Source organism: Hyla sarda, chromosome 1 (genome assembly GCF_029499605.1).
Source record: "Hyla sarda isolate aHylSar1 chromosome 1, aHylSar1.hap1, whole genome shotgun sequence".
Lineage (NCBI taxonomy): Eukaryota > Metazoa > Chordata > Amphibia > Anura > Hylidae > Hyla > Hyla sarda.
In genome coordinates, this window is record NC_079189.1 from 5,666,958 (window position 1) to 5,739,046 (window position 72,089).

The 72,089-nt window shown below is 46.9% G+C and overlaps 1 protein-coding gene across 1 annotated transcript; it reads left to right on the forward strand.

Moving 5' to 3' along the window:
* Positions 1 to 18,580: 18,580 nt before the first annotated feature.
* On the forward strand, positions 18,581 to 54,360 carry LOC130299892 (uncharacterized). Its single transcript, XM_056551499.1, has 8 exons — positions 18,581 to 18,683; positions 25,479 to 25,560; positions 32,723 to 32,938; positions 35,133 to 35,247; positions 35,500 to 35,693; positions 39,931 to 40,058; positions 49,455 to 49,578; positions 54,206 to 54,360. The coding sequence occupies exons 2-7, from the start codon at positions 25,479 to 25,481 to the stop codon at positions 49,572 to 49,574; spliced, it is 855 nt and encodes a 284-aa protein (XP_056407474.1). The 5' UTR covers positions 18,581 to 18,683; the 3' UTR covers positions 49,575 to 49,578; positions 54,206 to 54,360.
* Positions 54,361 to 72,089: the final 17,729 nt, after the last annotated feature.

Consider the following 72,089-nt stretch of genomic DNA (forward strand, 5'->3'; position numbering starts at 1 on the left):
ACAATATGAGCAAGGGGAAAAGTATGATACACAGCTTTTTAAAGCTCGGAAAGTTTTTTTTTTTAAGGACAGGAGGGGTGTTAGGAGTAGTTAGGGAATATAATCTGATTTAGGTTAGAAAATAATGTTTAAAGGGGTACTCCGGTGGAATTATTTTATTTTTTTATTTTTATTTTTTTTAGATCAACTGGTGCCAGAAAGTTAAACATATTTGTAAATTACTTCTATTAAAAAATATTTACCCTTCCAGTACTTTTTAGCAGCTGTATGCTACAGAGGAAATTCGTTTCTTTTTGAATGTCTTTTTTGTCTTGTTCACAGTGCTCTCTGCTGACACCTCTGTCTGTGTCAGGAACTGTCCAGAGCAGCATAGGTTTGCTATGGGGATTTTTGTTTCCTGCTCTGGACAGTTCCTGATATGGACAGAGGTGTCAGCAGAGAGCACTGTGGAGAAGACAAAAAAGAAATTCAAAAAGAAAAGAATTTCCTCTGTAGCATACAGCTGCTAAAAAGTACTGGAAGGGTAAAGATTTTTTTTAATAGAAGTCATTTACAAATCTGTTTTACTTTCTGGCACCAGTTGATTTAAAAAAAGAAATGCCTTCCATCGGAGTACCCCTTTAATGACAGGTACTCTTCTTTGCCTTCATCACACGTCTATGATTTGGCGATCTAGGCAGGACGCTTTGTTCTATGTAACATAAATGACTTTAAGGGGTACTCCGCTGCTCAGCGTTTGGAACAAACTGTTCCGAACGCTGTAGCCGGCTCCGGGAGCTCGTGACGTCCTAGGCCCGTCCCCTCATGACGTCACACCCCGCCCTCTCAATGCAAGTCTATGGGAGGGGGCGTGACTGCCGTCACGCCCCCTCCCATAGACTTGTATTGAGGGGGCGTGGTGTGACATCATGAGGGGGCGGGGCTACGACGCCACAGTTTGTTCCAAATGCTGATCAGCGGAGTACCCCTTTAATCATAGGACACTTATGATTGATGTGTGACTGATATGTGCCCCTGCTCTTCTCCATACTTCCTCAGTGGGGTTACGGTACAATTTGGCGTTCTCGGCAGGACTCTAGTATATAGGGATGTGTTGTGTTTTTTTTATTTCCCATGATATACGTTCAAACATTGATAACACTATTTATAAGTTTTAATAAATGTGGAAGATTTTAAGATATTTTTGAAGCCAATCCTGTTTAGCATTGTCATGGTGCACTTTTTTTTTTCCTTGAGATGTAATTTCTTTAATGCTTGACAACCAATTGTTTACAAATGTACAGTAATGATGTGTCTTGGTGTGATGCCCAGCAGCTGCAGGAGATCTACTAATCTTTATACAGTTAGGAGTCTACTTCCAGCAGCTGCAGGAGATCTACTAATCTTTATACAGTTAGGAGTCTACTTCCAGCAGCTGCAGGAGATCTACTAATCTTTATACAGTAATGAGTCTACTTCCCGGGAGTCCTGTCCAGCAGCTGCAGGAGATCTACTAATCTTTATGCAGTTAGGTGTCTACTTCCAGCAGCTGCAGGAGATCTACTAATCTGTATACAGTAATGCTTCATACCACGGTGAAGCCAGCAGCTGCAGTAGATCTGCTAGTCTATGTACGGTAATGATGGGTCCTGGGATGATGCCCGGCAGTTGCAGGAGATCTACTAGTCTATGTACAGTAATGAAGTGTCTTAAAGGGGTACTCCGGTGGAAAACTTTTAAACAGATTTGTAAATTACTTCTATTAAAAAAAAAAAATCTTTATCCTTACAACTACAAAGGAAATTCTTTCCTTTTTGGAACACAGAGCTCTCTGCTGACATCACGAGCACAGTGCTCTCTGATGATATTTCTGTCCATTTTAGGAACTGTCTAGAGCAGCATATGTTTTCTATGGGGATTTTCTTCTACTCTGGACAGTACCTAAAATGGACAGAGATGTCAGCAGAGAGCACTGTGTTCCAAAAATAAAAGAATTTCCTCTGTAGTATTCAGCAGCTAATAAGTTCTGGAAGGATTAAGATTTGTTAATAGAAGTCATTTACAAATCTGGTCAACTTTCTGGCATCAGTTGATTAAAAAAAAAAAAAAAGTTTTTCCCACTGGAGTACCCCTTTAAGGTGATGCCCAGCAGCTGCAGGAGATCAATTAACCTATCTTCAGTAATAATGGCTCTATTTCCCAGGGGTCCTGTCCAGCAGCTGCATGGGGGGGTCTTGCCATAATAAAATTTTGACTTCATGACTCGGTCGACCCCTGGCAGATTCTTGTGACCCGTCAGTACTGTACACATTGTTGTAGCACTGTACAGTCTCTGTTATTTTTGTGTTATGGCTGTGTAATCGGGGGACATGTTTTTGCTTGAGGAGCTATGAATATGGTTATTCCGTCCCCCCGGGGGGGCTTCCCCTGGTAGATGGGCCTGTGCAATGAATTCTGGCTGCTATATAACTATGACCATCATCCCTTCTATCACTGTTAATGAACTGTGTAAAAGCTGCATGTAGTACCCTGAACACCACAATAAATCTGGGGTGATCCGACCCACTCGGCTCTCGTGTCCTTTACTGATCTATTATTATTCTCTGTTGTGTATAACGTGCATCTGTGTTCTCTATCTTTCGCTTTCTTGGCGCATATGGTGCCTTGACTCATATTTAGGGGACACAACCCAAAGGGGTACCCTAAACTAGAAACACCCCAAAGACAATAATAAAAAGTAACCTTTATTGAACTCTTAAAGGGGTACTCCGGTGAAAACCTTTTTTCTTTTAAATCAACTGGTGGCAGAAAGTTAAACATATTTGTAAATTACTTCTATTAAAAAAATCTTAATCCTTCCTGTACTTATTAGCTGCTGAATACTACAGAGGAAATTATTTTCTTTTTGGAATGCTCTCTGATGACATCACGAGCACAGTTCTCTCTGCTGACGTTATTATAATAATAATAACACTTTATTTATTGTTGTCCTTAGTGGGATTTGAACCCAAGTCCCCAGCACTGCGAGGCAGCAGTGCTAACCACTGAGCCACCATGCTGCCCTTAGCATACATCTGCTATGCATGGTTGCTAAAATGGACAGAGATGTCAGCAGAGAGCACTGTGCTCGTGATGTCATCAGTGTTCCAAAAAGAAAGGAATATCCTCTGTAGCATTCAGCAGCTAATAATTACTGGAAGGATTAAGATTTTTTAATAGAAGTAATTTACAAATATGTTTAACTTTCTGCCACCAGTTGATTTAAAAGAAAAAAAGGTTTTCACTGGAGTACCACTTTAAAATGTAATGGTGAAAAACAAATGTAGTGATTCACCTGAACACCACTAGGTGTCAGTATCACACAGGAAAAGTAAAAAACGCAGCTGTAGTCAAACACTTATTTTCAATTGGTGCTCATAATACCGCCAAAGTAGCGGTGTGCCACTATATTTTGGGCCACTCAAATGACTGATAGATGATAGACCTTAAGGCTGACTAAAATCGCTGCTGATTAAAATGTCACATAAGCCTAAGTCCTGACGTTTCGCTGGGGACCCAGCTTCATCGAAGGACAGACGGCTAGCGAGGACTTTAATGAAGCTGGGTCCCCAGCGAAACGTCAGGACTTAATCTTATGTAACATTTTAATCAGCAGCGTTTTTTGTCAGCCTTAAGGTCTATTATCTATCAGTCATTTGAGTGGCCCAAAATATAGTGGCACACCGCTACTTTGGCGGTACTATGAGCACCAATTGAAAATAAGTGTTTGACTACAGCTGCGTTTTTAACTTTTCCTTTGTGATACTGACACCTAGTGGTGTTCAGGTGAATCACTACATTTGTTTTTCACCATTACATTTTAAGAGTTCAATATAGGTTACTTTTTATTATTGTCTTTGGGGGGTTTCTAGTTTAGGGTACCCCTTTGGGGGGTTTCCCCTAAATTTGTTATTCTTTTTAACACCCTGTTTTCCCTCCAGGCTTTTTTGTTTGGCTCATATTAGGCTTATTATGGGGGCAACATCATGGCTGGAGGACACGTAGACTCCTGACTATGCCTGATGTTACTACCCCTACTCCTGAAGACTATGCCGGGTGTCCGTACCCTGCATCTTAATCCCCCGGAGCTAGGAGTGCACCAGTCATCATGCACACGTCGACGAAACTTCTACTGGCACCACTGAAGAGGATCTGAACCTTCCTTAAAGCCACCAAAGGGGATCTGTACCTTTTATTAAAGGGGTACTCTGGCCCTAAGACATCTTATACCCTATCCAAAGGATAGGGGATAAGATGCCTGACTGCGGGGGTCCCGCCACTCTGGACCCCCGCAATCTTTCATTCGGCACCCACCTGTTTGAGCTGCACGCCGCGCTGCCAGCTCACAAACTGCCGGGTGCCGACCACGGGGCCAGAGTATCGTGACGTCACGACTCCGCCCCTGTGTGCCCTCACGCCCCGCCCCCCGCTATGCAAGTCTATGGGAGGGGGCGTCACACAGGAAATTCTTTTCTTTTTGGAACACAGAGCTCTCTGCTGACATCACAAGCACAGTGCTCTCTGCTGACACCTCTGTCCATTTTAAGAACTGTCCAGAGATGGTGGAAAATTCTCCATAGAAAACATATGCTGCCCTGGACAGTTCCTAAAATGGACAGAGGTGTCAGCAGAGAGCACTGTGCTCGTGATGTCAGCAGAGAGCTCTGTGTTCCAAAAAGAAAAGAATTTCTTCTGTAGTATTCAGCAGCTAATAAGTACTGGAAGGATTAAGATTTTTTAATAGAAGTAATTTACAAATCTGTTTAACTTTCTGGCACCAGTTGATTTAAAAAATAAATAAAAAAAATAAAAAGTTTTCCACCGGAGTACCCCTTTAATGTTATGTTTTGTTTGGTCACTAGATACGTATGTCACTGCAGCATCTAGTATATGTGGATATATCCCTCTGGACCAGTGTTTTTCAACCTTTTTTGTGCAAAGGCACACTTTTTTCATGAAAAATAATCACGAGGCACACCACCATTAGAAAATGTTAAAAAAAAAATGTAACTCTGTGCCTATATCAGTATTTCTCAACCAGTGTGCCTCCAGCTGTTGCAAAACTACAACTCCCAGCGTGCCCGGACAGCCTTTGGCTGTCCGGGCATGCTGGGAATTGTAGTTTTGTAACAGCTGGAGGCACACTGGTTGGGAAACACTGGCCTATATTGACTATATATAAGGTTGGCAGTATAGTTACCCCCACATTAGGTTGTAGTTCCCCCACATTAGGTTGTAGTTCCCCCACATTAGGTCCAGTATAGTTCCCCCACATTAGGTCCAGTATAGTCCCCCCACATTAGGTGCAGTATAGTCCCCCACATTAGGTCCAGTATAGTCCCCCACATTAGGTCCAGTATAGTTCCCCCACATTAGGTCCAGTATAGTCCCCCACATTAGGTCCAGTATAGTCCCCCACATTAGGTCCAGTATAGTTCCCCCACATTAGGTCCAGTATAGTCCCCCACATTAGGTCCAGTATAGTTTCCCCACATTAGGTCCAGTATAGTCCCCCACATTAGGTGCAGTATAGTTCTCCACATTAGGTCCAGTATAGTTCCCCACATTAGGTGCAGTATAGTTCCCCACATTAGGTGCAGTATAGTTCCCCCACATTAGGTACAGTATAGTTCCCCCACATTAGGTCCAGTATAGTCCCCCCACATTAGGTACAGTATAGTCCCCTCACATTAGGTCCAGTATAGTTCCCCCACATTAGGTGCAGTATAGTTCTCCCCACATTAGGTCCAGTATAGTTTCCCCACATTAGGTCCAGTATAGTCCCCCACATTAGGTGCAGTATAGTTCCCCCACATTAGGTCCAGTATAGTCCCCCCACATTAGGTACAGTATAGTCCCCTCACATTAGGTCCAGTATAGGCCCCCCACATTAGGTGCAGTATAGCTCCCCACATTAGGCCCAGTATAGTCCCCCCACATTAGGTCCAGTATAGTCCCCCCCACATTAGGCCCAGTATAGTCCCCCCACATTAGGCCCAGTATAGTCCCCCCCACATTAGGCCCAGTATAGTCCCCCCCACATTAGGTACAGTATAGTCCCCCCACATTAGGTGCAGTATAGTCCCCCCACATTAGGCCCAGTATAGTCCCCCCACATTAGGCCCAGTATAGTCCCCCCACATTAGGTCCAGTATAGTCCCCCCACATTAGGTCCAGTATAGTCCCCCCACATTAGGCCCAGTATAGTCCCCCCACATTAGGCCCAGTATAGTTCCCCCACATTAGGTCCAGTACAGTCCCCCCACATTAGGTGCAGTATAGTTCCCCCACATTAGGCCCAGTATAGTTCCCCACATTAGGTTGGCAGTATAGTCCCCCCACATTAGGTCCAGTATAGTCCCCCACATTAGGTCCAGTACAGTCCCCCCACATTAGGTGCAGTATAGTTCCCCCACATTAGGCCCAGTATAGTTCCCCACATTAGGTTGGCAGTATAGTCCCCCCACATTAGGTCCAGTATAGTCCCCCACATTAGGTCCAGTACAGTCCCCCCACATTAGGTGCAGTATAGTTCCCCCACATTAGGTACAGTATAGTCCCCTCACATTAGGTCCAGTATAGTTCCCCCACATTAGGTGCAGTATAGTTCTCCCCACATTAGGTCCAGTATAGTTTCCCCACATTAGGTCCAGTATAGTCCCCCACATTAGGTGCAGTATAGTTCCCCCACATTAGGTCCAGTATAGTCCCCCCACATTAGGTACAGTATAGTCCCCTCACATTAGGTCCAGTATAGGCCCCCCACATTAGGTGCAGTATAGCTCCCCACATTAGGCCCAGTATAGTCCCCCCACATTAGGTCCAGTATAGTCCCCCCCACATTAGGCCCAGTATAGTCCCCCCACATTAGGCCCAGTATAGTCCCCCCACATTAGGCCCAGTATAGTCCCCCCCACATTAGGTACAGTATAGTCCCCCCACATTAGGTGCAGTATAGTTCCCCCACATTAGGCCCAGTATAGTCCCCCCACATTAGGCCCAGTATAGTCCCCCCACATTAGGCCCAGTATAGTCCCCCCACATTAGGTCCAGTATAGTCCCCCCCACATTAGGCCCAGTATAGTCCCCCCACATTAGGCCCAGTATAGTCCCCCCACATTAGGCCCAGTATAGTTCCCCCACATTAGGTCCAGTACAGTCCCCCCACATTAGGTGCAGTATAGTTCCCCCACATTAGGCCCAGTATAGTTCCCCACATTAGGTTGGCAGTATAGTCCCCCCACATTAGGTCCAGTATAGTCCCCCACATTAGGTCCAGTACAGTCCCCCCACATTAGGTGCAGTATAGTTCCCCCACATTAGGCCCAGTATAGTTCCCCCACATTAGGTGTAGTATAGTCCCCCCACATTAGGTCCAGTATAGTCCCCCCACATTAGGTCCAGTATAGTCCCCCCACATTAGGTGCAGTATAGTTCCCCACATTAGGTCCTGTATAGGCCCCCCACATTAGGTGCAGTATAGTTCCCCCACATTAGGCCCAGTATAGTTCCCCCACATTAGGTGTAGTATAGTCCCCCCACATTAGGTCCAGTATAGTCCCCCCACATTAGGTCCAGTACAGTCCCCCCACATTAGGTGCAGTATAGTTCCCCCACATTAGGCCCAGTATAGTTCCCCACATTAGGTTGGCAGTATAGTCCCCCCACATTAGGTCCAGTATAGTCCCCCACATTAGGTCCAGTACAGTCCCCCCACATTAGGTGCAGTATAGTTCCCCCACATTAGGCCCAGTATAGTTCCCCCACATTAGGTGTAGTATAGTCCCCCCACATTAGGTCCAGTATAGTCCCCCCACATTAGGTCCAGTATAGTCCCCCCACATTAGGTGCAGTATAGTTCCCCACATTAGGTCCTGTATAGGCCCCCCACATTAGGTGCAGTATAGTTCCCCCACATTAGGCCCAGTATAGTTCCCCCACATTAGGTGTAGTATAGTCCCCCCACATTAGGTCCAGTATAGTCCCCCCACATTAGGTCCAGTATAGTCCCCCCACATTAGGTGCAGGATAGTTCCCCCACAGACATACAGCCTCCAGCCATACAGTGTATTACTGGAGGCTGTATGCCTGTGTACTGCCCCACTTCGGTGTTCCGAGCACCGCTCCTCCGGTCCGGCTATAGCAGTAGGTCCCGGGACCGGAGGAGCGATGCTCGGAACACCGAAGGTGACGCGCCGCTGGTAACACTTACCAAGTTGACAGCGTGCGTCCTCCTCGCTGCTCCGGTCCTCCGCGATTGTTGCTATGGGCGCACGCATGGGACGTCAGTGACGTCACTGCGTGCGCCACCTCCCGGCGGTCCCTGCGTTTTTAACGCGGGCCCGCAGGGACTTAGAGGCATCCCTGTGTCCCGAAAGCAACTTTCGGGACACAGATGTCCCGCGGCAAAAACACCCGGCGGGTGTTTTTCCCACGGCACACCTTACACTATGTCACGGCACACTAGTGTGCCGCGGCACAGTGGTTGAAAAACACTGCTCTGGACAGTCAGATATCATTACTTGCTGTAGTTTGTCTATCTTCCCGTCACCTCCGTTTGGTTGGATGCATGTTTGTTGCTCCTAGCATAAATATGGACATAATGTCATATACCTACTGCCACGACTAAGAGCTGGGTACAGCTCGAAACGCGTTGATTATGTAGCATTTTTATTTTTGTGTTGACATCCACGGAATTTTAATTATCACAGTAAAAGTTATGTTTTAGCCGCGTTGTTACCCACAACACCGTCCATCGTCTTTGTCTTCCAAAGTGGATCTTAACCTTCTACTGGTATCATCAAGGGGATCCGAGCCTTCTTTTATATCCACTGAAGTGGATCTGAGCCTTTTAGCCATCGAAGACCATTTGAACTCTCCAGTAAAGAAAATAAAAAATTTTCACCAAAAAAGATCCAAACCATCTATAAAAATCTGAACCTTCCTCTAGAACCACCAGGAGGATCTGTACCTTCTAGTACCACCAAAGGGGATATAAATCTTTCTATTAGAGACGCTAAATGAGATCTTAAAGGGGTACTCTGGTGGGAAACTTTTTTTTTTTTTTATCAAGATAAACAGATTTGTAAATTACTTCTATTAAAAAATCTTAATCCTTCCAATACTTTTTAGGGGCTGTATACTAAAGAGGAAATGCTTTTCTTTTTGGATTTCTCTTCTGTCTTGACCACAGTGCTCTCTGCTGACCTCTGTCGTCCATTTTAGGAACTGTCCATAGCAGGAGAAAATCCCCATAGCAAACATATGCTGCTCTGGACTGTTCCTAAAATGGACGACAGAGGTCAGCAGAGAGCACTGTGCTCGTGACAGAAGAGAAATCCAAAAAGAAAACCATTTCCTCTTTAGTATACAGCCCCTAAAAAGTACTGGAAGGATTAAGATTTTTTAATAGAAGTAATTTGCAAATCTGTTTAACTTTCTGAAGCTCTGTACAGAGATTGTCATCACCAGGGCCGCCATCAGGGGGGTACAACCCTTACAACTGTATGGGGCCCAGAGCTTCAGGGGGCCCGACGTCCCTGCACCTTTAAAAAAAAAATAAAAAAATGTATATATTGCCTTGTCAGTGAGTGACTGCGATTGTAACTCACTGACCGCTGGGTGCAGATCGGGCCTCACATTTCTATTAAATTGCTTCTTTCTAGGGTGCGGACCCCTTAAGAGTAATGGCAGGGCCAGACAGGCCAGGGGCTGATGGGAGTAGAGACGTTACATCTACTCCAATCACCTGACCTGTCCCTACCTATGTCCCCGCGCGATCTTCAGCAGAGACGATCCTCAGTGACAGGAGCAGTAGCAGCCGCCTCTACTGCCTCAAGCTGCTGCACCGATCCCCAGCGGCGGCAGGGTAGGTTAGCTTGCGGGGGGGGGGGGCATGTTATGGGGGTGATGAGAGGTGCAGGGGGTGTTATGGGGGTAGTAAGAGGTGCAGGGGGGGTTATGGGGGTGATAAGAGGTGCAGGGGGGTTATGGGGGTGTTGAGAGGTGCAGGGGGGTTATGGGGGTAGTAAGAGGTGCAGGGGGTTATGGGGGTGATAAGAGGTGCAGGGGGGTTATGGGGGTGATAAGAGGTGCAGGGGGCGTTATAGTGTGATAAGAGGTGCAGGGGGGGTTATGGGGGTGATTAGAGGTGCACGGGGGGTTATAGGGTGATAAGAGGTGCAGGGGGGGTTATGGGGGGTGATAAGAGGTGCAGGTTATAAAATCCCAGGGGGGCGAAATTTCTGATGGTAGCCCTGGTCATCACTCATCTTAGTCCTAGTCCCCGCCGGGGCTGGCAATCCAAATTAACCAATCAGAATGTCTTTGAGTTTTGGGAAAAAACACTCAAGAACATGAAAATAACATACAAACAGATGTTGCCCATGGGTGGATTCGAACCCAGGGTGCCAGATCTGGGTAAACAGTGAGCCACTGACCTGACCCCTAGAGATTGTACAGAGAATTTTAACGGTATACTATAGCAACCAAAGGGGATATAAATCTTCCAAGAAACACCAAAGGACATCTTGACCATAGATCGTCATGCACATAGTCATAATACAGATGGTTGAGGTACCTTCTGCGCATCTTCTCATTTTAGGCCCTGAGTTTGAGGCAACCTTTCAGAAACTCTGAATGACATTGTGAAGAAACATTGTAGACGTTATCACAGATGTTGTCACGTCATGACCCCATTTTCTCCCTAACACCAGCAAAATGTCACTGGAAACACCATGTCCATGACTAAGAGCCGAGCACGGCAGAAAATGAGGAAGACGTACAAATGCTAAAATTAGAAACCTTCTCCTGCGCCGAATGTGGAAGTGGCTGAATGAGAAGTTTTCGGGGATGTGACATTTATATACAATTCACAAGTAAAAAAAAAAGGAAAAAGTATTATTACAAATCGGGAAGTGACCTGAAGGGGTTAAAATGTTTTCTTTCAAGAATGAGAACCGATGAGTGATGGTGACCAGGACTTAAGACGACTACCTGGTTTTATGTGATAGAAAATATTAAGAATGGTGCCTGTTTGGAAGCCCCCGTCCCTTATGACTTGTGTCGGATCCTGGTCGTCGAGGCGAGAGCCCCCAGAGTGTAAGACAATGGATCTAACTTCAGTCCCGAATACTCAGGTCCGTCCCACCAGAGGGAACAATAAAACTAGAGCATCCCCTGATGGATCCCATTTTAGGAGTGGGTGGTCTGACAAGGAAATCTAATTCTGCACCGATAGAAGACTGCCTTCTGTAGAAGATCGCCATTGTGAGAAGACCAACTCTGTAACAAGGTCAACTCTCCAAATACCCACCCATCTGAGACTCATCTATCTAGAATACCACTTCTGTCGGAAGCTCTGGGAGAAGGTTACCTCTCTGAAAAACCACCTATGTGATACTATCTCTCCAGATGACCACCTCTCCAAAAGATAACCTCTACGAGTCCATCTCTCCAAAAGACCACTTCTGTAGAAGGCCACCTCTCTAAAAGATAACATCTACGAGTCCATCTCTCCAAAAGACCACTTCTGTAGAAGGCCACCTCTCTAAAAGATAACATCTACGAGTCCATCTCTCCAAAAGATAACCTCTACGAGTCCATCTCTCCAAAAGACCACTTCTGTAGAAGGCCACCTATCCAAAATACTATCTCCAGAAAAATACCCCTGGTAGAATGCCTTCTCTCCAACAGAACATGTCTGTGAGACTTTCTCCAGAAGATCACCTCAGTGAGAAGTCCACCTCTCCAATATGCCACCTATTTGAAGCCATCTCTCCAGGAGACCCCCCTCTTTTTAGGGCCATGTCTCAAAAAGATTAATTTTCTGAGACAATTTCTCTAGAAGACTGCCTTCTGTAGAAGATCACCATTGTGAGAAGACCAACTCTGTAACAAGGTCAACTCTCCAAGTAACCACCCATCTGAGACTCATCTCTCTAGAATACCACTTCTGTCGGAAGCTCTGGGAGAAGGTTACCTACGTGATACCATCTCTCCAGATGACCACCTCTGCGAGAAGGCCACTTCTCCAAAAAACCACCTATGTGAGACCAACTCTCTGGAATACCACCTCTTTAGGGCTATTTCTACGGAAGACTACCTCTGCTATACCATCTCTCTAAAAGATCACCTCTCACGATCACCTCTGGGAGAAGACAACCTCTCCGAAGCATCATCTCTGAGAAAGCCACCTCTCCAAAAGACCATCGATGTGAGGCCATCTCTCCAGTAGATCATCTCTTGAGAAGACCACTTCCCCAGAATTCCACCTAAATGAAGACTACCTGTCCAGAAAATCACCTATCCAGAAGACCTCTTCAATGAGACCATGATCTATCCAGAAGACCACTTTATCTTGTTAGCAGTAAATACATTAAGGCTAAGTTCACACTGTGGAATTTCTGGGCAGAGTCTCTGCCCGAGATCATGCCGGCGGCACTAGGACCGCACTGACTGCATTTCCGTCTCCATAGATCTCAATGCATTTCTGAGCAGATCTCCCGAAAGATCTACCCAGAAATATATTGCCGTCTATGGGGACGGCAATGCAGTCCGTACAGTCCTAGTGCCGCTGGCTAAATCTCCGGCAGATATTCTGTAGGATGAACCTAGCCTAAAGGGGTTATCCAAGAAAAAAAACTTTCTGGCTCCAGAAAGTTAAACAGATTTGTAAATGACTTTGATTAAAAAAAAATCTTAATCCTTTCAGTACTTATGAGCTGCTGAAGTTGAGTTGTTCTTTTTCTGTCTAAGTGCTCTCTGATGACACCTGTCTCGGGAACTGTCCATAGTAGAAGCAAATCCCCATAGCAAACCTCTACTACTCTGTGCAGTTCCCGAGACCAACAGAGATGTCAGCAGAGAGCACTGTTGCCAGACAGAAAAGAACAACTCAACTTCAGCAGCTGATAATTATTGGAAGGATTAAGATTTTTTTTTTATAGAAGTCATTTACAAATCTGTTTCACTTTCTGGAGCCAGTTGATATAAAAAAAAAAAAAAATTGTTTTTTCCTGGAATACCCCTTTAATATATATTAGTGTGCAAAAAGTTCAAGATAAAGACAAGGCAAATCGCCAAAGCTGCAAAGCAATAGTCCATGCTGACACGCTATCGTAAGGGTGAGGGAGGTGCGGGGACAAGGCAACATCCGTTTCACGTCAAATGACGCTTCTTCCGGCCTCCTAGGCCGGAAGAAGCGTCATTTGACGTGAAACGGACGATTCATATGTGGCTGTTAAAGGGGAACTCCAGTGGAAAACTTTTTATTTATTTATTTTTTTTTTATCAACTGGTGCCAGAAAGTTTAACCGATTTGTAAATTACTTCTATTTAAAAAAAAAAAAAAAAAAAAAAAAATCTTAATCCTTCCAGTACTTATTAGCTGCTGAATAATACAGAGGAAATTATTTTCTTTTTGGAACACAGTGCTCTCTGCTGACACCTCTGTCCATTTTAAGAACTGTCCAGTGTAGGAGAAAATCCCCATAGAAAACATATGCTGCTCTGGACAGTTCCTAAAATGGAACAGAGAGGTCAGCAGAGAGCTCTGTGTTCCAAAAAGAAAAGCATTTCCTCAGTAGTATTCAGCAGCTAATAAGTACTGGAAGGATTAAGATTTTTTTTTTAATAGAAGTAATTTACAAATCTGTTTAACGTTTTGGCACCAGTTGATTTAAAAAAAAAAAAAAAGTTTTCCACGGAGTACCCCTTTAAGTGATTTATAACGTTGCATACACACTTGCAGTGGGCGGAACTAATGTTTGGCCAACAGTAGGGTTGTGGGGAAACATTGATACCTATAGATGAGCAAATCTCCAGAAATTTGTTTCGGGAGGGTTCACTGTGAATCAATTATCGATTTTACTGATCCAGGTGCAGAGCTCAGACTTCCCCCTTCTGTTTGAGTGGCTCCCCAATGTTCTTGGAATGGATGGAGGACCAAGTTGGTGGAGATTTACCCCTCAACTAGGTCTCGGAGACGACCAAAGGATACGGGATAAGACGTCTGATCTTGGGAGTCCAGCCTCTGGGACCCCCGCGATCTCCGTTCAGATTTGTAAATGACTTCTATAAAAAAATCTTAATCCTTCCAGTACTTATCAGCTGTTGTATGCTCCACAGGAAGTTCTTTTCTGTTTGAATTTCAATTTCTGTCTGACCACAGTGCTCTCTGCTGACACCACTGTCCATTTTAGGAACTGTCCAGAGCTGGGGAGGTTTGCTATGGGGATTTGCTCCTACTCTGGACAGTTCCTGACATGGACAGAGGTGTCAGCAGAGAGCACTGTGGTCAGACAGAAAGGAAATTCAAAAAGAAAAGAACTTCATGTGGAGCATACAGCAGCTGATAAGTACAGGAAGGATTAAGATTTTTTTTTTTTTTAATAGAAGTAATTTACAAATCTGTTTAACCTTCTGGCACCGGTTGATAATTTTTTTTTTTTTCCCAGGGGACTACCCCTTTAAGAAGGTGGCCGTGGTCGTCACCTCACGCCATGTCACCTCCATTCATGTCTATGGAAGGGGGCATGTCACGTCCCCTCCCATAGACATAAATAGAGGGGGTGTTGTGTGACGTCATGAGGGGGTGTGGCGTGACATCACGAACACGCCCCCCCCCCCCGGACCCAGGGTTCTGAGCATCGGGTGTCTGTGGCCGGACCCCCGCTATCGGACATCTTATCCCCTATCCTTTGGATAGGGGATAAGATGTCTAGCAATGGAGTACTCCTTTAACTAAAACGTCAGCCCACCATTTCCGTTTTTTTTGTGTATGATTAATGTATGTACAGGACCTGCTGGGTGCCGGTTATTGGAGCATTTGAAGAAATCAAAAATTTAGTTTGGAGTCCACAATGGTCTATCCGCATACGGGAAAGCTTCAATGCAGATTGGTAACACAGAGTTAAAGGGGTATTCCAGGAATTTTTTTTTATTTGACTATGCTACAGGGGCTGTAAAGTTAGTGTCATCCATAATATAGTGTCTGTACCTGTGTGTGACGGTTTTCTCACAATTCTTCTGTGATTTTCACTCCAATATTTATTTTTATCAGCATACAAAATGACTGCTGTCTCAGATTTTTCCCAGCTTGCAATGCGGCCGAGACCTGACATCACTAGTCAGCTGATGACAAGGAGCCTGTCTGCTTCAATGGGTGGAGAGATCGCTTGGTGGGAGAGAGATCAATCTGCAACTAATGCAACAGCTGTAGGCACCCTGATTGAAAACCACAGGTCTTTTGAATGGATGCAGCTCATTTATGTTTCAATGGGTGGGGTGGCTGATGTGTGGGAGGGAGGAAAATGGAATTGTGGGATTTGTAGATCATAAAAGAAAAGTCAAACAGGAAATACCAGTTCACAAAAAGCTAGCCACAGTATTATGGTAATCTCACAGCATAGCCATTTATCCCCAAGACAGATGGAAATCCTTCCTAAGCATGTCCATTACTGTCTGCCAGGTACATACTAAAATCACCTTATGGTGGAGAACCCCTTTAAGTCATGAAATGTCTAAGGGAAACTAGAAGGTTCTTCTCCTCAGTAGGTGTCCAACAGGAAGCGGGGAGTGCAAACCAAATTCTGAAGGAATAAGGAAGGTCAACTTGGAGCTCCCAAGGCTCTTGTCGTCAATTACAGGTTGACTTGGTAAGACCTCTTTGGTCAGGATATTATTTAGCCTAAACACAGAACCCAGGTAAGTCTGAGACCAAAAATCAGTATATCAACAATAACCCTGCGAACCTAGGTCCAGAGCACTAAGGTCCCAATAAAGGACTGACTACCATAAAACTTAGCTTTCAATGCAATATCACAACTAAAACTGGTGAATTAGTGATTGTTATAATTAGTGTCTCTCTGTCCTATATATGAAAGCTAATAGTTAGGACCAACCGGTCATGGCAACATTGGAAGCAATCAATCCACTATAAACCTATTAGTTAGTGGGGCCTACGGGCTCTTCCACCTTATTACTATTGTACAAATGACTGGTGCCTATAGGCTGACACCAACCACTGATGGTGGGGCCTGCAGGCTCTTCCACCTCACAGAGGTATACAGTTGAGTGTGCCACACACTATTAACACTCACTGCTGGTGGGGCCTACAGGCTCTTCCACCGTTCCAAGGTATAGGTGAGTATCGCCCGAAGGCAGTTGCCACCCACTTATGGTGGGGCCTACAGGCTCTTCCACCATTCCAACCGGTATAGGTGAGTATCGCCCGAAGGCAGTTGCCACCCACTTATGGTGGGGCCTACAGGCTCTTCCACCATTTCAACCGGTATAGGTGAGTACCGCCCGAAGGCAGTTGCCACCAACTTATGGTGGGGCCTACAGGCTCTTCCACTGGGATGATTGCAACCCACTATCTTATTATTGAAGTATGTTATTAAAGGTAAAGTAGACGCAATTAAAAACTAATTATTTGCCCCCCTCTACATGTTTTGGTGTCACCACACCCTAGGTTTGCCTCAATTTTCCTCCTGGAGACGGTGTGACGTCCTCACAACCACAACGATCTTCAGGATGGAGGATCCGCCTAGATCAATGTCTCACACTGCAAAAAGCTCTTCCAGTGATGAAGAGAATGGCCAAGAGGCAGAAAGTGGTCATAGCAGGAGACAAAAAAAGGAAAGTCATATTTCAGCATATCCACACGACAACTAACTACTCAGAGAGGGGTCTGGGCACTGGGACCCCCACTGATCCAAAGAACGGAGATGAGTTGTCTCCCGAATTAATGGAGCAGAAGGGGGCAAGATCGGTCAATGCTCCATTCGCGCTCTTTGAGGCTTCCAAACATTGCCGAACATCCCTTGTGGATTGAGGATATGATTGTATCTTGGGACACCCCTTTGATAAATGGGACATATCAGATACTGGGGTTGTGGACCAGCATGGTTGGGGTGTGGAGACATCTCACATGTACACAAGGACCTCCCCTGGGAGACAGTCTTACGGAGTGCCCCCTATGAAGAATTTATAGGAAATGATTTAATGGACTGTTTTAGTTTGTCCACATCTTGTGCCTTCCCGGTCTCCATTTTAGCTTTTTGTCATTTCACAGTATATCCCGTAAAGACATCTCAGATGGCCAACTCCCAATTTTTGTAAGCCATGCCGCCGGGATCTCATCAGTGTTCCACAGTCCAGGATTTGTTCTACCAGAGGGGCTGGAACTTTCCATTGTGCCTTCTTCATGTCATCCTATTAAGTGTAAGTAAGTTAGTAGGTAGGTCCTTCATCGGGTAACTATACCCCCTCAGTAATTTCAAATTTTTGTTTTTACTTGGTCTGCTCTCTGCCCCTCCCCCTCAGCCCAGGCATGCATAAATTAGCAGGAAGCTGCACAGGGCCCTTTCCTTTCTAGCAGCCTCCCTGTCTGACTGGGAGCACATGGTAAGTGAGCTATTACACCTTGTTCACACTGGTGTGGTGCTGTGCGGCGTCCGTTGCTGCTGTGGCGCCGTGTCTATGTGGAAGCGTGGCCCTGGGACTGGTTTGAGTGGCATTGGGGCTGCTCTGCCAGTAGTTTGTTCCCCCTGTGGGCACTGGTGTTGCGGAGGTGGTGGTCGCCGCATAGTGCTGCGCCATTTTATGCTAGGGACATTAGGGACCCACTACTTACAGGTGGCCGTGACGTGGCTAGTGGGCTTGCACTTCATGATCATAAAGTACACTAACGACCTGTGGATGTGCGACCATTCTCTATTTGAATACCCCCCCGGTAAGTAGATCATCCCAGCAGGTAAGTTGCTCCCCCCAGCAGGTAGGTAGGTTTACTCAGTAGGTAGACCACCTAGTCAGTATGTAAATTCCTTCTGTAGGTGGGCAAGTCCAGCAAGTAGGTGGATAGCGCCCCAATAGTTACATAGGTAGGCCCCTAATCAGTAGATGGGTGCCCTGGCAGGTAAGTAGGTTGCTAAAGTAGATAGGTAGGTCCCCCCCAGTATCAATTCAGGTAGGTTCCCCCATTAGGCAGGGCCTCTAGACAGTAGGTGTCCCAGTAATTGGGTAGCTATTACAGTAGGTTGAAAGGTTCCATTGTTAGGTATGCCCCTCATTAGGTAGATAAGTCCTGCCCAGTAGGTACAGTAGGTAGGTCGGTCCCCACATTACGGCCTGACCGTAGGGTAGATTATACCACTGTAGAAGAGCCGGACAGGGTTATTGACTCCTTGACTTTCTTTAGAATTTTCCTGGTTTTTCATGGCTGTCGTATTAATTGTGCAGATTCATGGATCTCTTGTGGACTGCAGCAGATTTCCTCAGTCTCATATAAGCCAAATCCCATAAGATAAAATAGAGGATGTCAGCCGGCCCTAGAAGGGTATGGAGAACTGGGACGGGATGGTAAATGTGTGGACCACTGCTATACCACCCCCAGCGACCTCAATGTCATATCAGACGTCACTTGTGGAGGCTTCAGGGGACTTTTTGGTGACTTAACCTCCTTGTTATCAAGGGAATCTGTGGATGGATATCTACAGACCTCAAACTTTCTCCACTGTGATAAATATGATGTTCCTCTTTTTTTGGTCAGTGTCTCATCTCACAGCCGCCCTCATCTGGACGCCCAACACCCAGTCACCCAAATATAAAAAGACACCAGCATCAGGACTGGGCACACATCATCTTACAGAAGAGAGAAGAAGGTAAGTAGATATTCCTCTACTACACCATGACACTCAACCAAAGAAGGTCTATAGGCTGGGCACTACTACACCATGAAAGTCTATAGGCTGGGCACTACTACACCATGAAAGTCTATAGGCTGGGCACTACTACACCATGAAAGTCTATAGGCAGGGCACTACTACACCATGAAAGTCTATAGGCTGGGCACTACTACACCATGAAAGTCTATAGGCAGGGCACTACTACACCATAAAAGTCTATAGGCTGGGCACTACTACACCATGAAAGTCTATAGGCTGGGCACTACTACACCATGAAAGTCTATAGGCTGGGCACTACTACACCATGAAAGTCTATAGGCTGGGCACTACTACACCATGAAAGTCTATAGGCTGGGCACTACTACACCATGAAAGTCTATAGGCTGGGCACTACTACACCATGAAAGTCTATAGGCAGGGCACTACTACACCATGAAAGTCTATAGGCAGGGCACTACTACACCATGAAAGTCTATAGGCTGGGCACTACTACACCATGAAAGTCTATAGGCAGGGCACTACTACACCATAAAAGTCTATAGGCTGGGCACTACTACACCATGAAAGTCTATAGGCTGGGCACTACTACACCATGAAAGTCTATAGGCTGGGCACTACTACACCATAAAAGTCTATAGGCAGGGCACTACTACACCATAAAAGTCTATAGGCTGGGCACTACTACAACATGAAAGTCTATAGGCTGGGCACTACTACAACATGAAAGTCTATAGGCTGGGCACTACTACAACATGAAAGTCTATAGGCTGGGCACTACTACACCATGAAAGTCTATAGGCTGGGCACTACTACAACATGAAAGTCTATAGGCTGGGCACTACTACAACATGAAAGTCTATAGGCTGGGCACTACTACACCATGAATGTCTATAGGCTGGGCACTACTACACCATGAAAGTCTATAGGCTGGGCACTACTACAACATGAAAGTCTATAGGCTGGGCACTACTACAACATGAAAGTTTATAGGCTGGGCACTACTATACCATGACACTCAACCAAAGAAGGTCTATAGGCTGGGCACTACTACACCATGAAAGTCTATAGGCTGGGCACTACTACAACATGAAAGTCTATAGGCTGGGCACTACTACACCATAAAAGTCTATAGGCTGGGCACTACTACACCATGAAAGTCTATAGGCTGGGCACTACTACACCATGAAAGTCTATAGGCTGGGCACTACTACACCATGAAAGTCTATAGGCTGGGTACTACTACACCATGAAAGTCTATAGGCAGGGCACTACTACACCATGAAAGTCTATAGGCTGGGCACTACTACACCATGAAAGTCTATAGGCTGGGCACTACTACAACATGAAAGTCTATAGGCTGGGCACTACTACACCATGAAAGTCTATAGGCTGGGCACTACTACACCATGAAAGTCTATAGGCTGGGTACTACTACACCATGAAAGTCTATAGGCTGGGCACTACTACACCATGAAAGTCTATAGGCTGGGCACTACTACACCATGAAAGTCTATAGGCTGGGCACTACTACAACATGAAAGTCTATGGGCTGGGCACTACTACACCATGAAAGTCTATAGGCTGGGCACTACTACACCATGAAAGTCTATAGGCTGGGTACTACTACACCATGAAAGTCTATAGGCAGGGCACTACTACACCATGAAAGTCTATAGGCTGGGCACTACTACACCATGAAAGTCTATAGGCTGGGCACTACTACACCATGAAAGTCTATAGGCTGGGCACTACTACACCATGAAAGTCTATAGGCTGGGCACTACTACACCATGAAAGTCTATAGGCTGGGCACTACTACACCATGAAAGTCTATAGGCTGGGCACTACTACACCATGAAAGTCTATAGGCTGGACACTACTACACCATGAAAGTCTATAGGCTGGGCACTACTACACCATGAAAGTCTATAGGCTGGGCACTACTACACCATGAAAGTCTATAGGCTGGGCACTACTACACCATAAAAGTCTATAGGCTGGGCACTACTACACCATGAAAGTCTATAGGCTGGGCACTACTACACCATAAAAGTCTATAGGCTGGGCACTACTACACCATAAAAGTCTATAGGCTGGGCACTACTACACCATGAAAGTCTATAGGCTGGGCACTACTACACCATGAAAGTCTATAGGCTGGGCACTACTACACCATGAAAGTCTATAGGCTGGGCACTACTACACCATGAAAGTCTATAGGCTGGGTACTACTACACCATAAAAGTCTATATTCTGGGCACTACTACAACATGAAAGTCTATAGGCTGGGCACTACTACACCATAAAAGTCTATAGGCTGGGCACTACTACACCATAAAAGTCTATAGGCTGGGCACTACTACACTATGAAAGTCTATAGGCAGGGCACTACTACACCATGAAAGTCTATAGGCTGGGCACTACTACACCATGAAAGTCTATAGGCTGGGCACTACTACACCATGAAAGTCTATAGGCTGGGCACTACTACACCATAAAAGTCTATAGGCTGGGCACTACTACACCATGAAAGTCTATAGGCAGGGCACTACTACACCATGAAAGTCTATAGGCTGGGTACTACTACACCATGAAAGTCTATAGGCTGGGTACTACTACACCATGAAAGTCTATAGGCTGGGCACTATTACACCATAAAAGTCTATAGGCTGGGCACTCCTACACCATGAAAGTCTATAGGCTGGGTACTACTACACCATGAAAGTCTATAGGCTGGGTACTACTACACCATAAAAGTCTATAGGCTGGGCACTACTACACCATGAAAGTCTATAGGCTGGGTACTACTACACCATGAAAGTCTATAGGCTGGGCACTACTACACCATGAAAGTCTATAGGCTGGGCACTACTACACCATAAAGTCTATAGGCTGGGCACTTCTACACCATGAAAGTCTATAGGCTGGGCACTATTACACCATAAAAGTCTATAGGCTGGGCACTATTACACCATAAAAGTCTATAGGCTGGGCACTATTACACCATAAAAGTTTATAGGCTGGGCACTATTACACCATGAAAGTCTATAGGCTGGGTACTACTACACCATGAAAGTCTATAGGTTGGGCACTATTACACCATGAAAGTCTATAGGCTGGGCACTATTACACCATGAAAGTCTATAGGCTGGGTACTACTACACCATGAAAGTCTATAGGCTGGGCACTACTACACCATGAAAGTCTATAGGCTGGGCACTACTACACCATGATGAAAGTCTATAGGCTGGGCACTACTACACCATGAAAGTCTATAGGCTGGGCACTACTATACCATGACACTCAACCAAAGAAAGTCTATAGGCTGGGCACTACTACACCATGACACTCAACCAAAGAAAGTCTATAGGCTGGGTACTACTACACCATGACACTCAACCAAGGAAAGTCTATAGGCTGGGTACTATTACACCATGACACTCAACCAAAGAAAGTCTATAGGCTGAGCGCTACTACACCATGACACTCAACCAAAGAAAGTCTATAGTCTGGGCACTACTACACCATGACATGGACACAGCCTGGGCACCACTACACCATGACATGGCCACAGCCTGGACACCACTACACCATGACATGGACACAGTGTTACGCCGAGCGCTCCGGGTCCCCGCTCCTCCCCGGAGCGCTCGCCACATCCTCGCTACTGCAGCGCCCCGGTCAGATTCACTGACCGGGTGCGCTGCGATACCGCCTCCAGCCGGGATACGATTCGCGATGCGGGTGGCGCCCGCTCGCGAAGCGCATCCCGGCTCCCGTACCTGACACGCTCTCCGTCGGTCCTGTCCCGGCGCGCGCGGCCCCGCTCCCTAGGGCGCGCGCGCGCCGGGTCTCTGCGATTTAAAGGGCCACTGCGCCGCTGATTGGCGCAGTTGGTCTAATTAGTGTGTTCACCTGTGCACTCCCTATGTATACCTCACTTCCCCTGCACTCCCTCGCCGGATCTTGTTGCCATCGTGCCAGTGAAAGCGTTCCCTTGTGTGTTCCTAGCCTGTGTTTCAGACCTCCTGCCGTTGCCCCTGACTACGATCCTTGCTGCCTGTCCCGACCTTCTGCTACGTCCGACCTTGCTCTTGTCTACTCCCTTGTACCGCGCCTATCTTCAGCAGTCAGAGAGGTTGAGTCGTTGCTAGTGGATACGACCTGGTTACTACCGCCGCTGCAAGACCATCCCGCTTTGCGGCGGGCTCTGGTGAAAACCAGTAGTAACTTAGAACCGGTCCACTAGCACGGTCCACGCCAATCCCTCTCTGGCACAGAGGATCCACCTCCTGCCAGCCGAATCGTGACACACAGCCTGTACACCACTACACCATAACATGGACACAGCCTGGACACCACTACACCATGATATTGACACAGCCTGAACACTACTACACCACAACATGGTCACTACTACACCATGAGTTGGACACAGCCTGGGCACCGCTACACCATGACATGGCCACAGCCTGGACACCACTACACCATGACATGGCCACAGCCTGGACACCACTACACCATGATATAGCCACAGCCTGGACACCACTACACCATGACATGGACACAGCCTGGACACTACTACACCACAACATGGTCACAGCCTAGTCACTACTACACCATGAGTTGGACACAGCCTGGGCACCACTACACCATGACATGGACACAGCCTGGACACTACTACACCATGACATGGACACAGCCTGGACACTACTACACCATGACGTGGACACAGCCTAGACACCACTACACCATAACATCACCACAGCCTGGACACCACTACACCATGATATGGACACAGCCAGGACACCACTACACCATGACATGGCCACAGCCTGGACACCACTACACCATGACATGGACACAGCCTGGACACTACTACACCACAACATGGTCACAGCCTAGTCACTACTACACCATGAGTTGGACACAGCCTGGGCACCACTACACCATGACATGGACACAGCCTGGACACTACTACACCATGACATGGACACAGCCTGGACACTACTACACCATGACGTGGACTCAGCCTGGACACCACTACACCATAACATCACCACAGCCTGGACACTACTACACCATGACATGGACACAGCCTGGACACTACTACACCATGACATGGACACAGCCTGGACACCACTACACCATGACATGGCCACAGCCTGGACACCACTACACCATGACATGGCCACAGCCTGGACACCACTACACCATGACATGACCACAGCCTGGACACCACTACACCATGACATGACCACAGCCTGGACACCACTACACCATGACATGGACACAGCCTGGACACTACTACACCACAACATGGTCACGGCCTAGTCACTACTAGACCATGAGTTGGACACAGCCTGGGCACCACTACACCATGACATGGACACAGCCTGGACACTACTACACCATGACATGGACACAGCCTGGACACTACTACACCTAGACGTGGACACAGCCTGGACACCACTACACCATGACATGGCCACAGCCTGGACACCACTACACCATGACATGGCCACAGCCTGGACACCACTACACCATGACATGACCACAGCCTGGACACCACTACACCATGACATGACCACAGCCTGGACACCACTACACCATGACATGGCCACAGCCTGGACACTACTACACCATGACATGGCCACAGCCTGGACACCACTACACCATGACATGACCACAGCCTGGACACCACTACACCATGACATGACCACAGCCTGGACACCACTACACCATGACATGGACACAGCCTGGACACTACTACACCACAACATGGTCACGGCCTGGACACCACTACACCATGACATGGCCACAGTCAGGACACTATTGGATATAGTAGAGACATAGATGATATATGGGGACTGGTAGGGACACAGGTGTTGTATAGGGTGTAGTAGGGAAACGGGTGTTGTATAGGGTGCAGTAGGGATACGGGTGTTGTATAGGGTGTAGTAGGGATACGGGTGTTGTATAGGGTGTAGTAGGGATACGGGTGTTGTATAGGGTGTAGTAGGGATACGGGTGTTGTATAGGGTGTAGTAGGGATACGGGTGTTGTATAGGGTGTAGTAGGGATACGGGTGTTGTATAGGGTGTAGTAGGGATACGGGTGTTGTATAGGGTGTAGTTGGGACACGGGTGTTGAATAGGGTGTAGTAGGGACACGGGTGTTGTATAGGGTGTACTAGGGACACGGGTGTTGTAGATACATGGGTGTTATATAGGATGTAGTAGGGACACGGGTATTGTATAGGGTGTAGTAGGGACACGGGTGATATATAGGGTGTAGTAGATACACGGGTGATGTATAGGGTGTAGTAGAGACACGGGTGTTGTATAGGATGTAGTAGGGACACGGATGTTGTATACGGTGTAGTAGGGACACGGGTGTTGTATAGGGTGTAGTAGAGACTCAGGTGTTGTATAGGGTGTAGTAGAGACTCGGGTGTTGTATAGGGTGTAGTAGAGACTCGGGTGTTGTATAGGGTGTAGTAGAGACTCGGGTGTTGTATAGGGTGTAGTAGAGACTCGGGTGTTGTATAGGGTGTAGTAGGGACATGGGTGTTGTATAGGGTGTAGTAGAGACATGGGTGCTGTATAGGGTGTAGTAGGGACTCGGGTGTTGTATAGGGTGTAGTAGGGACCGGTGTTCTGTGGGTTGTGGTGTAGACATATATGTGGGGTGATAAAGTCTTACATATTGTGTAGGGTGAGGTGATTACATTTGGGGGTGTTTTATACGGGGTTCCCCTTTCTCTTGCAGATGTCTGTCCTTCTTTCCCTTGTAGTCGTGGTCTTGGTCATCCACCGTCTTCAGTCTCTCCCAGGCACCTGGCCGATTCATTGTGAGTCCCTATTAAACCTCCTGGTATTGGCGCGTCATGATTTATTGGGATATATGTTACACGGTGCCCCATGTGGTAGGTACCTGTAATGTGGTCCCCTGTGTTGTACTAAATACCGCCCATGCTAATTTGCATAATTAATTATATATGCGTGACATCACAGGATACACATATGGGGTGGAAATTTTGTCCTATTCTGACCCCTATAACTTTTTTATTTCTTCTTATACGCGGCCTGTATGAGGGTCAGCAGCTGCCCCAAATGAAAACTACAACTCCCAGCATGTTGGACTATATAGTAGTATATAGTATAGGTCAGTGTTTTCCAACCAGGGGTGCCTCCAGCTGTTGCAAAACTACAACTCCCAGCATGTTGGACTATATAGTAGTATATAGTATAGGTCAGTGTTTTCCAATCAGGGGTGCCTCCAGCTGTTGCAAAACTACAACTCCCAGCATGTTGGACTATATAGTAGTATATAGTATAGGTCAGTATTTTCCAACCAGGGGTGCCTCCAGCTGTTGCAAAACTACAACTTCCAGCATGTTGGACTATATAGTAGTATATAGTATAGGTCAATGTTTCCCAACCAGGGGTGCCTCCAGCTGTTGCAAAACTACAACTCCCAGCATGTTGGACTATATAGTAGTATATAGTATAGGTCAATGTTTCCCAACCATGGGTGCCTCCAGCTGTTGCAAAACTACAACTCCCAGCATGTTGGACTATATAGTGGTATGTAGTACTAATCAGTGTTTTCCAACCAAGGGTGCCATGGGCTGTTGCCAAACTACAACTCCCAGCATGCCCGGACAGCCAACGTTGTCGGGCATGCTGGGAGTTGTAGTTTTGCAACAGCTGGAGGCGCTCTGGTTGGGAAACACTGGTATAGTATATGCTGCAACATTCCAGGAGTTGGAGGATTGGTTGGATAAATACCGGACATTGCATTGCCGGTATTTTTAATATAAAAATACCGTCCAGGTGACAACCCTACTGGTATATACTGGAGTTATAGCTGATATACTTGACCTGCCCATTGGGCTCCACTTCTGCCCCCTCCATCCATAGATCACTCTGCTGAGCAGTTTTGTATCATTTGGGTGGTAGTGCCCTCCTCATGTGATCGCACCCATCATTTCCGGGGTCCTGAGTACTAAGGCAGGGTTCACACCACGTTTTTGCAATACAGTTCCCGTATCAGGTTTTTGATTTAAAAAAAAAACTGATTCCTCAAAACCGGACTAAACTGTATCACAACGTGTGTACACATTTGAATCCGTATACGGTTTGAAAAATTATGTCCGGTTGCATTCGTTTTCTTAGGGGGAAAAAAAAGTATAAGTTTTAAACTTTTCACTCCATTATGAATAAAGTTGATTGAAATTCCAAGAAAAAAACTGTCCAAGTCAAAAACCATATGGTGAAAACCGGATGGAACCGTACGCACATACGGTTCTGTACGGTTCCAGGAAAAAAAACTTTTTATCTTTATATCAACTGTCTCCAGAAAGTTAAACAGATTCGTAAATTAAAAAGAAAATTGTAGGTGCAGCTCACAACTATACACTTACCGAGGTGAAATGGGGGTACACACCTATACCGCGGTGTGTTGGAAATCTCAATAAAAAGAAAAAATGGTTTCCCCCACCTCAAGGCTCGTGTTTAACTGATTACAACGATAATCTTGACAATATCATTCTTTAAGCAATGAGTGGCATAAGTAACATAACCCCCCCTCTGGTCCATAGGTGCAGGTCCTCTACCCCATTGTATGTGTGCACAATTGCACTTGGGGTTGAGCACCTGTTATCACCTTGAGACTGCGTTGTTTTGTTTTTTTGTTCATAAGTGACATAAGTAGATAACTAGACGCGTTTCAGGGTACTTAATGATCTCTGACCCTTTCTTCAGTAGTCATGATGACTACTGAAGAAAGGGTCAGAGATCATTAAGTACCCTGAAACGCGTCTAGTTATCTACTTATGTTACTTATGCCACTCATTGCTTAAAGAATTATATTGTCAATACCCATCCCCAGGACTTACCTGCATCCAAGTCTGGGTCTTACCAGTTCTTACCTCTATGGTCCGCATGAACTCTGACGTCAGACGCTGAATACACAAGGCTCTGCATTCGCTTCCCTGGTTCCATCGGGCGGTATAACCCGGTCCCTGCGCCGTCAGGACCAGCCGCCACCTGTGCATGCCAGCACATATTCCTGCAAGTATATCTGCAGCTCAGCGAGTAATTGCCGTCCACAAAGAACTGGTAATAGATTCATTGCATCACTTGTTATAACTCACAGTTACATTAAATATCTGACCAGAGACAATATCACAATATTATAGCAACTGTTGCTACAAACTAAAGGACAGTCACATCTAGCAAATTTTGTTGTCCACATATCTAATTTTGCTAATTGAGTGACATATTGTTTTTACTGTTTTATATTTTATTTGTATCCTAAATACATTTCTTCCCCCACAAGGGCCCTGTGAGAGTGGAATTTAAATTTATATGATAGATTTTAATAAAATAACAGAATAATTGAAGCCCGGTCTTATTGCATTATCGTTGTAATAATTTAAACACGAGCCTTGAGGTGGGGGAAACCATTTTTTCTTTTTATTGAGATTTGTAAATGACTTCTATTAAAAAAAAATCTTAATCCTTCCTATATTTATCAGCTGCTAAAGTTGAGTTGTTCTTTTCTGTCTGGCAACAGTGCTCTCTGCTGACCTCTCTGCTTGTCTGGGGAACTGCACAGAGTAGAAGAGGTTTGCTATGGGGATTTGCGTCTACTCTGGACAGTTCCCGAGACAGGTGTCATCAGAGAGCAGTTAGACAGAAATAACAACTCAACTTCAGCAGCTCATAAGTACTGAAAGGATTAAGATTTTTTTAATAGAAGTAATTTACAAATCTGTTTAACTTTCTGGAGCCAGTTGAGATATGTATACATATATATATATATATATATATATATATATATATAATATGTTTTTTCCTGGATAACCCCTTTAACCCCTTCATGACGAGCGACGTACATGTACGGTTCCACGAAGTGTCACTTGGCGCGCGGCAACGTACATGTACGTCGCGGGGTTCCAGGAGCGCCGCGTCACCGATAGCGGTGATCGGGCCGGGATGACTGCTGTTATCTAACAGCACGCATCCCGGCACATCGCCGAGGGGGGTCCTGAGACCCCCCCCATGACCGCGATGCGCGCAAATCGCAGGTCAATTCAGACCTGCGATCTGCGCGATTCCGGGTCATACGGGTCACTGGTGACCCGGAAAATAAGAGGGATCGTAGGTGTCCGAGACACCCTCGATCCCCCTAAAGGGATAGGAGTTTGGTGGCAGGGGTGCCACCCCTCCTATCCCTGCTATTGGTCGGCCGAGCGACCGACCGATAGCAGACCGGGGGAGGGGGGGGGTTAAAGTTCGGTTCCCCCGCTTTGCCCACCTATCGGTGTCCGGGCAAAACGGGGGAACCGTCCAGGGAAGGTCGGCGCCGAAGGTCCCTACCTGGATCCCGGATCCCGGAGCGCGATCCTCCATGCAGGGATCCCCCACGTGCGGCGGCGGCGGCTTCCGGGTCCTGCTAGGTGAGTTGTTGCCTAGCAACATCCGGAGGGCCACAGTTTACAGTGGTCTCTAAACCGTGGCCCTCCAGATGTTGCAAAACTACAACTCCCAGCATGCCCAGACAGCTGTTTGCTGTGTGGGCATGCTGGGACTTGTAGTTTTGCAATATTTAGAGGGGTTCAGGTTGTAGATCACTAAGTGGTCTCAAACTGTAGCCCTCCAGATGTTTGCTGTCTGGGCATGCTGCGAGTTGTAGTTTTGGAACATCTGGAGCGCCACAGTTTTGAGACCACTGGACAGTGATTTACAACTTGAACCCCTCTAAATCTTGCAAAACTACAACTCCCAGCATTCAGGAACAGCATAAGGCTGTCTTGGCATGCTGGGAGTTGTACTTGCGTGCCTCCAGCCATTGCATAACTACATCTCCCAGCATGCCCATCCGCAATCAGTACATGCTGGGAGTTGCAGTTTTGCAACAGCTGGAGGCACACTGGTTGGAAAATACTGAGTTAGGTCATAGAACCTAACTCAAGGTTTTCCAGCCAGTGTGCCTCCAGCTGTTGCAAAACTACAACTCCCAGCATGCATGGTCTGTCAGTGCATGCTGGGAGTTGTAGTTTTGACCCCCCTCCCGTGTGAATGTACAGGCTACATTCACACTGGCGGCAGATTACAGTGAGTTCCCCGCTACAAATTTGAGCTGCGGCAAATTTTCCGCCGCAGCTGAAACTCCTAGCGGGAGACTCAGTGTAATCCACCGTCAGTGTGAATGTAACCTAAAAACACTACACTACACTAACATAAAATAAAGAGTAAAACACTACATATACACACGTACACTGCCCCCCCACCACCCCCCTCCCCAATAAAAATGAAAAACGTATTGTATGGCAGTGTTTCTAAGATGGAGCCTCCAGCTGTTGCAAAACAAAAACTCCCAGCATTTCTGGACAGCAATTGACTGTCCAAGCATGCTGGGAGTTTAGCAACAGCTGGAGGCACCCTGTTTGGGAATCACTGGCGTAGAATACCCCTATGTCCACCCCTATGCAAGCCCCTAATTCGGGCCTCAAATGCGCATGGCGCTCTCTCACTTTGGAGCCCTGTCGCATTTCAAGGCAACAGTTTAGGGTCACATATGGGGTATTTCCGTACTCGGGAGAAATTGCCTAACAAATTTTGGGGGGCTTTTTCTCCTTTTACCCCTTATGAAAAGGAACAGTTGGGGTCTACACCAACATGTTAGTGTAAAAAAATAAAAATTTTTACACTAACATGCTGGTGTTGCCCTATACTTTTCATTTTCACAAGAGGTGAAAGGGAAAAACGCCCCCCAAAATTTGTAACGCAATTTCTCCCGAGTACGGAAATACCCAATATGTGGGCGCAAAGTGCTCTGGGGGCGCACAACAAGGCCCAGAAGGGAGAGTGCGCCATGTACATTTGAGGGGATTTGCACAGAGGTGGCTGATTGTTACAGCGGTTCTGACAAACGCAAAAAAAAAACACACCCACATGTGACCCCATTTTGAAAACTACACCCCTCACGGAATGTAATAAGGGGTGCAGTGAGAATTTACACTCCACAGGTGTCTGACGGATCTTTGGAACAGTGGTCCGTGAAAATGAAAACTTGTACAGCCCACTGTTCCAAAGATCTGTCAGACACCAGTGGGGGGTAAATGCTCACTGTACCCCTCATTACATTCTGTGAGGGGTCTAGTTTCCAAAATGGTATGCCATGTGGGGGTTATTTTGCTGTTCTCGCACCATAGGGGCTTCCTAAATGCGACATGCCCCCCGAGCAAAATTTGCTCTCAAAAAGCCAAATATGACGCCTTCCCTTCTGAGCATTGTAGTTCGCCCGCAGTGCACTTCAGGTCCACTTATGGGGTACCTCCATACTCAGAAGAGATGGGGTTACAAATTTTGGGGGGTCTTTTCTGCTATTAACCATTGAAAAAATGTGAAATTTGGGGGAAAACCAACATTTTAGTGAATTTTTTTTTTTTTTTTTTTTTACATATGCAAAAGTCGTGAAACACCTGTGGGGTATTAAGGCTCACTTTATTCCTTGTTATGTTCCTCAAGGAGTCTAGTTTCCAAAATGGTATGCCATGTGTTTTTTTTTTGCTGTTCTGGCACCATAGGGGCTTCATAAATGCGACATGCCCCCAAAAACCATTTCAGAAAAACGTACTCTCTAAAATCCCCTTGTCACTCTTTGCTTCTGAGCCCTCTACTGCGCCCGCCGAACACTTTACATAGACATATGAGGTATGTCCTTACTCGAGAGAAATCGGGCTACAAATATAAGTATACATTTTCTCCTTTTACCCCTTGTAAAAATTCAAAAATTGGGTCTACAAGAACATGCGAGTGTAAAAAATGAAGATTTTGAATTTTCTCCTTCACTTTGCTGCTTTTCCTGTGAAACACCTAAAGGGTTAAAACATTTACTGAATGTCATTTTGAATACTTTGGGGGGTGTAGTTTTTATAATGGGGTCTTTTATGGGGTATTTCTAATATGAAGACCCTTCAAATCCACTTCAAACCTGAACTGGTCCCTGAAAAATTGCGAGTTTGAAAATTTTGTGAAAAATTGGAAAATTGCTGCTGAACTTTGAAGCCCTCTGGTGTCTTCCAAAAGTAAAAACTCGTCAATTTTATGATGCAAACATAAAGTAGACATAATGTATATGTGAACCCAAAAAAAAAAATGTTTGGAATATCCATTTTCCTTACAAGCGGAGAGCTTCAAAGTTAGAAAAATGCTAAATTTTTTATTTTTTCATCAAATTTTGGGATTTTTCACCAAGAAAGGATGCAAGTTACCACAAAAATTTACCACTATGTTAAAGTAGAATATGTCACGAAAAAACAATCTCGGAATCAGAATGATAAGTAAAAGCATCAGAGTTATTAATGTTCAAAGTGACAGTGGTCAGAATTGCAAAAAAGGGCTTCGTCCTAGAGGTGAAAATGGGCTCCGTCCTTAAGGGGTTAAAGGAGTACTCCCCTGGAATAAAAATGTTTTTTTTAAATCAACTGGTGCCAGAAAGTTAAACAGATTTGTAAATTACTTCTATAAAAAAATCTTAATCCTTCTAGTACTTATCAGCTGCTGTATGCTCCACAGGAAGTTCTTTTCTTTTTGAATTTCCTTTCTGTCTGACCACATTACTCTCTGGTGACACCTCTGTCCATGTCAGGAACTGTCCGGAGCAGGACAGGTTTGCTATGGGGATTTGCTCCTACTCTGGACAGTTCCTGACATGGACAGAGGTGTCAGCAGAGAGCACTGTGGACAGACAGAAAAGAACTACACAACTTACTCTGTAGCATAAAGCAGCTGATAAGTACTGAAAGGATTAAGATTTTTAAATAGAAGTAATTTACAAATCTGTTTTACTTTCTGACAGCAGATGATTTAAAAAACATAATAATAATAATGTTTTCCACTGGAGTTCCCCTTTAAGCCTGGCTGGTCTGGGGTAGGTACCATTGCTCCGGTGTCGGATGATGAACACGATCCCATTGTCTTTTCCTTCTGTCGTTCTAGACCACTTTGCCGAAGCAGGGGGCGACATTGTCCTTAATTGTTCGCTGAAAGCGGAGAAAATAATCTGGAAACTCCCAGGTAAAGACTGTTCAGAAGGCTCGAAACAGCAGAAGGCGCTCCGCCTGCACAAAGTGAAGAACCGCTGCGGCGGCCTCTACACCTGCGCCAACGTCCACAACCAGAACCAGAACCACTCCCTGTATTTGCTCATAGAAGGTAATGACCAACAATATTTCTTCCCATAATGTCCAACTGGGTGGAGCTTGGTTGTCACATGACTGTGAGGTAGGGTCGCAACTTGGCCGGTATTTTACCGACACAGCCGGTATATAAAAAATACCGGCAATGCGATGTCCGGTATTTATCCAACCAAACCTCCAACTCCCGGAATGTTGCACCATATGCTATACCAGTGTTTCCCAACCAGAGTGCCTCCAGCTGTTGCAAAACTACAACTCCCAGCATGCCCGGACAGCCGTTGGCTGTCCGGGCATGCTGGGAGTTGTAGTTTTGCAACAGCTGGAGGCACCCCTGGTTGGAAAACACTGATCAGTACTATATACTACTATATAGTCCAACATGCTGGGAGTTGTATTTTTGCAACAGCTGGAGGCACCCCTGGTTGGAAACACTGATCAGTACTATATACTACTATATAGTCCAATATGCTGGGAGTTGTAGTTTTGCAACAGCTGGAGGCACCCCTGGTTGGAAAACACTGACCTATACTTTATACTACTATATAGTCCAACTTGCTGGGAGTTGTATTTTTCAACAGCTGGAGGCACCCCTGGTTGGGAAACACTGACCTATACTATATACTACTATATAATCCAACATGCTGGGAGTTGTAGTTTTGCAACAGCTGGAGGCACCCTTGGTTGGGAAACATTGACCTATACTATATACTACAATATAGTCCAACATGCTGGGAGTTGTAGTTTTGCAACAGCTGGAGGCACCCCTGATTTGGAAACATTGACCTATACTATATACTACTATATAATCCAACATGCTGGGAGTTGTAGTTTTCGTTTGGGGGCAGCTGCTGAGCCACAGGCTGTATCAGGGCATGCTGGGATAAAAAAAAAAAAAAGTGATCAAAAAAGTCCCATCAAAACAGAAATGGTCCTGTTAAAAACTACAGATCGGGCGCAAATTATGTAATGAAAAAAAAAAAGTTATAGGGGTCAGAATTGGACAAAATTTCCCCCCGAGTATGTTTATCCTGTGATGTCACGCATATATAATTAATGATGCAAATTAGCATGGCCGGTATTTTTTTCACCCTATCTTTGTCTGCTGTCTATCGATATCTACCAATGATTGGTGACCTTTCCAGTTACCGCACCCGGCAGGGAAAGGTCACCAATCATTGGTAGATATCGATAGACAGCAGACAAAGATGGTGGAACGATCGTCTCATGAAGTTCTCCTCCATAGGCAGGGACGTGCACAGACATTTTGGGGGGAGGGGCTCAAGTAGAAAAAAAAAAGGGCATTTCTAATTTAAAAAAATGATTGTAAAAACACAACACAATTACTAAGGTAAGGGATCTCCGGCCGTCCTGTCACCTGAATGGGACCCACATCACCCCATAGAGGTCCCAATCAGTGAGGGCATTATAGGGCAGATGCATTAAAAGGACAGAGGCTCAAGTCCCCTTTCGGGTCTATGTGCGCACGTCCCTGTCCATAGGGTAATTGTAGTGTGGTGGCCCAGTACGGGAGGTGTTACCCTGTGCTCTTGCTGTCCTGTCAGGCAGCCTTCTTCAGTCTCCCCAAGACCTCCTGCACTTGTTTCCCCATTGTAAATATGTTTTACCATGTAAAGTGCTATAAAATGTAATCTTGCTTTAACCCCTTAAGGACCGGGGGTTTTTCCGTTTTTTGCACTTTCGTTTTTTCCTCCTTACCTTTAAAAAATCATAATTCTTGCAATTTTGCACCTAAAAATCCATATGATGGCTTATTGTTTGCGCCACCAATTCTACTTTGCAGTGACATCAATCATTTTACCCCCCAAATCTCTGGCGAAACAGGAAAAAAATCATTGTGCGACAAAATTGAAGAAAAAACGCCATTTTGTAACTTTTGGGGGGCTTCCGTTTCTACACAGTACATTTTTCGGTAAAAATGACACCTTCTCTTTATTCTGTAGGTCCATACGGTTATAATGATCCCCGACTTATATAGGTTGGATATTGTCGCACTTCTGGAAATAATCATAACTACATGCAGGAAAATGTATACGTTTAAAATTGTCATCTTCTGACCCCTATAACTTTTTTATTTTTCCACGTACGGGGCGGTATGAGGGCTCATTTTTTGCGCCGTGATCTGAAGTTTTACCTGAAACTCCTCCATCTTTCCTCTCTTGAGATGTCTTCTCGTGTGGTTCCCTTCTCAGGTCACAGTCCCTTGTCGTTCTCCTGCACCGTGGACTCTTACACCAGCCCCGATCTCCGCTGTTCACTGACTGAAGAACTCAGCCGCCCGAGCCTGATCAGAGTGAAGTCCAACAGGTGAGTGGCCCCTTATACAGGGCCAATGGGGGAGATTAATCAAAACCTGTTGTCCAGTTTCCCATAGCAACCAATCAGATCGCTTCTTTCATTTTTAAAAAGGCCTCTGCAAAATGAAAGAAGCCATCTGATTGGTTGCCATGGGCAACTGGGCAACTTTTCCTTTGCACAGGTTTTGATAAATCTCCCCCAATGTCCCGGGGTCCTACGCAGGTCATGACCTTCACAAATACTCTGCGCTTTCTCCTTCAGATCCAACATGGACCAGGAGTGGACGGAAATGAAGATCCCAAAGGACGGAGATCATCTCTTCAAGTTCAACGTCTCTCTTCCGGGTTTCTGCCCTTTTGAGGAGCAGGTGGATCCCATCACCGTGTATGTGGAGTTCATGTCAAAAAGTCACGAATATATCAAAGGACACAAGTCCTTCTACCTGAGGGATATCGGTGAGTGACCGGATATCTGTACCCCATCAGGACCCAAGACTAAGCTTAAAGGGGTATTCCAGGAAAAAAATCATTTTTTTTAGATCAACTGGCTCCAGAAAGTTAAACAGATTTGTAAATTACTTCTATTAAAAAATCTTAATCCTTTCAATAATTATCAGCTGCTAAAGTTGAGTTGTTGTTTTCTGTCTGACAACAGTGCTCTCTGCTGACACCTCTGCTTGTCTCGGGAACTGCACAGAGTAGAAGAGGTTTGCTATGGGGATTTGCTTTAACTCCGGACAGTTCCCGAGACAGGTGTCATCAGAGAGCACTTAGAAAATAAAAACTCAACTTCAGCAGCTCATAAGTACTGAAAGGATTAAGATTTTTTTAACCCCTTAAGGACCCGGGCTTTTTCCGTTTTTTCATTTTCAATTTTTCCTCCTTAACTTTAAAAAATCATAACTATTAAAAATTTTCACCTAAAATTATATATAATGGCTTAATTTTTGCGTCACTAATTCTACTTTGTAATGACATCAGTCATTTTACCCAAAAATCTACGGTGAAACGGGAAAAAAAATCAACGTGCGACAAAATTGATGAAAAAACACTATTTTGTAAGTTTTGGAGGCTTCTGTTTTTACGCAGTACATTTTTTGTCAACAATGATACCTTATCTTTATTCTGTAGGTCCATACGGTTAAAATGATCCCCTACTTATATAGGTTTGAATTTGTATCTCTTCCGAAAAAAATCATGAATACATGCAGGAAAATTTATACGTTTAAAATGGTCATCTTTTGACCCCTATAACTTTTTAATTTTTCTGTGTTCAGCGCGCTACGAGGGCTCATTTTTTTGCGCCGTCATCTGAAGTTTTTAGCGGTACCATTTTTGTTCTGATCAGACTTTTTGATCACTTTTTATTAACTTTTTTGTGGTATAAAAAGTGATCAAAAATGCGCTATTTTGGACTTTGGAATTTTTTTGCGCGTACGCCATTGAACGAGCGGTTTAAAAAGCGGTATATTTTTATCATTCGGACATTTCCGCACGCGGCGATACCACATATGTTTATTTTTATTATTATTTACATAATGTTTTTTTTATTTTTGGAAATGCCGGGTGATTCAAACTTTTATTAGGGGAAGGGATAATTGAAAGGGTTAATGATTTTTTTACACTTTTCTTATGCCATATTATAGGGGGGGCTACAACATTGCATGTACTGATCTTTTACACTGATTGATCCATCTCCATAGGAATGGATCAATCAGTGTTTTCGGCGATTGAATGCTCAAGCCTGGATCTCATTCAGCGATCGGACAGCGCAGGAGAAGGTAAGAAGACCTCCTCCTGTGCTACAGCTGTTCGGGATGTCGCGATTATACCGCGGCGATCCCGAACAGCTCCCTGAGCTAGCCGGCACATTTTACTTTCGTTTTTAGCCGCGCGGCTCAGCTTTGAGTGCGCGGCTAAAGGGTTAATAGCGCGCGGCACAGCGATCAGTGCCGCGCGCTATTAGAGGCGGGTCCCGGCTTCACTATGACTCCGGGCCCGCCGCGATATGATGCGGGGTCACCGTGTGACCCCGCGTTATATCGCAGGACCGGGACTCATGATGTACGCATACGTCATGGGTCCTTAAGAGGTTAAAAGAAGTAATTTACAAATCTGTTTAACTCTCTGGAGTTAGTTGATATATATATATAAAAAAAAAGGTTTTTCCTGTATAACCCCTTTAAATATTCCAAAGCAATTATCCTAATATTCTAAGATTTAAAATGTTAAGATTAACCCCAATATCTCAAGACAAGACTTAAAGGGGTACTCCGGTGAAAACCTTTTTTCTTTTAAATCAACTGGTGGCAGAAAGTTAAACATATTTGTAAATTACTTCTATTAAAAAATCTTAATCCTTCCAGTACTTATTAGCTGCTGAATGCTACAGAGGAAATTCCTTTCTTTTTGGAACACTGACGACATCACGAGCACAGTGCTCTCTGCTGACATCTCTGTCCATTTTAGGAACCATGCATAGCAGATGTATGCTAAGGGCAGCATGGTGGCTCAGTGGTTAGCACTGCTGCCTTGCAGTGCTGGGGACTTAGGTTCAAATCCCACTAAGGACAACAATAAATAAAGCGTTATTATTATTATAATAACGTCAGCAGAGAGAACTGTGCTCGTGATGTCATCAGAGATCATTCCAAAAAGAAAAGAATTTCCTCTGTAGTATTCAGCAGCTAATAAGTACAGGAAGGATTACGTTTTTTTTAATAGAAGTAATTTACAAATATGTTTAACTTTCTCCCACCAGTTGATTTAAAAGAAAAAAGGTTTTCACCGGAGTACCCCTTTAAACATCTTATCCCCTATCCAAAGGATAGAGGATAAGTTGTCTGATCACGGGAGTCCCGTCTCCACCCCAGACATCCGTTGCACGGAGTGAACTTCGCTTCGTGCCAGATGACTGGCAATGCAGGGTGGAGGCTCGTGACGTAACAGCCACGCCCCCTCAATGCAAGTCTATGGGAGGGGGCGTGACGCCCGTCACGTCCCCTCCCATAGACTTGCATTGAGGGGGCTTGGCCGTGACATCACGAGCCGCCGGCGCTGCACCCGAGTGCAGTAGGGAGATCGCGGGTGTCCCCTGTGGCAGGACCCCCGCGATCAGACATCTTATCCCCTATCCTTTGGATAGGATATAAGATGTCTAGGGGTGGAGTACCCCTTTAACCCTAAAATTCTAAGACTGAACATAATCTTAATATTCCAAGATCAACCCTGATATTCCAAGACTAACCCTAACCCTTGACTAACCCTACCATTCCAAGAATAACTCTTACCTGAAAAATCTAAGTGCCATGACCACAGGGTAAGGTTGGAGAAGTTATAGAGGGGCCAACTGGTAGATGTAGTTTTCCGGGTGAAGTTGTTAGAGTCACATGGGCTGAACTTTCATAGTGGACACAACAAAATTTTGTCAATGGGGGGGGGGGGGGGGGGGGTTGGGGGATGGGTGGTGGTGCACTTGTGGGAGCAGAGTTAGAGCCCCCCCCCAGTAGGTGTAGGCAGCAGAGTTAGAGCCCCCCCCCCCCCAAGTAGGTGTAGACAGCAGAGTTAGAGCCCCCCCAGTAGGAGTAGGCAGCAGAGTTAGAGTCCCCCCCAAGTAGGTGTAGACAGCAGAGTTAGAGCCCCCCCCCCAGTAGGTGCAGGCAGCAGAGTTTTTCTCCCTCCCCTCTTCCCAGGTTGAAAATGAGAAGAAAAAAATAATGCTCACCTGATGTCCCACGCAGCGATCTTCTCCTCCAGAGCACAGCAGGGGCCCGCGTCTTTCTCCACACGTCATCAGCGGAGGACATGTCTCCTCTATGTAGGTCGCAGATGCGGCTCACACAGAGGGGATGCCTTCTTCTGTATGTGCATGTGTCCTGTATCCTCAGAAGCGGCGGCAGCGAGCCCTGTACCCGGCCGGGCCCTCGGACTAAGTCCGATCGGACTGGACGGCCAGTCTGCCCCTGAAGTCGGTCACAATACAGATTATACTTTTTACATATGTGAAGGAGGTACTGATGTCCTTAGTAGCTGAATACGGGTTGAAGGTCTCTAGAACTCTACAAGAATCTACTCTTCTGTTAAGGGATCTTCACAGATTGGCTCCCAGTGGTAGTGGACATCTTAGAAAGATGTGTATTACTTGTGGTTTGTGTGCTACGATGCCCTATGGCAGGGTGCAGGTTAGTTGTTATGGAGAAATCACTCCAGCTTTTTTCTCACACCGTTTGATAAATCCAGGCCAAAGTGTTTCCGAAAAATGACTTTAGTAATTTGTCAAAACATTGAAGAAAACACTGGAGGTTGACTTTAAGCCTTATATACCAGTAACCCTAATTTTCTAAAAGTATCCCTAAGCCTAATGTTCCAAAATGAACCCTGATTTTTAACCCTACAACCTGAATGAGTGACATTATAATCTTGTATAAATGGAGCTGAAGGAGAGGACTGTTTTACTAGACTAGAATAGATGAAGGAAATAAGAGATGTAGGATGTACACGGCCTCCAGTCATCTACCGGCTGTATATAGAGAAAGCAGAAGTTATAAGGAGATAAGAAGACACAGGAGGATGCGGAATAATAGAAAAACACTGATGTTATCTGCAACCAAACCTTCAATATTTAGGCTTTTTATAAGACGTGTGACAGTAAACTGAATTCGGTTATTGAGGTTGCCTGTTTCTTGTCTTTTAGTGGTGCCCAGGGCTCCAGAGATTGTTGTCACCAAAGAGCAGATCATCTGGTCAAACCCTTGGACCCATCACCCATCCTTCTTCCCCATGCAGTTCCAGCTCAGTGCCACCTTTCGCAACAACACTGATGTGAGTAAAGTGTCCGCGTGTATGATCTCAAAGAAAACTAACATCGCTACCATGAGCCATTTTATTAAATAAAGTGTGAGCCCAGTAATACCTGATCCATCTCTAAAAGAACCTTAATAGTGTCATCAACTACAAAAGATTTTCATTCAGTTCCACATTGTCCCCAGGCTTTACACCATCACAGGCCGACATTGTCACCAGGGTTTACACCATCACAGGTCCACATTGTCACCAGGCTTTACACCATCACAGGCTCCACATTGTCACCAGGCTTTACACCATCACAGGCTCCACATTGTCACCAGGCTTTACACCATCACAGGCTCCACATTGTCACCAGGCTTTACACCATCACAGGTCCACATTGTCACCAGGGTTTACACCATCACAGGCCGACATTGTCACCAGGCTTTACACCATCACAGGCTCCACATTGTCACCAGGGTTTACACCATCACAGGCCGACATTGTCACCAGGCTTTACACCTTCACAGGCTCCACATTGTCCCCAGGCTTTACACCATCACAGGTTCCACATTGTTACCAGGCTTTACACTGTTACGCCGAGCGCTCCGGGTCCCCGCTCCTCCCCGGAGCGCTCGCTACACTTCCCTCACTGCAGCGCCCCGGTCGGTTCCACGGACCCGGGGCGCTGCGTTACCACCTCCGGCCGGGATGCGATTCGCGATGCGGGTAGCGCCCGCTCGCGATGCGCACCCCGGCTCCCGTACCTTACTCGCTCCCCGTCAGTTCTGTCCCGGCGCGCGCGGCCCCGCTCCCTAGGGCGCGCGCGCGCCGGGTCTTTGCGATTTAAAGGGCCACTGCACCGCTGATTGGTGCAGTGGTTCCAATTAGTGTTTACACCTGTGCACTTCCCTATATCACCTCACTTCCCCTTCACTCCCTCGCCGGATCTTGTTGCCCTAGTGCCAGTGAAAGCGTTCCTTGTGTGTTCCTTGCCTGTGATTCCAGACCTTCTGCCGTTGCCCCTGACTACGATCCTTGCTGCCTGCCCCGACCTTCTGCTACGTCCGACCTTGCTTCTGTCTACTCCCTTGTACCGCGCCTATCTTCAGCAGCCAGAGAGGTTGAGCCGTTGCTAGGGGATACGACCTGGTCACTACCGCCGCAGCAAGACCATCCCGCTTTGCGGCGGGCTCTGGTGAAAACCAGTAGTGACTTAGAACCGATCCTCTAGCACGGTCCACGCCAATCCCTCTCTGGCACAGAGGATCCACCACCTGCCAGCCGGCATCGTGACAGTAGATCCGGCCATGGATCCCGCTGAAGTTCCTCTGCCAGTTGTCGCTGACCTCACCACGGTGGTCGCCCAGCAGTCACAACAGATTGCGCAACAAGGCCAACAGCTGTCTCAACTGACTGTTATGCTACAACAGTTACTACCACAGCTCCAGCAATCATCTCCTCCGCCAGCTCCTGTACCTCCTCCGCAGCGAGTGGCCGCTTCTGGAATACGACTATCCTTGCCGGATAAATTTGATGGGGACTCTAAGTTTTGCCGTGGCTTTCTTTCCCAATGTTCATTACACTTGGAGATGATGTCGGACCAGTTCCCCACTGAAAGGTCTAAGGTGGCTTTCGTAGTCAGCCTGCTGTCTGGAAAAGCCCTGGCTTGGGCCACACCGCTCTGGGACCGCAATGACCCCGTTACTGCCTCTGTACACTCCTTCTTCTCGGAAATTCGAAGTGTCTTTGAGGAACCTGCCCGAGCCTCTTCTGCTGAGACTGCCCTGTTGAACCTGGTCCAGGGTAATTCTTCCGTTGGCGAGTATGCCGTACAGTTCCGTACCCTTGCTTCAGAATTATCCTGGAATAATGAGGCACTCTGCGCGACCTTTAAAAAAGGCCTATCCAGCAACATTAAAGATGTTCTGGCCGCACGAGAAATCCCTGCTAACCTACATGAACTCATCCATCTTGCCACTCGCATTGACATGCGTTTTTCCGAACGGCGTCAGGAGCTCCGCCAGGATATGGACTCTGTTCGCACGAGGCGTTTCTTCTCCCCGGCTCCTCTCTCCTCTGGTCCCCTGCAATCTGTTCCTGTGCCTCCCGCCGTGGAGGCTATGCAGGTCGACCGGTCTCGCCTGACACCCCAAGAGAGGACACGACGCCGCATGGAGAATCTCTGCCTGTACTGTGCTAGTACCGAACACTTCCTGAAGGATTGTCCTATCCGTCCTCCCCGCCTGGAAAGACGTCCGCTGACTCCGCACAAAGGTGAGACAGTCCTTGATGTCTACTCTGCTTCTCCACGTCTTACTGTGCCTGTGCGGATGTCTGCCTCTGCCTTCTCCTTCTCTGCTGTGGCCTTCTTGGACTCTGGATCTGCAGGAAATTTTATCTTAGCCTCTCTCGTCAACAGGTTCAACATCCCGGTGACCAGTCTCGCCAGACCCCTCTACATCAATTGTGTAAACAATGAAAGATTGGACTGTACTATACGTTTCCGCACGGAGCCCCTTCTAATGTGCATCGGATCTCATCACGAGAGGATTGAACTGTTGGTCCTCCCCAATTGCACTTCTGAAATCCTTCTTGGACTTCCCTGGCTTCAACTCCATTCCCCAATCCTGGATTGGTCCACTGGGGAGATCAAGAGTTGGGGGCCCTCTTGTTCCAAGGACTGCTTAAAACCGGTTCCCAGTAAACCTTGCCGTGTCCCTGTGCTTCCTCATGTAACCGGTCTCCCTAAGGCCTATATGGACTTTGCGGACGTTTTTTGCAAAAAACAAGCTGAGACTCTACCTCCTCACAGGCCTTATGATTGTCCCATTGACCTCCTCCCGGGCACTACTCCACCCCGGGGCAGAATCTATCCTCTGTCCGTCCCAGAGACTCTTGCCATGTCTGAATACGTCCAAGAAAATTTAAAAAAGGGCTTTATCCGTAAATCCTCCTCTCCTGCCGGAGCCGGATTTTTCTTTGTGTCCAAAAAAGATGGCTCTCTACGTCCTTGCATTGACTACCGCGGTCTTAATAAAATCACGGTTAAGAACCGCTACCCCCTACCCCTCATCTCTGAACTCTTTGATCGTCTCCAAGGTGCCCATATTTTTACCAAACTGGACTTAAGAGGTGCTTATAATCTCATCCGCATCAGAGAGGGGGATGAATGGAAAACGGCATTTAACACCAGAGATGGACACTTTGAGTATCTGGTCATGCCCTTTGGTCTATGCAACGCCCCTGCCGTCTTCCAAGACTTTGTTAATGAAATTTTTCGTGATCTCCTATACTCCTGTGTTGTTGTATATCTGGACGATATCCTGATTTTTTCTGCCAATCTTGAAGAACACCGCCAGCATGTCCGTATGGTTCTTCAGAGACTTCGTGATAATAAACTCTATGCCAAAATAGAGAAATGTCTGTTTGAATGCCAATCTCTTCCTTTTCTAGGATACTTGGTCTCTGGCCAGGGACTACAAATGGACCCAGATAAACTCTCTGCCGTCTTAGATTGGCCACGCCCCTCCGGACTCCGTGCCATCCAACGTTTTTTGGGGTTCGCCAATTATTACAGGCAATTTATTCCACATTTTTCTACCATTGTGGCTCCTATTGTGGCTTTAACAAAAAAAAATGCCGATCCCAAGTCTTGGCCTCCTCAAGCGGAAGACGCCTTTAAACGACTCAAGTCTGCCTTTTCTTCGGCTCCCGTGCTCTCCAGACCTGACCCATCTAAACCCTTCCTATTGGAGGTTGATGCCTCCTCAGTGGGAGCTGGAGCTGTCCTTCTACAAAAAAACTCTTCCGGGCATGCTGTTACTTGTGGTTTTTTTTCCAGGACCTTCTCTCCGGCGGAGAGGAACTACTCCATCGGGGATCGAGAGCTTCTAGCCATTAAATTAGCACTTGAGGAATGGAGGCATCTGCTGGAGGGATCAAGATTTCCAGTTATTATTTACACCGATCACAAGAACCTCTCCTACCTCCAGTCTGCCCAACGGCTGAATCCTCGTCAGGCCAGGTGGTCTCTGTTCTTTGCCCGATTTAATTTTGAAATTCACTTTCGGCCTGCTGATAAGAACATTAGGGCCGATGCTCTCTCTCGTTCCTCAGATGCCTCTGAAATTGAACTCTCTCCTCAACACATCATTCCTCCTGACTGCCTGATTTCCACTTCTCCAGCCTCCATCAGGCAAACTCCTCCAGGAAAGACCTTTGTTTCTCCACGCCAACGCCTTGGGATCCTCAAATGGGGTCACTCCTCCCATCTCGCAGGTCATGCGGGCATCAAGAAATCTGTGCAACTCATCTCTCGCTTCTATTGGTGGCCGACTCTAGAGACTGATGTGGTGGACTTTGTGCGAGCCTGCACTATCTGTGCCCGGGATAAGACTCCTCGCCAGAAGCCCGCTGGTTTTCTTCATCCTCTACCTGTCCCCGAACAACCTTGGTCTCTGATTGGTATGGATTTTATTACTGACTTACCCCCATCCCATGGCAACACTGTTATTTGGGTGGTCGTTGATCGATTCTCCAAAATGGCACATTTCATCCCTCTTCCTGGTCTTCCTTCAGCGCCTCAGTTGGCTAAACAATTTTTTGTACACATTTTTCGTCTTCACGGGTTGCCTACACAGATCGTCTCGGATAGAGGCGTCCAATTTGTGTCTAAATTCTGGAGGGCTCTCTGTAAACAACTCAAGATTAAATTAAATTTTTCTTCTGCATACCATCCTCAATCCAATGGACAAGTAGAGAGAATTAACCAGATCTTGGGTGACTATTTACGACATTTTGTTTCCTCCCGCCAGGATGACTGGGCAGATCTTCTACCTTGGGCCGAATTCTCGTATAATTTCAGAATCTCTGAATCTTCCTCCAAATCTCCGTTTTTCGTGGTGTACGGCCGTCACCCTCTTCCCCCCCTCCCTACCCCCTTGCCCTCTGGTCTGCCCGCTGTGGATGAAATTTCTCGTGATCTTTCCACCATATGGAAAGAGACCCAAAATTCTCTCTTACAGGCTTCTTCTCGCATGAAGAGATTCGCAGATAAGAAAAGAAGAGCTCCTCCCATTTTTTCCCCTGGAGACAAGGTATGGCTCTCCGCTAAATATGTCCGTTTCCGTGTCCCGAGCTATAAGTTGGGACCACGCTATCTTGGTCCTTTTAAAGTTTTGTGTCAAATTAATCCTGTCTCTTACAAACTTCTTCTTCCTCCTTCTCTTCGTATCCCTAATGCCTTTCACGTCTCTCTTCTTAAACCTCTCATCCTCAACCGTTTTTCTCCTAAATCTGTTCCTCCCACTCCTGTTTCCGGCTCCTCGGACATCTTCTCTGTCAAAGAGATCTTGGCCTCTAAAAAGGTCAGGGGAAGAACTTTTTTTTTAGTGGATTGGGAGGGTTGTGGTCCAGAAGAGAGGTCCTGGGAACCTGAGGACAATATCCTGGACAAAAGTCTGATCCTCAGGTTCTCAGGCCCCAAGAAGAGGGGGAGACCCAAGGGGGGGGGTACTGTTACGCCGAGCGCTCCGGGTCCCCGCTCCTCCCCGGAGCGCTCGCTACACTTCCCTCACTGCAGCGCCCCGGTCGGTTCCACGGACCCGGGGCGCTGCGTTACCACCTCCGGCCGGGATGCGATTCGCGATGCGGGTAGCGCCCGCTCGCGATGCGCACCCCGGCTCCCGTACCTTACTCGCTCCCCGTCAGTTCTGTCCCGGCGCGCGCGGCCCCGCTCCCTAGGGCGCGCGCGCGCCGGGTCTTTGCGATTTAAAGGGCCACTGCACCGCTGATTGGTGCAGTGGTTCCAATTAGTGTTTACACCTGTGCACTTCCCTATATCACCTCACTTCCCCTTCACTCCCTCGCCGGATCTTGTTGCCCTAGTGCCAGTGAAAGCGTTCCTTGTGTGTTCCTTGCCTGTGATTCCAGACCTTCTGCCGTTGCCCCTGACTACGATCCTTGCTGCCTGCCCCGACCTTCTGCTACGTCCGACCTTGCTTCTGTCTACTCCCTTGTACCGCGCCTATCTTCAGCAGCCAGAGAGGTTGAGCCGTTGCTAGGGGATACGACCTGGTCACTACCGCCGCAGCAAGACCATCCCGCTTTGCGGCGGGCTCTGGTGAAAACCAGTAGTGACTTAGAACCGATCCTCTAGCACGGTCCACGCCAATCCCTCTCTGGCACAGAGGATCCACCACCTGCCAGCCGGCATCGTGACATACACCATCACATTTCCACATTGTCACCAGGGTTTACACCATCACAGGCCGACATTGTCACCAGGCTTTACACCATCACAGGCTCCACATTGTCACCAGGCTTTACACCATCACAGGTCCACATTGTCACCAGGGTTTACACCATCACAGGCCGACATTGTCACCAGGCTTTACACCATCACAGGCTCCACATTGTCACCAGGGTTTACACCATCACAGGCCGACATTGTCACCAGGCTTTACACCTTCACAGGCTCCACATTGTCCCCAGGCTTTACACCATCACAGGCTCCACATTGTCACCAGGCTTTACACCATCACATTTCCACATTGTCACCAGGGTTTACACCATCACAGGCCGACATTGTCACCAGGCTTTACACCATCACAGGCTCCACATTGTTACCAGGCTTTACACCATCACAGGCTCCACATTGTCACCAGGCTTTACACCATCACAGGTTCCACATTGTCACCAAGTTTTACACCATCACAGGTTCCACATTGTCACCAGGCTTTACACCATCACAGGTCCACATTGTCACCAGGCTTTACACCATCACAGGCCGACATTGTCACCAGGCTTTACACCATCACAGGTTCCACATTGTCACCAGGCTTTACAACATCACAGGCTCCACATTGTCACCAGGGTTTACACCATCACAGGCCCACATTGTCACCAGGCTTTACACCATCACAGGCCCACATTGTCACCAGGCTTTACACCATCACAGGCTCCACATTGTCACCAGGCTTTACACCATCACAGGCTCCACATTGTTACCAGGCTTTACACCATCACAGGCTCCACATTGTCACCAGGCTTTACACCATCACAGGTCCACATTGTCACCAGGCTTTACAACATCACAGGCTCCACATTGTCACCAGGGTTTACACCATCACAGGTCCACATTGTCACCAGGCTTTACACCATCACAGGCTCCACATTGTCACCAGGGTTTACACCATCACAGGCCCACATTGTCACCAGGCTTTACACCATCACAGGCCCACATTGTCACCAGGCTTTACACCATCACAGGCTCCACATTGTCACCAGGCTTTACACCATCACAGGTTCCACATTGTCACCAGGCTTTACACCATCACAGGTTCCACATTGTTACCAGGCTTTACACCATCACAGGCTCCACATTGTTACCAGGCTTTACACCATCACAGGCTCCACATTGTTAACAGGCTTTACACCATCACAGGTTCCACATTGTCACCAGGCTTTACACCATCACAGGCCGACATTGTCACCAGGGTTTACACCATCACAGGTCCACATTGTCACCAGGCTTTACACTATCACAGGCTCCACATTGTCACCAGGCTTTACACCATCACAGGCTCCACATTGTCACCAGGCTTTACACCTTCACAGGCTCCACATTGTCCCCAGGCTTTACACCATCACAGGTCCACATTGTCACCAGGGTTTACACCATCACAGGCCGACATTGTCACCAGGCTTTACACCATCACAGGCTCCACATTGTCACCAGGCTTTACACCATCACAGGTTCCACATTGTCATCAAGTTTTACACCATCACAGGTTCCACATTGTCACCAGGCTTTACACCATCACAGGTCCACATTGTCACCAGGCTTTACACCATCACAGGCCGACATTGTCACCAGGCTTTACACCATCACAGGTTCCACATTGTCACCAGGCTTTACACCATCACAGGCTCCACATTGTCACCAGGGTTTACACCATCACAGGCCCACATTGTCACCAGGCTTTACACCATCACAGGCCCACATTGTCACCAGGCTTTACACCATCACAGGCTCCACATTGTCACCAGGCTTTACACCATCACAGGTCCACATTGTCATCAGGCTTAACACCATCACAGGTTCCACATTGTTACCAGGCTTTACACCATCACAGGCTCCACATTGTCACCAGGCTTTACAACATCACAGGTCCACATTGTCATCAGGCTTAACACCATCACAGGTTCCACATTGTTACCAGGCTTTACACCATCACAGGCTCCACATTGTCACCAGGCTTTACACCATCACAGGCTCCACATTGTTAACAGGCTTTACACCATCACAGGTTCCACATTGTTACCAGGCTTTACACCATCACAGGTCCACATTGTCATCAGGCTTTACACCATCACAGGTCCCCATTGTCACCAGGGTTTACACCATCACAGGCCCACATTGTCACCAGGCTTTACACCATCACAGGTCCCCATTGTCACCAGGCTTTACACCATCACAGGCTCCACATTGTCACCAGGCTTTACACCATCACAGGCTCCACATTGATACCAGGCTTTACACCATCGCAGGCTCCACATTGTCACCAGGCTTTACACCATTGCAGGCTCCACATTGTCACTAGGCTTTACACCATCACAGTTCCATATGTTGCTGTTCACCTGGTTCCAAATTCTAAATAGGTTCCACATCTTCACCAGGCTTCACGTATTAACCAGGTTCCACATTACAATACAAGTTCCATGTTCATACCAGGTCACAAATCTTCCCCAGGTTCTACATTCTTACAAGGTTTCAACTTTTTCACCAGATTGTCCATTTTCACAAGGGTCCACATGTTCACCAAGTTCCATATCTTTTCCAGGTTCCGCATCAGGACTAGATTCCACATTCTTACCATGTTATACATCACTAGGTTTTACATTTTCACCAGGATCCACATTTTCCCCAGGTTGCATATCCACGTTTTTACCAAGTTACAGATTGTCACTAGATTCCATGTTCTTACCAGGTTACATATCTTCACCAAGATCCACATTTTTACCAAGATTCACATATTCACCAGGTTCCACATCTTCACCAGGTTCCACATCTTCACCAGGTTCCACATCTTCACCAGGTTCCACATCTTCACCAGGTTCCACATCTTCACCAGGTTCCACATCTTCACCAGGATTCACATCTTCACCAGGATTCACATCTCCAACAGGTTTCATATTCTTAGTAGGATTCACATCTTCACCAGGTCCCACATTCTTACCACATTCATCCACATTTTTTCCAGGCTCTATTGTTGCACATTGTTCACCCACACATCGAAACAACATGAGGTCACAGAAAATATCATTCAGCTACTAGCATCATGCATCACTTGGCCTACGTCAGGCCCAGGACACGTCTATACACTGTATACCCAACATGGTAATCAGTGGCTCCACTTGGTTTTCCAGGTAAATCTGACCACAGAGGAGCAGAAGTACAGAGTGAAGGACGTGACAAGATTCAGTGTACGCTGCAGAGACCGTCATAAGGCTTCAGAATGGAGCGCCTGGACCACATCGCAGATCTGACCATGTAAGAACAATGTTATACCCAAAATGCCTGTTATCTACTCATTATTGTGTGACAAGTAATGACCCTCCTGTGTCTCCTCAAGACTAAAGAGTGATCAGTGGTGACCCTCCAGTCATCTCCTCACCATAGTGTGACCAGTGGTGACCCTCCTGTCATCTCCTCACCATAGTGTGACCAGTGGTGACCCTCCTGTCATCTCCTCACCATAGTGTGACCAGTGGTGACCCTCCTGTCATCTCCTCACCATAATGTGACCAGTGGTGACCCTCCTGTCATCTCCTCACCATAGTGCAACTAGTGGTGACCCTCCAGTCATCTCCTCACTATAGTGTGACCAGTGGTGACCCTCCTGTCATCTCTCACCATAGTGTGACCAGTGATGACCCTCCTGTCATCTCCTCACCATAGTGTGACCAGTGGTGACCCTCCTGTCATCTCCTCACCATAGTGTGACCAGTGGTGACCCTCCTGTCATCTCCTCACCATAGTGTGACCAGTGGTGACCCTCCTGTCATCTCCTCACCATAGTGTGCCCAGTGGTGACCCTCCTGTCATCTCCTCACCATAGTGTGACCAGTGGTGACCCTCCTGTTATCTCCTCACCATAATGTGAACACTAGTGACCCTCCTGTCATCTTCTCACCATAGTGTGACCAGTGGTGACCCTCCTGTCATCTCCTCACCATAATGTGACCAGTGGTGACCGCCCCGTCATCTTCTCACCATAGTGTGTCCAGTGGTGAGCCTCCTGTCATCTCCTCACCATAATGTGACCAGTGGTGACCCACCAGTCATCTCCTCACCATAATGTGACCAGTGGTGACCCACCAGTAATCTCCTCACCATAGTGTGACCAGTGGTGACCATCCTGTCATCTCCTCACCATAGTGGGACCAGTGGTGACCTCCCGTCATCTCCTCACTATAGTGTGACCAGTGGTGACCCTCCAGTCATCTCCTCACTATAATGTGACCAGTGATGACCCTCCCGTCATCTTCTCACCATAGTATGACCAGTGGTGACCCTCCAGTCATCTCCTCACCATAGTGTGACCAGTGGTTACCATCCTGTCATCTCCTCACCATAGTGTGACCAGTGGTTACCCTCCAGTCATCTCCTCACCATAGTGTGACCAGTGGTGACCCTCCTGTCATCTCCTCACCATAGTGTGACCAGTGGTGACCCAGCAGTCATCTCCTCACCATAATGTGACCAGTGGTGACCCACCAGTAATCTCCTCACCATAGTGTGACCAGTGGTGACCCACCCGTCATCTCCTCACTATAGTGTGACCAGTGGTGACCCTCCAGTCATCTCCTCACCATAATGTGACCAGTGATGACCCTCCCATCATCTCCTCACCATAGTGTGACCAGTGGTGACCCTCCAGTCATCTCCTCACCAAAGTGTGACCAGTGGTTACCCTCCTGTCACCTCCTCACCATAGTGTGACCAGTGGTTACCCTCCAGTCATCTCCTCACCATAGTGTGACCAGTGGTGACCCTCCCGTCATCTCCTCACCATAGTGTGAACAGTGGTGACCCTCCAGTCATCTCTTCACCATAGTGTGACCAGTGGTGACCCTCCAGTCATCTCCTCACCATAGTGTGACCAGTGGTGACCTTCTGTCATCTCCTCACCATAGTGTGACCAGTGGTGACCCTCCTGTCATCTCCTCACCATAGTGCGACCAGTGGTGACCCTCCAGTCATCTCCTCACCATAGTGTGACCAGTGGTGACCCTCCTGTCATCTCCTCACCATAGTGTGAACAGTGGTGACCCTCCAGTCATCTCCTCACCATAATGGGACCAGTGGTGACCCTCCAGTCATCTCCTCACCATAATGTGACCAGTGATGACCCTCCCGTCATCTCCTCACCATAGTGTAACCAGTGGTGACCCTCCAGTCATCTCCTCACCATAGTGTGACCAGTGGTTACCCTCCTGTTATCTCCTCACCATATGTGACCAGTGGTGACCCTCCCATCATCTTCTCACCATATGTGACCAGTGGTGACCCTCCTGTCATCTCCTCACCATAATGTGACCAGTGGTGACCCTCCTGTCATCTCCTCACCATAATGTGACCCGTGGTGACCCTCCTGTTATCTCCTCACCATAGTGTGACCAGTGGTGACCCTCCCGTCATCTCCTCACCATAGTGTGAACAGTGGTGACCCTCCTGTCATCTCCTCACCATAATGTGACTACTGGTGACCGTCCCGTCATCTTCTCACCATAGTGTGACCAGTGGTGACTTTCCTGTCATCTCCTCACCATAATGTGACCAGTGGTGACCCACCAGTCATCTCCTCACCATAATGGGACCAGTGGTGACCCACCAGTCATCTCCTCACCATAATGTGACCAGTGGTGACCCACCAGTCATCTCCTCACCATACTGTGACCAGTGGTGACCCTCCTGGCATCTCCTCACCATAGTGTGACCAGTGGTGACCCTCCAGTCATCTCCTCACCATAGTGTGACCAGTGGTGACCCTCCAGTCATCTCCTCACCATAGTGTGACCAGTGGTGACCCTCCAGTCATCTCCTCACCATAATGTGACCAGTGATAACCCTCCCGTCATTTCCTCACCATAGTGTGAACAGTGGTGACCCTCCTGTCATCTCCTCACCATAATGTGACCAGTGGTGACCGTCCCGCCATCTTCTCACCATAGTGTGACCAGTGGTGACCCTCCTGTCATCTCCTCACCATAGTGTGACCAGTGGTGACCTTCTGTCATCTCCTCACCATAGTGTGACCAGTGGTGACCCTCCTGTCATCTCCTCACCATAGTGCGACCAGTGGTGACCCTCCAGTCATCTCCTCACCATAGTGTGACCAGTGGTGACCCTCCTGTCATCTCCTCACCATAGTGTGAACAGTGGTGACCCTCCAGTCATCTCCTCACCATAATGGGACCAGTGGTGACCCTCCAGTCATCTCCTCACCATAATGTGACCAGTGATGACCCTCCCGTCATCTCCTCACCATAGTGTAACCAGTGGTGACCCTCCAGTCATCTCCTCACCATAGTGTGACCAGTGGTTACCCTCCTGTTATCTCCTCACCATATGTGACCAGTGGTGACCCTCCCATCATCTTCTCACCATATGTGACCAGTGGTGACCCTCCTGTCATCTCCTCACCATAATGTGACCAGTGGTGACCCTCCTGTCATCTCCTCACCATAATGTGACCCGTGGTGACCCTCCTGTTATCTCCTCACCATAGTGTGACCAGTGGTGACCCTCCCGTCATCTCCTCACCATAGTGTGAACAGTGGTGACCCTCCTGTCATCTCCTCACCATAATGTGACTACTGGTGACCGTCCCGTCATCTTCTCACCATAGTGTGACCAGTGGTGACTTTCCTGTCATCTCCTCACCATAATGTGACCAGTGGTGACCCACCAGTCATCTCCTCACCATAATGGGACCAGTGGTGACCCACCAGTCATCTCCTCACCATAATGTGACCAGTGGTGACCCACCAGTCATCTCCTCACCATACTGTGACCAGTGGTGACCCTCCTGGCATCTCCTCACCATAGTGTGACCAGTGGTGACCCTCCAGTCATCTCCTCACCATAGTGTGACCAGTGGTGACCCTCCAGTCATCTCCTCACCATAGTGTGACCAGTGGTGACCCTCCAGTCATCTCCTCACCATAATGTGACCAGTGATAACCCTCCCGTCATTTCCTCACCATAGTGTGAACAGTGGTGACCCTCCTGTCATCTCCTCACCATAATGTGACCAGTGGTGACCGTCCCGCCATCTTCTCACCATAGTGTGACCAGTGGTGACCCTCCTGTCATCTCCTCACCATAGTGTGACCAGTGGTGACCCTCCAGTCATCTCCTCACCATAGTGTGACCAGTGGTGACCCTCCAGTCATCTACTCACCACAGTGTGACCAGTGATGACCTTCCTGTCATCTCCTCACCATAGTGTGAACAGTGGTGACCTCCCATCATCTCCTCACCATAGTGTGACCAGTGGTGACCCTCCAGTCATATCCTCACCATCATGTGACCAGTGATAACCCTCCCGTCATCTCCTCACCATAGTGTGACCAGTGGTGACCCTCCTGTCATCTCCTCACCATAGTGTGAACAGTGGTGACCCTCCTGTCATCTCCTCGCCATAATGTGACCAGTGGTGACCCTCTAGTCATCTCCTCACCATAGTGTGACCAGTGGTGACCCTCCTGTCATCTCCTCACCATAGTGTGAACAGTGGTGACCCTCCAATCATCTCCTCACCATAGTGTGATCAGTGGTGACCCTCCTGTCATCTCCTCACCATAGTGTGAACAGCGGTGACCCTCCTGTCATCTCCTCACCATAATGTGACCAGTGGTGACCCTCCAGTCATCTCCTCACCATAGTGTGACCAGTGGTGACCCTCCTGTCATCTCCTCACCATATGTGACCAGTGGTGACCCACCCGTCATCTCCTCACCATATGTGACCAGTGGTGACCCTCCCGTCATCTCCTCACCATAGTGTGACCAGTGGTGACCCTTCTGTCATCTAAGATTTTCTTTCATTATTGATATTTTCAGTTGTTTGTAATTTTTTGTATTTTTGACCCATTTTCTCCTTTTTCTTGCAGCCACCTCTTGATACAGAGGCCACACAGGCTTTCTAGATCATCTCCTATATTTATTAATTTTTGTATATACAGATGTCCAGGATTTTTTGCATTTGTTCCTGTGTCTAATAAAGATCCCTCTGATATAGGAGGAGGTCTCAGTGTCTCGTTCTTGTTACGTCACTACTATAGGGTGGTCCTTGTGATGACTTGGAGAAGGGCTTGAAAGTTGGCCTGTGAGTTAAAGGAGATCACAGGATAGGGCATAAGTAGCTGATGGCAGGGGGTCCGACCAATGGGGCCCCCTGCAATCACTCTAATGACTAGGTACTCAGTGAGGAGCTCATACTGCCGCCGGCATTCCTCAGGCATCGTTGGCACTCCCAAAGAAATAAATAGGGCGCCTGTAGACACACACTCCTCACTGAGAGCGCCGAGGTCCCGTCCTGGTGATCAAGGGGGGCCCCAGCAGTCGGACCTCCCACCATCAGCTACTTATACCTTATCTTGTGAATAAGTTATTTTTTTTCAATGATAGGCTAGGCCAAATTTTTCTGATGGGAGGAGGCCTGAAGCAGACCCTAGGTGGCCCAGTATTGGATTTATCCTACTAGATGGTACCAAAGCACGAGAGTGGCCAATGAAGACAACAAGGATTCTACACAGTCCAAATAAATGGAATGTCACCACTAGGTGGCTTTCCACCTATCAATGGAGGGTCATATGGGTCGTACACAGAAGGGGCATTACAAGATGCGTCTGCTTATCTCCATGTAAAGGGTAGACGGACATTACTCAGAAGCAGTGGTATGAAGCACGTGGGATGGAAAGTTTTAGCCCACGTCTTACACTGATGAGCAACATGTGACGTAATCCAGGAGGTAGAAGACTGTCGGATTGGAAGCCAAGGCTTGTAAATTGTAGTAGGAGATTATGTGGTGGATTCATGACCGGGGGTCCGGAAGTGATGATGTAACTGAGCGGAATCCTGAACCGTAGATCAGACGGATGATCACCATTAACTCTGGCAGAGCAGAGCGGGAAGGAAAAGGAAATATCTGAGTGTGCAGAGTTTTATTGCTAAAAATGTCTCTTCTATAAAATGAAATAAATAAATAAAAAATTATTTTTTTGACTTAGAAAAATGCATAAGAATTGCATTAAAATGGCGACTGTAAAAGTATCCTCAGAGAGTCTAAAGAGGGTGTCAGGAGAGGATGGGATGGATGGATGGGACAACTGGAAGGGGAGAGGAGTTTGGAGAGAACAGCGGAGTCTGGAGGGAACAGAGGAGTCTGGAGGAAACAGAGGAGTCTGGAGAGGACAGCAGAGTCTGGAGAGGACAGAGGAGTCTGGAGGGAACAGAGGAGTCTGGAGGGAACATAGGAGTCTGGAGAGGACAGCGGAGTCTGGAGAGGACAGAGGAGTCTGGAGGGAACAGAGGAGTTTGGAGGAAACAGAGGAGTCTGGAGAGGACAGCAGAGTCTGGAGAGGACAGAGGAGTCTGGAGGGAACAGAGGAGTCTGGAGGGAACATAGGAGTCTGGAGAGGACAGCGGAGTCTGGAGAGGACAGTGGAGTCTGGAGAGGACAGGGGAGTCTGGAGGGAACAGAGGAGTCTGGAGAGAACAGAGGAGTCTGGAGAGGACAGAGGAGTCTGGAGAGAATAGAGGAGTCTGGAGAGGACAGAGGAGTCTAGAGGGAACAGAGGAGTCTGGAGGGAACAGAGGAGTCTGGAGGGAACAGAGGAGTCTGGAGAGGACAACGGAGTTTGGAGAGAACAGAGGTGTCTGGAGAGGACAGCGTAGTCTGGAGAGGACAGAGGAGTCTGGAGAGAACAGAGGAGTCTGGAGGGAACAGTGGAGTCTGGAGAGGACAGAGGAGTCTGGCGGGAACAGAGGAGTCTGGAGAGGATAGTAGAGTCTGGAGGGAACAGAGTAGTCTGGAGAGAACAGAGGAGACTGGAGAGAACAGAGGAGTCTGGAGAGGACAGCGGAGTCTGGAGGAAACAGAGGAGTCTGGAGAGGACAGAGGAGTCTGGAGAGGACAGTGGAGTCTGGAGGGAACAGAGGAGTCTGAAGAAGACAGAGGAGTCTGGAGAGGACAGTAGAGCCTGGAGGGAACAGAGTAGTCTGGAGAGGACAGAGGAGTCTGGAGGGAACAGAGGAGTCTGGAGGGAACAGAGGAGTCTGGAGAGGACAGAGGAGTCTGGAGGGAACAGAGGAGTCTGGAGGGAACAGAGGAGTCTGGAGAGGACAGAGGAGTCTGGAGAAGACAGTAGAGTCTGGAGGTAACAGAGGAGTCTGGAGAGAACAGAGGAGTCTGGAAAGGACAGAGTAGTCTGGAGAGGACAGAGTTCTACAGGAATGGATGTCTAGTGAGGACGAGGGAGAAAGAAAGATCTGAAGGGAACAGAAGGGTCTGGAGAAAGACGAAGGAGTCTGGAAGAGGGACCAAAGGAGTCTGGAGGAGGACAAAGGAGTGTGAAGGAGAAAAAAGGGGTTTCATGAGGATAGCGGGGTCTGGAGGAGGACAGAGGAGTTTTGGGGGAGGTCAGAGGGATTTCTGGAGGAGGACAGAGCAAGCTAGAGCGAGCACAGTAGTCTGGTGGGATACAGGAGTCGGGGGGGGGGGGGGGGTTAGAGCGGTCTGGGGAAAACAGAAGGGTCTGGAGGAGGGAACAGATGAATCTAGAGGAGGTAGATGGGCCTGGAGGATGACAAAGGAATCTGAAGGAGGATAAAGGGATCTGGATGAAAACAGAACAATCTGTAGGAGGACAGAGGAGTCTGGAGGAGACAAAGGGGTCTGGAGAAGGACAAAGGGATCTGGAGGAGACAGAGGAGTCTGGAGGGGACAGAAGAGTCTGGAGGAGGACAGAGGAGTCTGGAGGAGACAGAGGGGTCTGAAGGGGATAGAGGGGTCTGAAGGGGATAGAGGGGTCTGGAGGAGACAGGGAAGTCTGGAGGGGATAGAGGGGTCTGGAGGGGATAGAGGGGTCTGAAGGGGATAGAGGGGTCTGAAGGGGATAGAGGGGTCTGGAGGAGACAGGGAAGTCTGGAGGGGATAGAGGGGTCTGGAGGAGACAGAAGAGTCTGGAGGAGACAGGGAAGTCTGGAGGGGACAGAGGAGTCTGGAGGTCAGAGGAGTCTGGAGGGGACAGAGGAGTCTGGAGGTCAGAGGAGTCTGGAGGGGACAGAGAAGTCTGAAGGTTAGAGGAGTCTGGAGGGGACAGAGGAGTCTGGAGGTCAGAGGAGTCTGGAGGTCAGATGAGTCTGGAGGGGATAGAGGAGTCTGGAGGTCAGAGGAGTCTGGAAGGGACAGAGGAGTCTGGAGGTCAGAGGAGTCTGGAGGTCAGAGGAGTCTGGAGGTCAGAGGAGTCTGGAGGAGACAGAGGAGTCTGGAGGTCAGAGGAGTCTGGAGGTCAGAGGAGTCTGGAGGTCAGAGGAGTCTGGAGGAGACAGAGGAGTCTGGAGGTCAGAGGAGTCTGGAGGTCAGAGGAGTCCCCTAGCGGTAGCTCCTCCCCTGTGTTGGTGCACTGTGTACAGATGTGTGAACAGTCTTATCCCAGGCTCTCCTCTCCTTCCACCTTGGTTCTTGTAGCTTCTCCCCATCTGGTGTTTACATATAACATACCACAAACCGTTAACCCTTCGCTGTCTCCACTATATACAAGATTTCCTGTTTTTGACAATTAAATAGTTCACAGCAATGTGTGTAATCCCAGGGATAGAAGGAGACATCCCACCATCCATCATGGGGTTAATCAGGAGACCTGCTGACTGGAGGAATCTTGTTTCTCCCATAACAGATCAGCAGGACAGGAGCCAGATCCCTGCAGCCTATCCCTCCTGACTACACCTTGCTATGGACCTGGGAGGGTGACCAGCCATCGACCCTTTATCCAGCAGTCTATGATGTATAATATTGTCAACTATATCTAGACGTCCTTCACATAGTCTATGGGATATAACCCTAAACCATAACCCCCTACCAGAAGACCAACCCTAACCCTACACCTGACCTGAGGCTAACCCCCTACCTGAAGACTAATCCTAACCCTACACCTGACCCGAGGCTAACCCCCTACCTGAAGAACAACCCTAACCCTACACCTAACCTGAGGCTAACCCCCTACCTGAAGACTAACCCTAACCCTACACCTGACCTGAGGCTAACCCCCTACCTGAAGACTAACCCTAACCCTACACCTGACCTGAGGCTAACCCCCTACCTGAAGACTAACCCTAACCCTGACCTGAGGCTAACCTCCTACCTGAAGACTAACCCTAACCCTACACCTGACCTGAGGCTAACCCCCTACCTGAAGACTAACCCTAACCCTGACCTGCAGGCTAACCTCCTACCTGAAGACTAACCCTAACCCTACACCTGACCTGAGGCTAACCTCCTCCCTGAAGACTAATCCTAACCCTACACCTGACCCGAGGCTAACCCCCTACCTGAAGAACAACCCTAACCCTACACCTAACCTGAGGCTAACCCCCTACCTGAAGACTAACCCTAATCCTACACCTGACCTGAGGCTAACCCCCTACCTGAAGACTAACCCTAACCCTACACCTGACCTGAGGCTAACCCCCTACCTGAAGACTAACCCTAACCCTGACCTGAGGCTAACCTCCTACCTGAAGACTAACCCTAACCCTACACCTGACCTGAGGCTAACCCCCTACCTGAAGACTAACCCTAACCCTGACCTGCAGGCTAACCTCCTACCTGAAGACTAACCCTAACCCTACACCTGACCTGAGGCTAACCCCCTACCTGAAGACTAACCCTAACCCTACACCTGACCCGAGGCTAACCCCCTACCTGAAGACTAACCCTAACCCTACACCTGACCTGAGGCTAACCCCCTACCTGAAGACTAACCCTAACCCTACACCTGACCTGAGGCTAACCCCCTACCTGAAGACTAACCCTAACCCTGACCTGCAGGCTAACCTCCTACCTGAAGACTAACCCTAACCCTACACCTGACCTGAGGCTAACCCCCTACCTGAAGACTAACCCTAACCCTACACCTGACCTGATGACCTGAGGCTAACCCCCTACCTGAAGACTAACCCTAACCCTACACCTGACCTGAGGCTAACCCCCTACCTGAAGACTAATCCTTACCCTACACCTGACCTGAGGCTAACCCCCTACCTGAAGACTAACCCTAACCCTACACCTGACCTGAGGCTAACCCACTACCTGAAGACTAACCCTAACCCTACACCTGACCTGAGGCTAACCCCCTACCTGAAGACTAACCCTAACCCTGACCTGCAGGCTAACCTCCTACCTGAAGACTAACCCTAACCCTACACCTGACCTGAGGCTAACCCCCTACCTGAAGACTAACCCTAACCCTACACCTGACCTGAGGCTAACCCCCTACCTGAAGACTAATCCTAACCCTACACCTGACCTGAGGCTAACCCCCTACCTGAAGACTAACCCTAACCCTACACCTGACCTGAGGCTAACCCACTACCTGAAGACTAACCCTAACCCTACACCTGACCTGAGGCTAACCCCCTACCTGAAGACTAACCCTAACCCTGACCTGCAGGCTAACCTCCTACCTGAAGACTAACCCTAACCCTACACCTGACCTGAGGCTAACCCCCTACCTGAAGACTAACCCTAACCCTGACCTGCAGGCTAACCTCCTACCTGAAGACTAACCCTAACCCTACACCTGACCTGAGGCTAACCCCCTACCTGAAGACTAACCCTAACCCTGACCTGCAGGCTAACCTCCTACATGAAGACTAACCCTAACCCTACACCTGACCTGAGGCTAACCCCCTACCTGAAGACTAACCCTAACCCTACACCTGACCTGCAGGCTAACCCCCTACCTGAAGACTAACCCTAACCCTACACCTGGCCTGAGGCTAACCCCCTACCTGAAGACTAACCCTAACCCTACACCTGACCTGAGGCTAACCCCCTACCTGAAGACTAACCCTAACCCTACACCTGACCCGAGGCTAACCCCCACCTGAAGACTTACCCTAACCCTACACCTGACCTGAGGCTAACCCCCACCTGAAGACTTACCCCAACCCTACATCTGACCTGAGGCTAACCCCCTACCTGAAGACTAACCCTAACCCTCACCTGCAGGCTAACCTCCTACCTGAAGACTAACCCTAACCCTACACCTGACCTGAGGCTAACCCCCTACCTGAAGACTAACCCTACACCTGACCCGAGGCTAACCCCCTACCTGAAGACTAACCCTAACCCTGACCTGCAGGCTAACCCCCGACCTAAAAACTAACCCTAACCTTATACCTGACCTGCAGTCTAACCCCCTACGTGCAGACTAACCTTACACCTGACCTGCAGCCTACCCCCTACCTAGAGACTAACCCTAACCCTACACCTGACCTGCAGGCTAACCCTCTACCTGAAGACTAACCCTAACCCTACACCTGACCTGTAGGCTAACCCCCTATCTGAAGACTAACCCTAACCCTACACCTGACCTGTAGGCTAACATCCTACCTGAAGACTAACCCTAATCCTACATCTGACCTACAGCCTAACCCCCTACCCGAAGACTAACCCTAACCCTGACCTGAGGCTATCCCCCTACCCGAAGACTAACCCTAACCATAACCCTGACCTGCAGGCTAACCCCCTACCTGGAGACTAACCCGTACACCTGACTTGTAGGCTAACCCCCTACCTGATGACTAACCCTAATTCTACACCTGACCTGCCGCCTAACCCTCTACCCGAAGACTAACCATAACCCTACTCCTGACCTGGGGCTATCCCCCTACCAAAAGACTAACAATAACCCTGACCTGCAGGCTATCCCTCTACCCGAAGACTAACCCTAACCTTACACCTGACCTTCAGCCTAACCCCCTACCTGAAGACTAACCCTAATTCTACACCTGACCTGCAGCCTAACCCCCTACCCTAAGACTATCCCTAACCCTACTCCTGACCTGGGGCTATCCACCTACCCAAAGGCTAACAATAACCCTGACCTGCAGGCTAACCCCCTACCTGCAGACTAACCCTAACCCTACACCTGACCTGCAGCCTAACCCTCTCCCTGAAGACTAACCCTAACCCTACACCTGACCTGCAGGCTAACCCTCTACCTGAAGACTAACCCTAACCCTACACCTGACCTGCAGCCTAACCCTCTACCCGAAGACTAACTATAACCCTACACCTGACCTGCAGGCTAACCCTCTACCTGAAGACTAACCCTAACCCTACACCTGACCTGCAGCCTAACCCTCTACCCGAAGACTAACTATAACCCTACACCTGACCTGGGGCTATCCCCCTACCCAAAGACTAACCATAACCCTGACATGCAGGCTAATCCCCTACCTGTAGACTAACCCTAATCCTACACCTGACCTGCAGCCTAACCCCCTACCCGAAGACTAACCCTAACCCTACACCTGACCTGCAGCCTAACCCCCTACCCGAAGACTAACCCTAACCCTACACCTGACCTGCAGCCTAACCCCCTACCCGAAGACTAACCCTACACCTGACCTGAAGCCTATCCCCCTACCTGAACACTAGCCGTGGACATTCAGCTGTGGGTGATACCCCACCGGCAGGGAAACCCTCCAAATTCTTATCATCCACTCTTATTCCAGCCTCCCTCCTGGCAGTGATAGAGGAGATCTGGTCTGTATCCTAGAATATTCTTCACTCATCACTCTTCTCCATTACCTACATGTGAGAGATAACACGGGCCTGAGAAGTAACACAAGGCAGCAGCTTCTCCTCCTGACCTCTCCTCCTGTCCGAGAGCTTCACCAATACTCCGAACACTGCTGCCCTCACCGATTACAGGAGCATTCCACCCCTCACCGACCTCTGACCTCAGCATGTGATGCTTTACCCCAGAAAATGTAGCTCATCCACTGTGCCCTAATCTCCTCATAGCAGCACCTGACTGTGTCTAAGAACCCAAAATTCACTCTCATCACCATGTATCTATCTCTTTATCTATCTTCATTTATTTCACCATTTCTTCATTCATCCAATATCATCCCCCCATCTCTTCATTCATCCAATATCATCTCACCATCTCTTCATTCATCTATCATCTCACCATCTCTTCATTCATCCATTATCATCTCATCATCTCTTCATTCATCTAATATCATCTCACCATCTCTTCATTTCTCCAATATCATCTCACCATTTCTTCATTCATCCATTATCATCTCATCATCTCTTCATTCATCTAATATCATCCCCCCATCTCTTCATTCATCTAATATCATCTCATCATCTCTTCATTCATCTATCATCTAACCATTTCTTCATTCATCCATTATCATCTCATCATATCTTCATTCCTCAAATATCATCTCATCCTCTCTTCATTTCTCCAATATCATCTCATCATCTCTTCATTTCTCCAATATCATCTCATCATCTCTTCATTCCTCCAATATCATCCCGCCATCTCTTCATTCATCTATCATCTCATCATCTCTTCATTCCTCCAATATCATCTCATCATCTCTTCATTCATCCATTATCATCCCATCATCTCTTCATTCCTCAAATATCATCTCATCATCTCTTCATTCATCCAATATCATCTCACCATCTCTTCATTCCTCAAATATCATCTCACCATTTCTTCATTCATCCATTATCATCTCATCATCTCTTCATTCCTCAAATATCATCTCATCCTCTCTTCATTTCTCCAATATCATCTCATCATCTCTTCATTCCTCCAATATCATCCCGCCATCTCTTCATTCATCTATCATCTCATCATCTCTTCATTCCTCCAATATCATCTCATCATCTCTTCATTCATCCATTATCATCCCATCATCTCTTCATTCCTCAAATATCATCTCATCATCTCTTCATTCATCCAATATCATCTCACCATCTCTTCATTCCTCAAATATCATCTCACCATTTCTTCATTCATCCATTATCATCTCATCATCTCTTCATTCCTCAAATATCATCTCATCATCTCTTCATTTCTCCAATATCATCTCATCATCTCTTCATTCCTCTAATATCATCTCATCATCTCTTCATTCTTCCAATATCATCTCACTTTCTCTTCATTCATCCAATATCATCTCATCATCTCTTCATTTCTCCAATATCATCTCACTTTCTCTTTATTCAGCCACCATCATCCCACCATCTCTTCATTCATCCATTATCATATGACATTTCTTTTCATTCACCCTCATTCCACCATCTCTTTATTCATCTACATTAATCCCACCATCCATCCATCCTTTTCATCCATCCCCACTCATCTCACGTCTTCCTGTATCCACACACCCCACCATCTCTTTACACATGCATTCTTATCCACAATCTTTTTATGAATTCAAACTCATCTCTCCATGTCTTCATTCATCCACACCCACTACACAATATCTTCATTCATCCACATTCCTTCCCATCATTCATTCTTATCCCACCATCTCTTCATAGTGACATATTTATAAGATGGATTGTTTCCTTTACTTTGCCCTTGATATCCTTGGTCTCTTAGTCTTCCTCCCTGAAGCAGTTCTAGCTCTTTGACTTTTGTGGAAAATTTACAAGTGGTGCTGCAGTTCCCAATGGCAGGGTACAGGTTATAGATTTGCAGTCACATGTTTTGACTCCTAGATTGGCCAGAAGTCGACTGAGGTCCTAGGGTTATGCTTTGAAGCCCTTGTGTAGTTATTCTCAAAAGGATACATGTCTCTCCTTCCACTGCTTCACTCTCTCTCTCCATCTGTCTCCGCTCTCAGGTGGGACCAGGTTTATGGTGATGACCAGGACAACTTTCTCAGAAGGAGCAAGTTGAATCTCTGAATAACTCTTCCAGGGAGAGAGGCTAGCATGTGGTCCTCTCTTCTCAACACTGTATACTAGATGACTGCTAACTTCCTGTTCCTGTCAGTAGAGAGGCTAGCATGTGGTCCTCTCATCTTAACACAGTATACTAGACTACTGCTAACTTCCTGTTCCTGTCAGTGGAGAATATATTCAGGAACCGACTTCAAAAGGTGTAGCCGGCTCAGCGTGATGCTGACGAGACCAGTTGGACACGGTATGCAGGATAAAACGGAGTTTATTGACCAAGATTCAACTTTGTCATTAAACTCCGTTTTATCCTGCATACCATGTCCATCTGGTCTCGTCAGAGCCACGCTGAGCCGGCTACACCTTTTGAAGTCCGTTCCTGAATATATCCTCCTTCTACTAGCCGGAGGGCAACAGACGATTGATCTTTACTTTGTGCTTTTACCATTGTTGTGTATGAGTTTACACAACTCCCCAGGGCAAGCGATTTCCTTATTACCTTTCCTCACCGTGTGTTGTTGGTTTTACCCTATGGATCGCTTTCTTTCTTTGTATACACTGTCAGTAGAGAGGCTAGCATGTGGTCCTTTCTTCTGAACACTGTATACTAGACGACTGCTAACTTCCTGTTCCTGTCAGTAGAAAGGCTAGCATGTGGTCCTCTCATCTTAACATCGTATACTAGACTACTGATAATTTCCTGTTCCTGTCAGTAGAGAGGCTAGCATGTGGTCCTTTCTTCTCAACACTGCATACTAGATGACTGCTAACTTCCTGTTCCTGTCAGTAGAGAGGCTAGCATGTGTTCCTCTCATCTTAACATTGTATACCAGACTACTGATAACTTCCTGTTCCTGTCAGTAGAGAGGCTAGCTCCCTCTGGAAGGTTCCTTACCTAAGTCTATCTGTGTGCATGTTAAAAGGGTATACCCACTTCCAAGTTGATCATGGGGTCTGACTGCTGGGACCCCTGTCTATCTAGAGGACGGAGACAAAATTGCCCCCTCAGCTCCCAGCCAAACCTGGTGCAAATACAGCTGCAGTGTAAATATGGTAAAACAGTATAAAACCGTATAAATAACACACAAATATGATCAGCAATGGATGATCCCCAACAACAGGCCCGGCAGGAACCCCCAGTAGGACACTCCACAATGTCAGCTGTCTGCTGGAGTGATGTCACCGGACTCTGGAGGGATGAATCTCCTCCCACTATCAGGCGGTATTATTCCTTGTTGGTATTATGATATAGTATTATTACTACTGACATGCAGATTACTCACCTGTAAAGATGATGATGATGATGATGAGGGTTATAGTGATCTGGTGACAATTGATGCTGATAATAATAGGGATTATAGTGATCTGGTGACCATTGATGATGATGATGATGATGATGATGATGGGGATTATAGTGATCTGGTGACCAGTGATGATGATGATGATGAGGATTATAGTGATCTGGTGACCAGTGATGATGATGATGATGGGGATTATAGTGATCTGGTGACCATTGATGATGATGATGATGATGATGAGGATTATAGTGATCTGGTGACCAGTGATGATGATGATGATGATGATGGGGATTATAGTGATCTGGTGACAATTGATAATGATGATGATGATGATAATAGGGATTATAGTGATCTGGTGACCATTGATGATGATAATAGTAGGAATTATAGTGATCTGGTGACCAGTGATGTTGATGAGGAGGATGGGGATTATAGTTATCTGGTGACCATTGATGATGATGATGGGGATTATAGTGATCTGGTGACCAGTGATGATGATGAGAATTATAGTGATCTGGCGACCAGTGATGATGATGATGATGAGAGTTATAGGGATCTGGTGACCATTGATAATGATGATTATGGTGATTATAGTGATCTGGTGACCAGTGATGATGGGGATTATAGTGATCTGGTAACCATTGATAATGATGATGGTGATTATAGTGATCTGGTGACCAGTGATGATGATGATTATAATGATCTGGTGACCATTGATGATGATGATGATGGGGATTATAGTGATCTGGTGACCATTGATGATGTTGATGGGGATTATAGGGATCTGGTGACCAGTGATGATGATGAGGTTTATAGGGATCTGGTGACCATTGATGATGATGATGATGATGATTATAGTGATCTGGTGACCAGTGATGATGATGGGGATTATAGTGATCTGGTGACCAGTGATGATGATGATGATGGGGATTATAGTGATCTGGTGACCATTGATGATGATGATGATGATGATGGGGATTATAGTGATCTGGTGACCATTGATGATGATGATGGGGATTATAGTGATCTGGTGACCAGTGATGATGATGGGGATTATAGTGATCTGGTGACCAGTGATGATGATGATGGGGATTATAGTGATCTGGTGACCAGAGATGATGATGATGAGGAGGGTTATAGGGATCTGGTGACCATTGATAATGATGATGATGATGGTGATTATAGTGATCTGGTGACCAGTGATGATGATGATGGGGATTATAGTGATCTGGTGACCAGTGATGATGACGATGATGGTGATTACAGTGATCTGGTGACCATTGATGATGATGATGATGATGGGGATTATAGCGATCTGGTGACCATTGATGATGATGATGATGGGGATTATAGGGATCTGGTGACCAGTGATGATGATGATGATGAGGTTTATAGGGATCTGGTGACCAGTGATGATAATGATGATGATGAGGTTTATAGGGATCTGGTGACCATTGATGATGATGATGATGATGATTATAGTGATCTGGTGACCAGTGATGATGATGGGGATTATAGTGATCTGGTGACCAGTGATGATGATGATGGGGATTATAGTGATCTGGTGACCAGTGATTATTATCATGATGAGGGTTATAGGGATCTGGTGACCATAGATGATAATGATGATTATAGTGACCTGGTGACCAGTGATGATGATGATGACTGGGATTATAGTGATCTGGTGACCATTGATAATGATGATGATGGGGATTATAGGGATATGGTGACCATTGATGATGATGATGATTGGGTTTACAGGGATCTGGTGACCATTGATGATGATGATGGGGATTATAGTGATCTGGTGACCAGTGGCGATGATGATGGGGATTATAGTGATCTGGTGACCATTGATGATGATGATGATGATGGGGATTATAGTTATCTGGTGACCATTGATGATGATAATGGGAATTATAGTGATCTGGTGACCAGTGATAATGATGATGATGGAGATTATAGTGATCTGGTGACAACTGATGATGATGATGGGTACTACAGTGATCTGGTGACCAGTGATTATTATGATGAGGATGGGGATTATGGTGATCTGGTGACCATTGATGATGATGATGGGGATTAAAGTGATCTGGTGATCAGTGATGATGATGATGATGGGGATTATAGTGATCTGGTGACCAGTGATGATGATGATGATGGGGATTATAGTGATCTGGTGACCAGTGATGATGATGATGATGAGGATTATAGTGATCTGGTGACCATTGGTGATGATGATGATGGGGATTATAGTGATCTGGTGACCAGTCATGATGATGCTGGGGATTATAGTGATCTGATGACCAGTGATGATGATGATGATGATGATGGGTATTATAGGGATCTGGTGACCAGTGATGGTGATGATGATGAGGTTATAAGGAATTTGGTGACCATTGATGATGATAATGATTATAGTGATCTGGTGACCAGTGATGATGATGGGGATTATAGTGACCCGGTGATCAGTGATGATGATGATGATGGGGATTATAGTGATCTGGTGACCAGTGATTATTATGATGATGAGGGTTATAGGGATCTGTTGACCATAAATGATAATGATGATTATAATGACCTGGTGACCAGTGATGATAATGTTGATGAGGGTTATAGGGATCTGGTGACCATTGATGATGGGGATTATAGTGATCTGGTGACCATTGATGATGATGATGGGGATTATAGGGATCTGGTGACAATTGATGATGATGATGGGGATTATAGTGATCTGGTGACCAGTGATGATGATGGGGATTATAGTGATCTGGTGACCATTGATGATGATGATGATGGGGATTATAGTGATCTGGTGACCAGTGATGATGATGATGATGGGGATTATAGTGATCTGGTGACCATTGATGATGATGATGATGGGGATTATAGTGATCTGGTGACCAGTGATGATGATGATGGGAATTATAGTGATCTGGTGACCATTGATGATGATGATGATGGGGATTATAGTGATCTGGTGACCAGTGATAATGATGATGATGGGGATTATAGTGATCTGGTGACAACTGATGATGATGATGGGAATTATAGTGATCTGGTGACCAGTGATGATGATGATGATGATGGGGATTATAGTGATCTGGTGACCAGTGATGATGATGATGATGATGGGGATTATAGTGATCTGGTGACCAGTGATGATGATGGGGATTATAGTGATCTGGTGACCATTGGTGATGATGATGGGGATTATAGTGATCTGGTGACCAGTAATGATGATGATGGGGATTATAGTGATCTGGTGACCATTGGTGATGATGATGGGGATTATAGTGATCTGGTGACCAGTAATGATGATGATGGGGATTATAGTGATCAGGTGACCAGTGATGATGATGATGGGGATTATAGTGATCTGGTGACCAGTGATGATGATGATGGGGATTATAGTGATCTGGTGGCCATTGATGATGATGATGATGATGATGTGGATTATAGTGATCTGGTGACCATTGATGATGATGATGGGGATTATAGTGATCTGGTGACCAGTGATGATGATGATGGGGATTATAGTGATCTGGTGACCAGTGATGATGATGATGGGGATTATAGTGATCTGGTGACCATTGATGATGATGATGATGATGATGATGATTATAGTGATCTGGTGACCAGTGATGATGATGGGGATTATAGTGATCTGGTGACCAGTGATGATGATGATGGGGATTATAGTGATCTGGTGACCATTGATGATGATGATGAGTATTATAGTGATCTGGTGACCAGTGATGATGATGATGATGGGGATTATAGTGATCTGGTGACCATTGGTGATGATGATGAGTATTATAGTGATCTGGTGACCAGTGATGATGATGATGATGGGGATTATAGTGATCTGGTGACCAGTGAGGATGATGATGATGATGAGGGTTATAGGGATCTGGTGACCATTGACAATGATGATGATGGTGATTATAGTGATCTGGTGACCAGTGATGATGATGACGGGGATTATAGTGATCTGGTGACCAGTGATGATGATGATGGTGATTATAGTGATCTGGTGACCAGTGATGATGATGGGGATTATAGTGATCTGGTGACCAGTGATGATGATGATGATGGGGATTATAGTGATCTGGTGACCATTGATGATGATGATGATGGGGATTTTAGTGATCTGGTGACCAGTGATGATGATTATGGGGATTATAGTGATCTGGTGACCAGTGATGATGATGATGGGGATTATAGTGATCTGGTGACCAGTGATGATGATGATGATGGGGGTTATAGTGATCTGGTGACCATTGATGATGATGATGATGATGGGGATTATAGTGATCTGGTGACCAGTGATGATGATGATGGGGATTATAGTGATCTGGTGACCAGTGATGATGATGATGGGGATTATAGTGATCTGGTGACCATTGATGATGATGATGATGGGGATTATAGTGATCTGGTTACCAGTGATGATGATGATGGGGATTATAGTGATCTGGTGACCAGTGATGACGATGATGATGGGGATTATAGTGATCTGGTGACCATTGATAATGATGATGATGATGGGGATTATAGTGATCTGGTAACCATTGATGATGTTGGGGATTATAGTGATCTGGTGACCAGTGGTGATGATGATAATGGGGATTATAGTGATCTGGTGACCAGTGATGATGATGATGGGGATTATAGTAATCTGGTGACCAGTGATGATGATGATGGGGATTATAGTGATCTGATGACCAGTGATGATGATGATGGGGATTATAGTGATCTGGTAACCAGTGATGATGATCATGGGGATTATAGTGATCTGGTGACCGGTGATGATGATGATGGGGATAATAGTGATCTGGTGACCAGTGATGATGATGATGGGGATTATAGTGATCTGGTGACCAGTGATGATGATGATGATGGGGATTATAGTGATCTGGTGACCAGTGATGATGATGATGATGGGGATTATAGTGATCTGGTGACAAGTGATGATGATGATGATGGGGATAATAGTGATCTGGTGACCAGTGATGATGATGATGATGGGGATTATAGTGATCTGGTGACCAGTGATGATGAGGGTTATGGTTAAATAGCTCCCCAGATGAGGCGTTTCTGCTGACCTGAAGCTGCAGAGCTGATTCCCGGGGGATTGTTTATCATCATCCACTCCTCGGCAGCAGATGATGAGAGTCGCTGCTCCCAAACACCCCGGAGCCTTATCATCTGAGGATTAGAACCAGCTGCTGCGCACCTCCTCCCCTGACCTGCTAGATGTCAGTCTGTGAGGGGCCCGGAGCTCACACCGGAGGATTAGATACAACAGCAGCAGACTGTATCACAGGTGATAGGATTAGATACACTGCTCACACATAATAGCATTAGATACACAGCTCAGAAGACAGTATCACAGTATCACTCACACATGCAGGTCCAGATTTACAAATTGTAGGCCCCTGGGTTATGGGTACTGGGAGCCTCCATTTTCCTGCATGTAGTTAGGATTTTTTCCAGAAGTACGAAAAAATCCAACCTATATAAGTCGGGGATCATTTTAATCGTATGGACCTACAGAATAATGATAAGATGTCATTTTTACCAAAAAATGTACTATGCGGAAACAGAAGCCCCCAAAAGTTACAAATGACGTTTTTTACTCAATTTTGTCGCACAATGATTTTTTTCTGTTTCGCCGTAGATTTTTGGGTAAAATGACTGACGTCATTACAAAGTAGAATTGGTGGCGCAAAAAATAAGCCATTATATGGATTTTTAGCTGCAAAATTGAAAGAATTATGATTTTTTAAATGTAAGGAGGAAAAACCGAAAGTGCAAAAAACGGAAAAACCCCGGGACATGAAGGGGTTAATAAACCAAAAAAAAGATATTTTTTTGTTCTGAGCATGCTCAGAAGTAAAAACAGTTAAAAAAACGGATTGAAAAAAACATTAAAGACACATTAAAGGCTCATCCGTTTTCCATAGACTTCAAAGTAAAATTTACTCAGTTTTTTCTTCTGTTTCTTTTACGTAAAAAAAAAAAACGAAAAGAGCGCAGACAGGTGCAAACGGATGTGAAAGTTTTATCCGTTTACAAGCAGGAACATCGGAACCTAAACGGGGGGGAAAAAACGGGTACAGACGCCCGTGTGAACGCACCCTAAGAGAGGGGCATCACCGCTCACCCAGGGAGCAGGCAGGAGTGCTGGCACTATAGGGGTATGTGCCGAATTCCGCCTTAATTTGCTGCCTATTGATTTCAGTAGGATTCCGCAGTGCCATATAGACAGCATTTCCAGTCAATCAATCATGTACCCTCATAATCATCAATGACTCTCTCATTCTCATATCCCGGTTTTATATCTGATCCTCATATCTCATCCTTATATCCCAACCTCATATCCCATCCTCATATCTTGTCCTCATATCTTGTCCTTATATCCTGTCCTCATATCCCGTCCTCATATCTTGTCCTCATATCCTGTCCTCATATCCCGTCCTCATATCTTGTCCTCATATCTTGTCCTCATATCCCGTCCTCATATCTTGTCCTCATATCTTGTCCTCATATCCAGTCCTCATATCCCGTCCTCATATCTCATCTTCATATCTTGTCCTCATATCTTGTCCTCATATCCCATCCTCATATCCTGTCCTCATATCCCATCCTCATATCCTGTCCTCATATCCCGTCCTCATATCTTGTCCTCATATTCCGTCCTCATATCTTGTCCTCATATCCTGTCCTCATATCCCGTCCTCATATCGCGTCCTC

Excerpts from the sequence above, each read along its gene's own strand:
- LOC130299892 (XM_056551499.1), top strand. The coding sequence starts at position 25,479 with ATGTCTGTCCTTCTTTCCCTTGTAGTCGTGGTCTTGGTCATCCACCGT. Across the intron at positions 25,561-32,722 it reads AGGCACCTGGCCGATTCATT|ACCACTTTGCCGAAGCAGGG; the intron begins GTGAGTCCCTAT and ends CTGTCGTTCTAG. Across the intron at positions 35,248-35,499 it reads ATCAGAGTGAAGTCCAACAG|ATCCAACATGGACCAGGAGT; the intron begins GTGAGTGGCCCC and ends TTTCTCCTTCAG.